The 55,738-nt window shown below is 32.8% G+C and overlaps 2 protein-coding genes and 2 pseudogenes across 2 annotated transcripts; 3 read left to right on the plus strand and 1 right to left on the minus strand.

Moving 5' to 3' along the window:
* Positions 1–12,946: 12,946 nt before the first annotated feature.
* LOC133204424 (prostaglandin E2 receptor EP4 subtype-like) lies at positions 12,947–14,248 on the plus strand (annotated as a pseudogene).
* A 4,021-nt stretch (positions 14,249–18,269) lies between these two features.
* Positions 18,270–25,575, plus strand: LOC133204425 (probable thiopurine S-methyltransferase; annotated as a pseudogene).
* Positions 25,576–26,210: 635 nt separating this feature from the next.
* LOC133204426 (prostaglandin E2 receptor EP4 subtype-like) lies at positions 26,211–28,184 on the plus strand. The gene is made up of 3 exons (XM_061340154.1): positions 26,211–26,966; positions 27,316–27,603; positions 28,120–28,184. Exons 1-2 carry the CDS (start codon positions 26,211–26,213, stop codon positions 27,553–27,555), a joined length of 996 nt encoding a protein of 331 aa, XP_061196138.1. The 3' UTR covers positions 27,556–27,603; positions 28,120–28,184.
* Positions 28,185–34,689: 6,505 nt separating this feature from the next.
* LOC133204427 (uncharacterized) lies at positions 34,690–52,121 on the minus strand. Its single transcript, XM_061340155.1, has 17 exons — positions 51,935–52,121; positions 51,716–51,843; positions 48,265–48,277; positions 47,123–47,374; positions 46,113–46,370; positions 42,859–43,116; positions 42,210–42,461; positions 39,156–39,388; positions 38,977–39,058; positions 38,802–38,900; positions 38,548–38,721; positions 38,095–38,193; positions 37,711–37,976; positions 37,520–37,604; positions 35,354–37,366; positions 34,953–35,077; positions 34,690–34,858 (listed from the first exon to the last, which is right to left on the minus strand). Exons 1-17 carry the CDS (start codon positions 52,119–52,121, stop codon positions 34,823–34,825), a joined length of 4,560 nt encoding a protein of 1,519 aa, XP_061196139.1. The 3' UTR covers positions 34,690–34,822.
* Positions 52,122–55,738: the final 3,617 nt, after the last annotated feature.

A 55,738-nucleotide genomic window follows, 5' to 3' on the forward strand; every position in this document is an offset into this window, starting at 1 on the left:
TGGTAAAAACATTCTGATTGTACACACAAGTACTCTGAAGTTGATATTAAAGAGATGCTTGAGTTTCTGATTGACAATATCTATAGCTTTTGGAGACCAGGTGTTCCAACTATTTCTTGGAATTTCCATGGGTGCCAATTGTGTCCCGTTATTAGCAGACCTATTTTTGTATTAATATGAAGCAGAATTTATTCAAAATCTTTTACATGAATAAAAAGAAATCTCTTGCTGTGGCCTTCAGCTTGACATTTAGATATATCGACAACGTATTATTAATTAACAATAGTTAATTCCATACATATGTCGACACGATATATCACAGTGAGCTTGAAATAAAAGATACCACAGAGTCTGACACATCTGTTTCATATTTGGATATTTTTTACTGGAAAAAGACGTTTATGATAATCTAACAGCAAAACTTTATGATAAACGTGATGACTTTAACTTTTCAATCGTCAACTTCCCTTACTTATGCAGCAATATACCCTTATCACCTGCATATGGGGTGTATATCTTTCAGTTGATTCGATAGGCAAGAGCATACTCTACGTATGAACAATTTCTAAAACGAGATAAGTTATTGACAAACAAGTTGATGAAACAAGAATACCAACAGTCTCGTCATTATTTCGTAAGTTCTATGATCGATACAATGACCTTGTCAGCAAATACAGTCTATCATTCAGTCAAATGCCGACTGGCGTTTTTCATACTAATTGTTAGGCCATTATTTACACACTGAATTGTCGAAGGATTTTCCCGTTGTTTCCCGATCACGACAAGGAGCACACGGCGGGTGTGACCGGTCGGCAGGGGATGCTCATTCTTCCATGGCACCTGATCCCACATCTGATGTTTTTGGAAGTCCTTGTTTGCTCTGCTCCCAATTAGTATTGTTTTAATGGACTTTGAGCTTAAATACTGTTCGTTTTCTCCATATTTCATTCTATTTATTTGTCTACGCATTCCACTTAAATTCTGCTATTGTCAATCCAGAACCCCTGTAGAACTTCAGAGTATTAAATTTCTATGTAGAAGAAACGAAAAAAAATCACCTTGGAACCCCTTCCCCTTCCCAGAAACAAGGACCTCTCTTAAAATGGAAAGGAGAGCCATGTATCTGAGGAAAATTGACTTTCGTACGTGTGTTTTCCCCGTTTCTTTTTACCTGAACCCCCTCCCCCTCCAGTAGATTTTTAAGGTTTATGGCAAGTTTTTAAATTTTTTATTTGGGGTTGTCTTTTAAATTCTTCTTTTTTACTTGACAAAAAAAAAACCCCGAGTCTGGCATTTATGGGGAGTTGATATACCCCTCCCCCCACCCTTACTCACCCCCAACCCTTGAAAAAAATCTTGGTTCAGCGTCTGAAAAAAATGAAAAATTTAGAAATGTCAGAATGAACAGTATGGTATTGAGGCAAAATCTACACGTAAGGGGTACCAGGCCACTTGCAAGTGTTATAGAACCAGATGTCTACGAAAAACATTAAGAAGCGTACTTAAATCATTAAAATGTAATTTTGGAACAAAATTTCAAGATAAGTGAGGGTTATGGTGAAGCTGCTTTTAAAGTCGGACTTACATGTAAAACAATGGTGACATTATGATATTTAAATAAATATTTAAATGAATTAGCATAAACCGCCAACCTCCAACCCCACCAACCCCCTTTGTCGACAAATAAATATACTTTCTTCCTTCAGTGTGGACAGGAATTATGTTTTTCCGATAATTAATTTGTATGGAATATTTTAATATTTCAACAAAATATTTTAATGTTTTCATATTTGAATGGCATATAGAGACCGGACTACTTATTGGACATGCAAGCCCTAGTAAGATTTTTCAAAGTTGTTGTTGGGGAGGGGAGGGGGGCAAAAACAAAAAAAAAGCATAAACTGCCTAATCTCGAAAAATCGTATTTCTGGGGGAGGGGGGGGGGCTCAAACGCTAGAATTTGCCAGAATTCAACCTTACAGCAAGAAAAGGTTGGGGGGTGGGCAAGCAGGGCGTACATGAAAATTGACATATCAAAACTACAGCAAAAGACTAATCTCAGAAAAAGTGGGGGACCGGGCCTCTCTGCCCCCTCCCCCTTTTAGCCTGACATGTTAGTTGATAAATGGAATTCACTACCAAAGAGGAAAATAGATTGTTCTGAATAAACATATATTGCAAGAAGAAATATTTCTATTATGTATTAGATTATTTCTTGAAAAGGCTTAATCGTCATTTGGACAAAAAATTACAGCCATTATCATATTCGTAGATACATTGGTGCTTTTTTGGATTATTTGGTGTCATCTACTGGCTCCTTTAGACTGTAAGACTCCATAGCAAAATGATTTAGATAAAAACACAATATCGGTGAAAAGAATTGATGAAACGTTTTGTATTGCTTCAGGAAATGATAAAAAAATAACTAGAAACTATAAAAACTATGACCCTTTATCATGCAAGTATCAACAATTTCGTATTTTTCACATTTAGCTACATAAACCAACAGACTCATGGACGTATACCATATGTCACATTAATACAAATAGTCGCTTAAATAAATGTTTTACAGATACCAGTTGTAACACCTACAAAATGATTTTGCTGGTTATTGGTTATTATTCAAGCACATTGTTTGCCTCCTTAGTATTGAAAAACGTTTAATTAAAGTAGGATCCAGGTTGTGCTCGTAGTTCCCTTTCTAAGGAAGAAATTTTTCAAATTCATATGTCAGTTTTGAATATTTTTGATGTTCAAAGCAGCCGGAGTGAGTTTGAGTTCCCCATATTTATATTGGATTCCGAAGCTTCGTAAGGATCCTTGCAGGCAGGGATACATGGCTAGTTCCGGTGGGTGTTCAGCCAAGCCTCCTTCTTTACTCCTCACTAAGATATTAACAGTAGTGAGGGAGAAACCTCGGGGGTGCTGTGCAGCGGTGTGTTCGGGAAGTGGTGTAAATCGGATGTGGATGCTTGAAGATTCCAGGAAACTTTTGGAAAGTTTGGGATAGCAGGATTTTGCCAGGATTAACAGCTTAAAAACTTACGACTTTTCAGCTTTTAAACACAACCGTTCACCGCGGTGGGTTGAGGTCCGGGCTTTTTGATATCGTTGACAGCTGCTTCTTCGGTGGGGGTGGAGCTCGTGGATTTGCTTGCCTTGTCGTTGGTCGTTTGCGGAGTTATTTTGTCAAAAAAAACATTCTGATTGTACACACAAGTGCTCTGAGGTTGACATTGAAAAGATGCTTGAGTTTCTAATTGACAATATCTGTGTGGTTTTTGGAGACAGGGTCTTCCAACAGTCTGTTGGAATTTCCATGGGTGCCAATTACGCCCCTTTGTTGGCAGACCTTTTTTGTATTCATATGAGGCAGAATTTGTCCAAACTCTTGTACGTGAAAGAAGAAAACACTTGCTGTGGCCTTCAAATCGACATTTAGATATATCGTCGACTTATTGTCAATTAACAATAGCGATTTCCATTCTTATGTCGATACGATATATCACAGTGAGCTTGAGATAAAAGATACCAAAGAGTCTGACACATCTGTTTCATATTTGAATATTTTACTTGAAAAAGACGTTAGTGGTAATCTAACAACCAAGCTTTATGATAAACGTGATGACTTTAACTTTTCAATCGTCAACTTCCCTTACTTATGCAGCAATATACCTTCATCACCTGCATACGGGGTATATACCTCTCAGTTGATTCAATACGCAAGTGCATTTTCTACGTATGTACAATTTCTAAAACGAGGTAAATTATTGACAAACAAGATGATGAAACAAGAATATCAGCTGTCTCGTTTAAAGTCATTATTTTGTAAGTTCTATGGTCGATACAGTGACCTTGTCAGCAAATACAATTTATCATTGAGTCAAATGCCGACTGACGTTTTTCATACTAATCGTTAGGCCATTATTTACACACTGAAATGTCGACGGATTTTTCCGTTATTTCCCGACCGTGACAAGGAGCACACGTGACCGGTCGGCAGGGGATGCTCACTCCTCCATGGCACCTGATCCCACCTCTTGTAAACTTACAAATGTTATTTAATCTTATTTTTTTATAAATGTTATATAGATGGGTCTTTCCTACCTCCATGGATAAAATGTATACAAGATATCCCTAATTTTTGTGGACTGTCTTATATATGGATCAATCAAACATGTCAAAGCTTTAACTGGCTTAAGTCTATTATTAAGAAACTCTAAAAAAAAAAAAATCCTTTTTTTTACAAGAATGGAAAAGTAGTGTTGATAGTATACCTAAATGTATTAATTATAGAATTTTAAAAACAATCTTCGGTCTTGAAAATTGTTGAAAATGAATTTACCAAATGATTAAAGAATTACACTTACAAAACTATACGGAACATGTAATCATCATTTGCCAATTGAAGTAGATAGATAGAATAACATTCAAAGAAATTTAAGAATATGAGCCATTCGTGATTTAAAATATTGGTGATGATTTTCATTATGATGTGGAATGTGAGTAAGTTTCGAACGACAGAAAAATATTGCTTCAAATAGTTATTATAAAAATCCTAACATTTTCAAGTTTAATAAACATACGAGCACAAATATTGTAGAAAACATAAATCGTTGTCAAAATTTATTAAGAAAAATTTTCAAAACTGTCTGTCCTTCTTGAATCCTCCATTAACATGTATAAAACTCATTATATATTTACTACATTCTTTTCCTTTTTTTCTTTATATTGTTGTCTATTTTTTATAATTACCTTTGACTGTTACTTGTGTTTGTATATATGTACATGTATACACATACCTCTTGTACCGGTGATCTGGTTTTTAGAAAATAAAACACGATGTTAACAGCTATTTACATGTAATGTTCCAATTTTGAACACTTTTCGGATATGAAAGCAAACAATCGCTTAACTATTTAGTCAATTTTGCTTTATAAAATTTGATTTTAATTGTGTTATTTCAAAAATTATAAATTGAACCAGGTAATTCACAAATGCTAATAGTAGCGATTGTCTGAAACCAATATTTTCTCGATTTGCACCAGCAGTGATGTTGTATATATTTTATTTGATCTGTGAAATGCATGAAAAATGAACTGAGCAAATAGAAAATTTGACCCTTTCCTAACGAGTAATATTTTTGTAGTAACACATGATGCAATTCATCTCATTTAAAACATGATTGTGACGTAAACCCTTTGTTTGTGTTGTCCATTCTATAGCTTAATGTCGAACTAACTCCTAAAACAATCCATTAAGTTATACCTGTAAGTCAGTGTCCATCATTAGTTTGGCTATTATTTTCTCCTACCCTTACTATTCTCTGTTTCTAGGTCCAAATATCACTGACTTTGTGCAAAATTTGGTTCACTAGCTTTTGATTCTGTCATAAACTCTCTCCATCGGAGGAAAACATGATTGTATGCCTTTACAACGCAAACCATTAACTGATTTTGAAGCATCGCATACTTGTATAAATACTGGAATCCCCCAAAATCCACCTTTAGACAAAGACCTTTTGTTATTTTGCATCTGGAATCAAAATAGCTATCTAACAAAATGTAACTGTCCATTCTGTAAACAATGAACTTGTTATTGCAACGAAAAGTGATCGACCTCATAAACACCTTTAAACACGGACCCCTGGAAATTCCAGAGGCTTTAATTCTCAGAACAAAGGAAATAATGTTTTGAAGTAGGAGAAAGGCCTCAAATGTGAGAGATCTCACATAATGGACAGTTTTTTACCTTTCTCCTTTACTTTGCTGACTGTTCAGTGTGTTAGTCAGGTTTTGCATGTAAATTATCCAGACAAATAGTTTCCTCAATAAAAGAATTGCGAACCATTTCACTTAACCTGTAACTTTTTGTTTTAAGAATACAGTTCCTTTGAATTATATTTATGCAGTGCTTGCAATGTAAGAATATTTTTACTGTATATTCGTTGTCCAAATGATAACACATAATATCATAAAAACGCGTGATTTGTATCTATATCTTATCTTAATATTCATTTGGGGGAGGGGGTGACCCCTATCCCGTCTACTTTCCAAAAGAAGGACCAACTCTCTTCCTCACCTACCCCAAATTCAGTGAAGTCAAAATCTTACCATTAGCCTACTTAAGAATAGAAAAGAAAATACGCCAATATACTCACTAACTCTTAACAAGCACGAAACAACTAAGACAATATTTTTTGGTCCAATTCAGAGAAGTATAAATGTTATGTTCACCTGAAGGGTTTTGTTATGTATGTGGCCATGAATTTTCACAGAATATGTTTTAAGTTTCGTACAATTTTAACATGCATTCATGGATATTCACATTTTTAGGATGGCCTTGAGTAAAGCAATAACTCCAGGTGATAGGACCAGATTTGCAAGACTGGGTTTGGTCATCATTGAAGAACTTGCATCGATTTTACGAGATGTCCTAGAAATGGAAATTTCTGCGACGGAAATATTCAATGATGTTAAAAAAGATAAGACATTGTTTAAGAAACTTCGATCAGATCAAATACTAACAATCCAAAATTCTCACATTGACGGAAACAAGGACTTTGATATCACACTCTTATATACACTTCTGCGCAATCTCTGTCCCAATATTCCACCTCCTTCTCAAGGATGGGGTACATCAGAAATGGAGAGACAACTCTTGGTGATGACATAGAAAGAATTCGCCTTATTAGAAATAAGGTTTATGGACATATTTCTTGTCTTTGTATATCAGAAACAGAGTTTCAGGAAAACTGGTCCATTATTACGGACATCTGTAACAGAATGCATACACTACTTGGAAAGAACTACGTGCAAAGCCTACAGAATGCTGAAGTACGTACTATTGATACCGAGATGGAAAGCAGATATGTAGAAAAATTCAGAGACTTTTATGAGGCCGAGAAAAGTACGAGAGAATTATTAGAAAAAATACATGTTATGGCGGAAAAAGGTAATCTGTCATGTGATTAAAAGTCTATTCTCTTACACTGAATTTACAAAACAGATACAAAGTAGATCACTAGTATTTCGAAAATTTACCAAATTTCTTGCTCATCGCAAAGAATTTTTCATAATCTCTACATACTTTAATAAGGGGTATAATATTCTTCGGAAATAAGAAGTTTTTGGGCCAATCAATACTTTTCAATTTACATACATTGTATTTAACTTTTAATTATGTTTAAACCTTTAAATTTCAATTACCAGAGTTTCTGATTGATCACATTTTTTTAACATTACAAAGTAAATGTTCTACAATCCATGCTTGATTTTTGATATTGAAAACTTATGCAGTGTTAATGTTTTATGAGCTATTAATTATGAAACAGATTACATCCAAACTCAATCTTTAAATCAAATTATGTATTAGACTCCTAACCAAAAGACAGATTTGTGACAGACCACCAATTTTTGGTGATTTCTATTCTAAAATCAAAATTATCATATGTAACTATTCCAATTAAGAACACGTAACACTTAATAATGGGTGTCTTACTTAATTTTGATAGCTTTTACTTCACAAGAAACTGTGAAAATTGAAGCCACGAATCCAAGAAAAAGGAAAATTGCAGAGACTTTTACTGACACAAGCATTTTCATTCTGAATACCATGGTGGATAGCATCAACGAGAGGACATCTGATTCACAGATAGAAGAACTTTATGAAACAATAGAAGAATACATCGTCGAAGACGAGGAAGAATGCATAAGACTCGCTTTTGACCCATTTTTTGAAGAGTTACGACAGAAAATAGCAATGTATGCTAATTTACAAGAGAAAAACACAATGAAAATTTTAAAAAGATTTTTCCAATTTAATCGGAAAATGAAGAAGAAGTATAATGCTGTCATTAATAGTTCAAAAGGCAGCTTACTTTTGAAGTTCACGTTTTCCTCAAAGCAGAGCTATGACCTATATAGACAGGACTTGGAGAAAGGTGAGATTGGAAGACAAATCCTGGAGCTGCTGCTGTATCCTCCATATCTTGAATGCTTTGACCTGCTAGTAGATGATCTGATAATATACCTCAACAATGAAGTAATTACAGAAACAGCTGGTTGGTATTATTTTTAAATATGACCCTGTTAAACAGATAGAAAAAATGAATATCTGGACAAAGGTTTCAGTTCATCATTTCTTCATGGTACTTGGTTACGAAAACATTTATTATTGACAAAATATCTTTAGATGTTGCGTGTTGTCGTAAGAAACCAAGAAAAAAGCAAGCGTAAATTATGTTTATGTTTATTGGCTAACTGAATGAATAGCCGCCGAATTGAAACATAGAAATGTTTATAACGGCATAATAAATTTATCGATTTTTATGGGCTCAACGTAATCATTTAGATGTTCTTCAATATTAAACTTTATTATGCCTGTTTGGCTTGATGAATATCATTCTTTTCTGATACCAAATGATCACGTTACTCTTTAAAATTTAACATTCAGTAATTGTAAGATATTCTTGAAATATTTAATATTGAACATTTTAGAAACTACTATGAAATAATATTTACAAGTGATTATGAAGGAATACTAGTATGATTTTTTCAAACAAAATATTTATTTTCAGACCATCAGCTGGGCACATCAGATGATTCTCCCTGTTATAACTGTGATGAGACCAGTAAGTTTTACTGCAAGTCCTGTGGTAAAGGCATGTGTTTAAATTGTGCAGTGTTACATCATGAGAATGAAATGACTCATGAGTTATATCCCTACAAACACAATCCGCCACAGGAATGTAAAGTTCATCCAACTCATGTTTTGGATTATCTATGTAAAGAGTGTCACATACCTGTTTGTTCCGCATGTTTAAAATCCTCAGATCACCCGGGACATACCTTCGATGCTTTCAAGAAAATTTATGCCAATCTTTTTGAGCATTACCACAAAAAAATATTAAGTATCCGTAATGAATATTTCCTGCCTGCAGGAAAGGCTCTGAATGACATCAAAGAGAATGCAAAAAAGATAAAGACAATTTTTGATGATCTTAGAACGGATATGAAGTCTGAAGCAGAAGATCTCAAACGTTTGATTGATACAGTTGTGACAGAGAACATGGCACAGTTGAGCAAAATCGAAAAAGAACTACTTCAAGTCCTTGAAAATCAAAATAAAACAATTAATGATTATATTTTCTATCTTAATTCTGTTGTTAAAAGCTGCGAATCAAACCTGCCAGATTTCGAGGAATCAGACACAGTGTCCATCCCTGATTTGAAGGAAATAAAAGTAAAACCTATGCCAGAAGCACCAGAACCTGAATTTCCTGTATATAACGCTCGCCACTTTAAGAAATCTGATATCAAGAAGTTACTAGGTAAACTCTACAACACCGGCAAAGTCTCCAAAAAGAGAGAGATTAGACTGCCAGGTATTAAGAAAGCCTTTCATATTTCTCTAGACAAATCAGGTGGGTTCTGGGTCAGTGATTGTAATGGCACCCTTGTTCTCACTTACCAGTTACTTGGGAAACAAATACAGACTATGGAAATAAAATGCCACGGAACAAGGGGATTCCATTCAGTGACAAAGAATGGTAATTTGATGTTCATAGACAGAAACAAAAAAGTTATCCATAAAGTGACGCAAAATAGCAAAATCAGAAAATTCACTGAAACAGGAGATTGGAGGCCAACTTGTATCTACTGCTCCCACGTCAACGGGGACATACTGGTCGGACTGAAAATGCAAAATGAAAGCAAGGTGACAAGATACAATAAGAAAGGCCTACGAATAAGGAATATTCAATGGGATAACTTAGAGGCCCTCTATAAATATCCTCACTACATTACAGAAAATATAAATGAGGATATTTGTACATCAGACTATAAAAAGGAAGCTGTAGTGGTCGTGGATAAATTTGGAAGGCATCGATTCTCCTATCGGGGGAGACCGGGAAAGCCAATGTGTCCTTATGGAATCTGCACAAACGTTCTTGGACATATTCTGGTGTGTGATGCTATTAGTCGCACTGTCCATCGTATGGACAAGGACGGGAACTTTCTGTCCCTGCTGGTCACACCAAAACATGGGATTTCACTCCCCAGTAGCCTCTGTGTGGATGATCAGAGTAATCTCTATGTGGGGCAGAGGGACAGTGATATAATCATGGTATACAAGTACATAGATCAACAAATCAACCTTTGAATACCATTTTTCTTATGAATGAGGGGAGCATCCAGGATTTTTTTTATATTTAGTTTTTTAAGAAGACATCTTTATGATTTAAATCCTTCATCTCGCTTCTTTTGCTGTCTTTGTTGCTTTTCAATGTATGTTGAAATGTTTTACATAGAGTAACTCTGAGGGTAATTGACGTTAGCTATTCTCTTTTTTATCGAAGTGATGTACCCAAAAGTTTTCGTTTCAGTAAACTAATTGTTTAACTTAGTTACAATGCGAGGAGAATTCTCAATTGATGCTTAAAATTTCTCGAATTGTGCTTAAAATGTATTTTTTCCCTTTGGTTTGTGTGTTTTTTCCGGATAGAAAGATAGATTTTCGAATTCAGGGGTGGACGCTAAACAAAGAAAATTTGGAATGACCTAATTTGACTAAGAAATTCTCATGGATATACCTGAATATTATTTGAACAAGGTCAATACATTCATCTATATCATTTAAGGCATATATGTCATATTTCTTTTAGGCAAAGGGGAAACTGCTCAACCACAAATGCAATAGGCATATCCACTTTGACGTTTACTTAATATTTCATATCATTTATTAAAACCCCTTCAATTCTCGACTTTCGTAAGAAATGGTCACTCTCGGGGCATTTGTGTTAAACTTTTGCATGTTTATCTGCAGTTTGTACGAAAATAAAATGGCAAAAAAGTATCATTGTGAAACAAATATTGAATGTTTTTTTCTTGAATTCGGAATGGCGGGATCCCTAATTCCTATCCAGCTCTATATATCAAACAGCGTGTCTATATAAAGTTTGATAAAATGTTTAAGGTAATTAATTCGGCTGATAGTATCGCACATATATCACTAAATAAATAAATCAAATGATTTATACCAAAAAAAAGAAACTGTCGAGAAGGCTCGGGGGAGGGAGGGGGTCTACACTGGTGGTGGTGGTGTGTGTGTGTGGGGGGGGGGGTTCTCAGGAGGAACGTTAAACAACAAACAAACAAACAAAAACTTAATGATTTAAAATCATGTGTTTCTTTTAAGATATTTGTTTCATAAAGCAAAAGCTTTATTAAAAAGATGAGTATAGCGAAGATTTGACAAACTCAACTGTTCTCTAAAGCAAGATAACTGCAAAATATAAGTAACGGAAAAACAAAGGTTGTATCTACCGTATCGCTGTAATCGTGCATGTCAAGGCCACGCGACTTTTATTTTTAGTGTAAACTTGTTTGTTTAATGTCCCTCTCGAGAAGTTTTCACTCATATTGAGAAGCCACCACTAACCATGTAGTTCACTATCACATCATCGCACCTTCGAGGTTAGGGTATTGCGATAATGCGATGACGATGAAGCAGTGGTGTATGACGATAAAGTGATGATGCAAAAGCGCGATGACGAAGATGCGATAGCTCGATGGTGCGATAGTGATGACACGATGGGGTGATGACGATGAAGCGATGTTTACTATCGCTCCATCTTGCTATCACACCATCGTCATCGCATTGTGTCATTGTCATAACGCCATCGCTTCATCGTCATCATGTCATCGCATTATGGCGCCATCGACCCTTTACTCGATGGTCGATGGTGCGGTAGTAAACGACGTGGCGCTATTCGGATTCCATAATTAACATAGCTTTGTTTTTTTTTTCAAATTATTTTTTATTTAAGAATTTTAATTTTTTTTTTCAAAAAAAGGTCATTGATCCGATACTTGTAGGAAAGCTGACAGATTCTTTTATTCAGAAATATTTGTATTCATGTTGTAATATTTAAATACTCTTCACCGGATATTTGAAATTAAAGTGAGTAAATACTCGCCCATTCTCTTTATCAGTTGCTTCATTTGATTCGTTAACTTTTAAAACTCTTAGAATTAAGACTAATCAGGAACAGAAAATTTTATGTATGCAAATTATAATTAAATACTGTATAGGGGGAAAATAACTCGCGGTGTTAGTATTCGCTATATTCACGGTGTTAATAAATCCGTGAATTCAAGAAACAGTGAATAAGTTTTCAATGACCTCATGTTTTATTTGGAAATTTGAGAAAAGACTACGATAGGTATATATACCTGCAGTACATGGGCATTTCAGTAATTAGGAGTAGTACCTGTCATTCAATTATCTTAATTATCACGCTTTACTTTAATTTTAATAGCCAACGCTACATGTTTCATCAATCAAAACACGTGGGTCATGGGTTTTGATTACTCGTGCGTAACTGATGTTACCACGTGTATTTGTTACCTGCATTATTACTGCGTATTAGTTTTTATCGACATTTTGGTTTTAAGAAATCATTCAAATAACTATCGAACTTGCTGAAGATGTGAAAGGATATTATTTCGTAGACCTACATTAATTAACATATTTATTACCGTCCAGTGGTTTTTATCGCCGCGATGATTATCCCTTCGGGGGGAAGATCTTGGGGTGTACATGCACTCATCGTAATAGCATATAGGAAAGTCATTCGACGTTTTTAATAACTGTACTTTTTTTTAATTAATCGTCAATTAATTATTAAATCTAACTATTTTATGTAAACCTACCCTGTTGTTCGTGAAGTGAATACATAACTCTGATTAATGTCGTTCTAGCTATGCTATGGATTTAATATAGACAAGGGAGGTAACTTTTACTATATAACATTTCCGCGAATTCAACAAACCGCGATCGTGTCCGAGGAGAGAAAAACGTGAAAATTACAACCCGTGAAATTAATCCCCTATACAGTACATCCTCTCTCTGAAACCACATCCTCTCTTTGCAAAATGCAGACGGAATGACGGAATCACCCAAAACTAGTTTAACTATTTTGGCAAAGATATGGGAATCAATGGTTCTCCAGCCATTCAGTTTGTATTAGGGGTATTTGGGAACGCCATAGCAGTAGTTACTCTAGTGTTATCCAGGAAGAAGCATAATTGGAAACCATTTTACAGACTTGTCGGGGGGTTGGCTTTGACAGATGGAGGGGGATTCTACTGATTGGAGCACCGGTGATGAGATATTTATCGAACTTTACTTATGATTTTCCTAAGCCTCTTTGTGACTACAGTTCGTTCATTATAACTTTTATGTCGACATCTACAGCTATGATTGTTTGGGCAATATCTTTGGATCGTTTCGTTGCTATTTTGTATCCATTCAAATACAGGGAGCGTCGTGCAAACATCATACTAATTTTTGTCTGGGTTCTTGGGGCGGTCATTTCTAGTCTTCCTCTGGTGGGAATCGGTTCCAATGTTATTTACTATCCAGGTTCCTGGTGCTTCTTGAATTTTGTGGGAACCTCTATTTAAGACAGAGTTAATTCATACATCTATTCAATATTTGAACTCTTTGTTTTGTCTACGACTATTTTCCTCAATTGTTTTGTAATGATTAAACTTTGCAAAAATGTCAACGAAAAGAGAAAAGATCAATGAAAAAGACAATTCACCATATACAACATGATTTTACTCCTAGTGTTTGTGACTGTTTTCACCTTCTGTTGGAGTCCACAAATTGTATGTATTAAAAATATCGCCTGATATGCTCTCATATTTAATTGAGTTCAGAAATTTATTTTAGAAATTTTTAGTTTACATGATACTTTATTTGGAAAGATTATTAGACCCTTTTTTTCTTTTCTAACGACGCAATAACTTCACCAATAGATAGGTAATTGATATTGAGTTGTAATTAATTTGCCTCAGCAGAAACTTACTAAAATAACAGTATGATTAAAAATAAAAATATAATCAATTCTTTCAGAAAAATCAAATTAAGCAATAAATTAGTTTGAATTCAGAGGGGAAAAGAGAAACACAATTTTAATTCTTCAAATATTTTCTTTTAACTTCTTAATACTGGGATATACTGCACTGCTGAATAAAGAAAATGCTTCAAGAGATTTACTTTGGCCAGGATTGCAATGACAAACTCAGTAGTGGATCCCTGGATCTATATTCTACTTCGGAAGGAAAATTTCCAAGCACTCCAGAGACGATGTGGGGGATTCTGCTGCAAATTTCAGTCCTCAACAAACAATGACGAACAGAATATTACTAATTTCTATTTAGAGCAGTCAGAGTCTACATGAAATGCTTCGAATAATGCCAATTCAGGCGACATCATGAATATAATATAAATGAAATCTGTGAGCTCAGATTAAAATGAAACGATTCCTGTATGTCTTGTCTGTTGACAGATAACAAAGAATTCAATCAACAGAAGCTAAGATATTGAATTTAAAAAATGAATATATAATGTCTATTTTTCCTATTGCATGAAATAATTAAAACTAGAGATATTTGCGTTTTAAACATAATCAGGAAAGTGAGGTTCGACTCGGAAGTCAATTGCAACAACTCTGTAAATATTAATTCTGAATAAAGATCCAGATTACTTTTAAAATGGTGGAAGATAGAAAACATTCACTTTAAAATTTGATTTTTCTTATTTGATTTGGTCTTGCTTTAAAATTTGATTTATCTTATTTGATTCGTTGTTCAAAGAATGACAAAGATGAATACATCTTTTCAGACCTAAGACAAGAACTTGAAACATGGCTTGTACGGTAGTAATGTTTTATTTCCAATGTTTGCCTACCCCCTTGTATATAGTGATTCGATTTTTTTTTATAAATGTTTTGTTTATTGGCATTACCTTCCCAAATTTAAAAAAAGAATGCACCAGCCAGTTCAACAAGAGATTTCATTCAAGATTTGTTTGTTTTTTTTTTTAAATATTTTACAGCATGCATTGTTTTAAAATCTCTTAAAACAAATAATGATTGTCAACCTATATCTGGTGTTTTATCGATTTTTGATTCTGCAAAAATTGTTACTAAGAAAATTCTTTTTTAAAATTATTCACTGAAAATGAAAAGTATGGATTATCCTCACATATCCAGCAAAAATGTAATGTTAAGATAGATTCTCATTCATTCTGATACATTTGTGTTTTAGGTGCTTTTTATGGTGATTTACCTGTGTTTTAGTTGTTCTAAATGGTCATTTATCTGTGTTTATGGTTTTTTATGCTGATTTATCTGTGTTTAACTGAAGTTTATGGTGAATTATCTGTGTTTAAGTTGTTTTTCATGGTGAATTATCTTGGTTTTAGTTGTTCTTCATTGTGATTTATCTGTATTTTGGTGTTCCTTATGGTGATTTATCTGTGTGTAGGTTTCTTTATTGTGATTAATCTGTCATTTAGTGTTCTTAATAGTGTTTTATCTGTGTTTAGGTTGTTCTTCATTATGATGTATCTGTGTTTAAGTATTCTTTATGGTGATTTATCTGGGTTTTAGTTGTTCATGGTAATTTATCTAGGTTTTAGTTGTTCTTCATGGTGATTTATCTGTGTTCAAGTGTTCTTTATGGTAATTTATATGTGTCCTCATTGTTCGTAGTTCATGGTGATTTATCTGTGTTCCTTTTGGTTTTTATGGTGATTTATCTGTGTTTTAAGTGTTCTTTATTCTGATATATATGTGTTTTACGTCTTCTTCATTTTGATTTATCAGTGTTTAATTAAGTCGTCCTTCATGGTGATTTATCTGTATTGAATTTTCATTTATTCTGATTTATTTGTGTTTAGTGTCCTCCATTGCTATTTGTCTGTGTTTTGGATGTCCTTCATACTGATCTACTGTGGAATCATCATTGTTCGGGGGCGGGGGGGGGGCAATATTTGTGGATTTCGTGAGTCACCCCTACCAACGAATTTACATCCCTGCGAACAAACTTTGTCCACGTAGCCATTCATTGAATCTTTTGTTTCTACTCGAGTTACCCACGAACTAGTAAACTTTTGGTTACCCACCAACATTGACCCCCACGAATTAAAATGATTCTACAGTTTTCATGTTTTAGATTTCCTTCATTTTGAGTTATGTGTTTTAGGTGTCATTCATTTTGAGATATCTATAGTTAAGGTTCATCCATTCTGATTTATTTGTGTTTATTGTTTGTATATTTGTTTAACGTTTCTTCGAGAATTTTTCACTCATATTGAGACGCCACCACTTGCAGGTGGAGGGCTGCAAATTTAGACCTGTAATCGGCACTAACGGCCTTTGAGCAGTGAGGGATCTTTTCGTGCCAGCACTAAATTACTGCGACACTGGGCTTCGATTTATAAGGCATCATCTAGGAAAGCCGTGAAGGGACATGAGGATTCTCAAAAAAGTGTAAAAGTAAACCGAAATCTCGAATTATACAATCCGTTCTCTCGGATTGACAATCTGTTATAACGAATTACCAATTCGTTTTCTCAGAATATCAATTCGTTCCCTCGAATTAGACAAACCGTTCTCTCGGATTGTAATTCATTCGCTCGATTTAAACAATTCATTCCCGTGGAATGTTAATCGTTCGCGCGGGAAAATATTTGTTTTCACAGGTTATCCCTTCGTTCCATTATATAATTTCATGCACAATTTTCTGTTTTCCAGCTGGTAGCTGAGTGCACTTATTCATCTCTCCATCTCAGATATGGCAATATGTGTTTAATGAATAGAATATAAAATAGTACACACTCTACATTTCATTACATACTACGGTTCTAACTGAGAAAATTACATGAACATATTTCAAATGTACTAGTGCTCATATCTGTACAAGTAAAGTTTGAAATTTTTGTGTTATTTTAGAATCATGGGAAGCCGTGATAAGGGTAAACACGGGTTCTGTGTAATAATTTTTTAAGTAAATCTACATTGACTGACTTAATTTAAAAATATTACGGAACAACCGATTACTTAAACAAAATAGAACGCATTAATTGATACAAGGGAATTGATTCTCCATGCCGTAATTAAGACATGTACATGTTATTAAAATTCGAGAAAACGGATTGCCTAAATCAAGAGACCGAAGGGATAATCAGTGGGAACAGATTGTGTAATTCAAGATCTCGAATTACAAATCGAGAGAACGAATTGGTAATCTGTGGGAACGGATTGTGTATTTTGAGATCTCGAATTATAAATCGAGGGAACGAATTGATAATCCGTGGGAATGGATTGTGTAATTCGAGATCTCAAATTCATTTTCACGTTTTGGAGAAATCGACATGTCCCCAGGGCTTTCGTAATCATCTGAAGGACCGGTCTCCACTTCCAAATGTCACTTACTTTTTTAAACAATTTTTGGATCCTGCACGACGTTCAAAACCTTGATATAAATTCATAAACCCACATTCTCTTGAACAATACAATTTCAGATAAAATTTTTAGTCTTTTTCTTTTCATAGACATACATTCCAGAGAGAATACGAGACAGTTTAATTTAAAATATATTAACCTGATGGGGAGAAAGGGATCAAGATAAACATGGATAATACGGTAATACAATGAAATGTTACGTGTCATGTTCATGATTCTTCAGTAGGAAAATAACGAGGTTATGCACTGAGTGGATTCAAATGTTGTTCATTTTGCCTCTGGATATGGTTATGTCTGATTTGTCTTTGCTGTTTCTGTAAAAAAGGAAATGTAGAAAATTTAGAACTATCAATGAAATCCTTAAATTATTAAAGAAACACATGAAAGAATGAATAAAAAATAAATTACCTGTTTGTATATCATGCTGAAGGTATATATGATTGGATTCAAAGCAGAATTAATTGGTAGTACAAGAACGATAACCCATGCATATATATCAAATGAAATTTCCAGCCCCATATACGCCATTCCTAAAAGGATTTTTTTATATTGCTAATTCTTGCGTATTTATGTACGTTTTCTTGAAATATTTATGTGTCAATTTTAGCACAAACAATACATTCATTTTAAAAACAATTTCTCTGGAAATACATTATCTTGAATTAAATAAGCATTATTTAATAAAAAATGGGGGATATTTTATGGAAAGTTTTTATGATTAATATTAAAAGTAACATTTCAACTTTAATTGTTTAGAACTTTTTCAAAAAGAAAATTCTCACCAATCAAAATAATAGGAATCCAGCAAAACGTATCGGATAATACAACATATGTCAGAGATCTTAACACAGCAATCTCTCTTCGAGTGTTGCCGCTATTTAGGGCTTTTCATGTTCTCCTTACTTCTGTGAATATCAATGTCTGTCCAATCAGTATAGCCATGAAAATCAACATGTTAAAGCCAATGAAACCAAATGTAGAATACTCCCAACCCTCCAACCTCTCTGTAGTTAAAGGAAGAGAGATACATACCGTGGATCTGCTGTAAAAGTCATGGTAAAATAAAATCGGGATTGTTTCAAATATGACACCAAAGAGCCACACGATTATTGTAATGCCTATAATTTCTTTTTTCCTTCTCTTAAGTCCTGCAGTAAACGGGTATCTCAAAGCTAAGTATCGTTCAACTGTTATTAGAAATACAAAGAGTACCGATGTCTCACTGGAAACCATTGCTAATAATCCAGCAACTGTGCAGATAATGCTGGACCTCCATTAAATGTCAATCTTACGTTGATCAAAGTTTTATCAATATTTTTCCTTATTTGTAATTTTTCCATTTAATTATATCTTCATTGAATGTATGTGAGACTTCACATAAAACTTGAATATCTTTGTTTTTACTGTTTATTAACGTAGGTCGCGGGTTTGCAGGCCATTTAAAAGTGTCCGAAAATGTACCATGAAAATTGGTTATATGAATGCTCTACCTTGGTTTTATATTCTCTGAAATTTTTATAAAATTCGTCTGCATCGTTTTTGTGTAATTAAATCCCAAACATGCCATTGTTGTCGTTACATTTTCGACGTTATTCTATTGAATTATATAAGAAAAACGTCGTTTTCGGCTCGTTTTGAGGCAAGATTTTGTTTCAAAAAATATCAATAACTTTTAAATGGTGCAGACGAAATTGTTTTCCCTTTGGTATTTTAACAAAGAATTGATTTGAAATAAATCAATGTGAAAAAATTAATATGTCTTCGGGTTAGTTTTCACGTAATTTAAATGTGGACAATTGCTTTTATATCGCAAAATGTAACATTTTTTAGAACGACGCCATAAAATATCGCGACGTCATGCTTGACGTCGTGAATATCTATCCGGTATTCAGTGCAGAAATATGAGCTAAAATAATTTTTATAAAAAAGAAATTCACGTCTATCTGCTTTCGAGTGGCCCGTGAATCGTATCATAATAATTTAATATCAATGAAATGATTATTAGATATGTTTCTCTTCAGATTAGGGTTTTTGTACGTCTTATATTAGTGAAAATTCTCGCAAGGGACGTAAAACAACAATCAATCCTTTAGTTTATTTCTTCCAATTTACTTTCTTTATGTGTTGTTTTCTTACCGTTTCTTTTCTGTTTGTTTTGTTTTGCTTTTTTTCGTTGATTAGATGTATTCTTACATTTGGCTGTATATTTTTCTTTTCAAGCGTGCTGGCGGAAAACGGTATCCTTTAATTCAAGTATATAAAATGTTTTTATTTAGACCATTCAGCAAGGCGCTCTCTCAAATCTACGAATTTCTGCCAAACATCGTCCCGGCTAAATACAATATATTTTCAGTATATATTTAAACAAAATATTTATTTTTACATACCACATTTTCAGAGGGGAAAATGGGACGAGGATTTAAAAATTAATTTTATCTGACGTAATCAACAGCCAGGTTTTTTAGAACATTAATTCTATTTGTTGGACATGGAAAGCAAAGTAGCGAATAAAATATGTAGGTAACAGCATTGCAAGCTGTTGCTTAGGGGACGATCATTTCATGGGGGGGGGGGGGGGGTTTACAGATTTTTGGTAATAAATAATCTGTCCTCGAAAATTTTGAAAATAAATAATCTGTCTTCGACTGGGCAAGAAAATCAATAATTTGTCCAAGACTAGTTCTAGCACCCCCCCCCCCCCCCGGGAGTTGTCTGTTCTCTTTTCTTTCTTTTTTTAATGCTCGTCAGACTTTTTTCAGTGAAGAAGAAATAAATAATCTGTCCTTGTTTTTTTGGAAATAAATAATCTGTCCTTCATCGACATGAAAATATCTGACTCGGTAAAATTTGCCACCCCCTCCACCTCTCCCTCAGAATCAAATAGTTGTCCCCTAACAGGAAGTCAGTGCCGCTAAAAAATTGTCTTAATGTTTCATCGTACCTTAGCAGTATTTAATTTATGATAAACTTGTACATCTATATATTTTAAAAAATATCCTGTTTAAAAATAAAATTTAATCTTTTGATGTAACAGGTGTATTTGCGATTTTTTAATAATGGCTTCTTGATAGAACAAAACTGATAATTCAAATACGATCAAATGAAAAAAGGTCAGTTGAACCTTGTGTCCATATCTTTTCGCGATACCAAGTGAGAACCAATCAATCGCAATTTCTCGGGCCTTTCCGACAAGCCGAAAAAACAACCACTTGTTTTTCCTAGTTTGCAGGAAAGGCCCGAGAAGATGCGATTGATAACAAATAATTAAACTTTTTTTTAATATTTCCAGTGTCGATCATTCGAATAAGCCTTCTTCACTAAATTACCAATACCAACAAAAGTTTTATCTAAGTATTGTATCGACTATACAAATCGTAAAAAGCCTTCATTATTTGTGATAAGTTGTTGCTTAAATAATATAACACTAAACTACCAATTCCAAGAAAAGTTATAGCTAAATAATGATATACTGAAGAATTTAATAAAACAAAAATCATCGCAGATTTCTTTTTCATTGTGACGTCATAATCAAATGTGCACAAAAAAGTCGCCCAAATCATATAAATTGCGTACCCAGTTTTAACGACGTCAGCAAACCCGCGACCTACGTTAATTTGTATCTGATCTATCAACAAAAGTAGAATACATGGGACTACTTTTTTTCACAGATTTCTTTCCAAGTATATTGACCGACTGATTAATGGAAGGAAGAATATCAAAATCTTTATTCCTCTTTGTGGCAAAACAGTGGATATAAATGGTAGAGTTTGAAAAAGTAACATAAAAGTTTATATTGTAATATATGAAAAGATATTCAAATTATTGTCTTCAATAACAATATAGTTCATTTAGTTGAGTTGTAGGAACTATTTTTGATTTCACTGACCAGGCTCTGGGAGCTGGGCCACACAGTCATAGGAGTGGAATTGGCCAGAAAGGCACTGGAGGAATTCTTTGAGGAACATAATATTAGCTATACTGTATCAAAATTGCCAGATGGAAAGGGAGAAGTGTTCATTGTCAGTTTCACTTTATACATCATTTTACAATGAATATTCATACACCATATAATTTGCAAATTAAAAAAATTGTTGTAAAAATGAAGGATTAAATGATTTGAAATCATAGATAATTAAGTTTTCTTGATTTGATTTCTTTAAAATTTGGAATAAATTTTAATAACAGCAAAGTCACAAAGTATAAATATTTTCTGCATTTCTTTTTCAGAGCGAGGACAAACGAATAAAGTTGTATTGCTGTGATCTGTTTAAGTTCAATAGCTAAATAACAACTTTAACAGACAGTATCAAATTTATTTCTCAAAATTAGGTTAGGCAGGCTAAAGTATACAACTATATTCATAAGAAAAAAATGTTAACAAACACAAAAGTGTATTTACAGTAAAACCCCCACTTCTTCTAATGCTTTGATTATCATTATCCAATTATATTTTTCAGCATGTACAAATGTATATTAAATAAGGATAGCTTGTAAAGGAAAGCTTCGTTTAAAAGATGTATTAAGTAATGACAGGGTTTGTGCAAACTGTAATACAAATTTCCTTAACTTTTGTGAAGCAAACTTACGTCATTAAAAGCAAGTATTATTATTAAGTGGGCACAAAAATGCATGCTATTAAAGTGTAAAAATATAGAGTGATTATACTGATAAAATTAAGAAGAACATATAACATGTTCATGTATATATTACATGTACATGTATATAATTCATAATTTAAGAATTGAAAGCGGAAACAAATCCGATTTCAAAATACAAACTGAAAATAAATGCAAGACGAAATCTATTATACCTGCATTGATAGAGAGTATTTGAACTAAGCAATTTGTCTTCATAACCCCTTTTGATTTGTAAAAGGTGAAGATAAGGAAGTAGTCAATCTCATTTATACAGTAAAGAATACCAATCGTTAAAAGGGCAAAACGTCAAATACCAAAGATGGAATCAGGTTCCAAAGTGTTCGTTATCTCTATATTTCATAGACCGGTTATCTCTATATTTCATAGACCGGTCACACCTGCCGTGAGCCCTCTGTATCGATCAGGTAAAACAGTGTAAAACAATGGGATGACAATGGGTATGAAACATGCCGGTAAACATACGACCCAACAGTATGTTGAATTTGCAAGCAAGATCATTTTATCGACCACAGAATATGCTGATTTCAAACGAGATCGTGAAAAGCCTTGTTAAGATCAATTTATTTGTCAGTAGCTTGCCTCGGTTTAAAAAAATCATTGTTCTCAGAACCTGATCTTGCTTATCAGATCAGTGCGGAAACGTAGACGTCATATAAAGGACTGATGATATTGGAAAAATAACTGCACAAATAGGGGAAGTTGACAGTGGAAAAGCTGAAGTCATCACATTAGTCATCTACTTTAGTTGTTGGTTGGTCAGAAACATCTGTCGTCGGTTAAATCGTCAGTTAAACATCCAGATGTGAAAGAAATGTTTCAGACTCTGTTACTTTTTTTATTTCGAGTTCACTGGGAGAAATCGAGTCGACAATGAATGAAAATAATTACTGTTTATTGATAAAACGTCGTCAATATGTCTAAATATCGAATTTAAGTCATCAGGAAGATTTTTTTTTTTTGATTAAATGTTATTTTTTAAGAAAATAAAAACAGGTCGGGTAACAAAGGAACACAGTTATTGCCTCTCGGAATTAAAACATACTGTTGGAGGACCTGGTTTCCAAAGACTACATAAATATTGTCAATGAGAAACTATAGCATCCTTTTAATATCAACTTCAGAGTACATGTACTTGTGTGTAGAATCAGTATGATATTTAACAAGTAAGCAAATGACCAATCACAAAATACGAAAATTTCCGAGTTCCATTTTTGTGGGAAAAAAGCAGTTGTCTATGATGTTATAAAGCCTTATCTTTAGTTATTTATCATGAGGAATGTTTTATTTACGATTTTTTTTAGTTCATGTGAGGGGCTAATGGACGCAATGTGGGACAGAGGCTCTCTAGTGGCAATCGAAGAAGAGGATAGACAGAGGTATGTTGTATATAACCGCACAGTTTCGTACCTGGCTCAGATAAGTACAGCTCAGCCGCTGATCCGTCTAGCTTACCTGCTGGGTTCATGCTAAATTTATAATAGAGTAAGTGATTGTAGTTATAACATTTACAGCATCATTGCAGTCAGAATTGTACCAATGCTACTGAATTCTAGATTTATCGACGAAGCCCGTGCATCAAGAATCAAAATTACAGTATAAATCTATCTAAAGTACAAAAGGAAAAAAAGTAGAATTGGAGGACTATCAAACGTAATTGAAACGAAATGATAAAACGTAATAAAAGTGTTCATCTCAGGCCATTCCTTCTCCTGATTCAATTCAAGTGTCAATGATTGATTGAGAGAAATACCCAAAGACTGAAATTTTAAAGTTATATACTGGTTCATGTATCGATAAAATTACAGTTCAAATTTCCTTTTTTTACTATGAGCCAATAAAAAGTGTACAATCTACATGTACTTGGAATGCAAATTTAGATATTAAAAGGCCAGGTGGAATGTTTGTACAGGTATGCCGAGCTTATGAAGAGTCTGATGGGAGAGGGCTGTCAGTACCTGGCGAAAACTATGGAATATAATGAAACAAAAGGAAAGACATATTTACGCCAGCATTTAAAGAGGCATGGGGAATCGACAGTTTATTCGAACATCTTTACATATTCTGTCTTAAGTAATAAATACATTTTTACGACATTTTGTGCATTTAAAAACAATCCTATATTCATATACCCAGAGAAACCTAAGAGGATTTCAAGATTGGATGGATAAAATATGGAGATAACGAACAGTAATCAAGCTCAAAAGCCAATGAAACAATACAAATCGGGAGCAGAGCAAATAGAACCTCCAAAAACATCAGAGGTGAGATAAGGTGCCATGGAGGAGCAAGCATCACTTGTCGACCGGTCATACCTGCCGTGTGCTCCTTGTCATCATCGGGCAAAAGGAAAAATCCATAGACAGTTCAGTGTGTAAAGAATGACCTATGTTATTAGTATGAAAAACTTACTGATAAATTGTATTTGTACACAAGGTCATTGTATCAGTTATAAAACTTGCGAAATGTTGACTTCAAATGAGACAGTTGATATCCTCAACCTATTTGTCAAATCTCATATTAGATTAATTGACGGTTACGTCGCGAGTTGGAACCCACTGCGGGACGTGGAGACCGGTCCTTCGGATGAGACCGTATAAACCGAGGTCCCTTGTTGCGGTAGGTGTTGGCCCTAAGTGCCGAGTATAGGAATAAATTTGTAGCCCTCCACCGGCAAGTGGTGGCGTCTCCATATATATGAGTGAAAAATTCTCGAGAGGGACGTTAAACAATACACAAACAAAACAAATTGTTATTCCGGGATAACTAAATTCCTTCGTTGTCGTTTTTATTTCCCCGAATATCGGGGCATATTTTCTTCGGTACTGCCTGCCCTTCAGTCCATGAAAACTTTAATAATGGGCTTTTTTTAACTACAGTGAATAAATTCCTCGACGTCTGACACTCACATTTAACCATAAATGCCTTTTCTAAATTAATGATTAAAGGCCCTTTGTTCATCTGTCTGTTATTCATTAAGAAAATGTGGGTAACTACCTAATCGAGATCAGCATTCCTTCATTTTATCATAGTAACGAGTAGCAAGTAAAAATAAATTCAAGAGACAAAGAAAACATTGACCTACTTTAATAATTGTATTGTAAGTCAGAAATATAGAAAAAGCTTGGGGAACAAATCTTATTAATGTCTTGTTGCATTGAAAAGTCTATCAGTGCTTGGAACCGATCACCACACCAGATTAATTGCAGGAAAGAATTAATGACTGAGAGTTAAGTTTTAAGGAAAACTTTACGCTAATTCAAAATATACCTCTTTCCCTTCATTAAAATGTCATCAATTACAACATGATTCTGTTTTATCGAACTTCCCATGTTAGTATAATTATAGAATATATTAAGGATGAAGAACAAGCTTTTCGAAGGATTACCATATTTATCCAAAACGTTGTATCTTTTAGAGGATTCTTGGTACTTAAATCTCCTACAATTACAATATCATGTTTGAAGCAAACTAAAAGAACATGATATTCTCCCAAAGTTGGCATTAAATTAGTTTAAAAAAAAGAAAGAAATACCCATGTTTCATTCAGACTTCCAGTTGAGCAGTAAACCATTCCTTTTTCCTTTTTCATGCAGGTTGTAACCAGTAATTATCTGATATTCAGTGATACATGTATTTTCAAACATATTCATATCGTGTAAAAGTTGTCATTTCATATTTCAAATAATTTCTAGTCTGTAGAATGCAAAGATGCTTTGATATAAGAAATGTAAAAACAAATGTGATCATATCTTACAACTTTTTAAAACATTCTTTTAAAGGCGTTCTTGTTTATTCTTGGAGGTTGTTCGTGACCAATAATTGGTATCCAAAGCAGAAACACCTCATATTAAATAGTTTTCAAAACAAAGAAATTTTGTTAAACAAAAGCATTATACCAGTGGAGCGTTAGAAGGCGTTCACACATTGTATATTGGACTTCTTTCATAGTTGGACTTATATACGTAATTATGAAAGCTTATTCAGATTACTTTTATTAAAAAATGTTTGTTTTCATGGTACAGCAGTCAACATTTACTATATATAGTTCATACTTTTACTCTATTAGATGTTTGATGTAATGTGCGAGTAAAATATGGGGTCCATTCCCTATTGCTTGCTTCATTTCACTTTTCAAATTCTAAACTCCTAGAACCAAACTACACAGGAACAGGAAATGTTATGTGATCACAAGTACAATTGTATACGTCTTCTACCTAAAAATTTCACTTTGCAAAATGCAGTCGGAATTGAATGTTTCAAACATAACTAACTTAACTATTGTGACAAAGATATGGGAATCAATGGTCCCTCCAGCTTTTCAGTTTGTATTAGGGGTAGCAGGGAACGCCATAGCAGTGGTTTCTCTAGTGTTATCCAGGAAGAGGCATAAATGGAAACCATTTTACAGACTTGTCAGGGGTTTGGCTTTGACAGATGGAGGGGGGATTCTACTGATTGGTGTACCGATCATGATGAGATATTTCTCCAACTTTACGTACGATTTTCCTCAACCTTTATGTGACTACAGTGCGTTTATCATATCATTTATGTTGACATCTTCAGCTATGATTGTTTGTGCAATGTCTTTGGATCGTTTCATGGCTATTTCGTATCCATTCAAATATAACGTCATTGAGAGGGAGCGTCGTGCAAACATCATATTAATTTTTGTGTGGGTTCTTGGCACGGTAATTTCTAGTCTAGCTCTGATAGGAATCGGTTCCAATGTTATTTACTATCCAGGTTCCTGGTGCTTCATGAATTTTGTGGGAACCTCTACTTTAGACAGAGTCAATTCATACATATATTCAATATTTGGACTCTTTGTTTTGTCTACGACTATTTCCCTCAATTGTTTTGTAATGGTAAAACTTTGCAAAAATGTCAACGAAAAGAGAAACGATCAAAGAAAAAGACAAAGCACCATATATAACATGATTTTACTGCTAGTGTTTGTGATTGTTTTCACCTTATGTTGGAGTCCACAAATTGTGAGTATTAAAAGTCTCGCCTGATATAATCCTATATTTCATTGAAATGTTAGATTTTTTAAAGAAAAACTATAGCTTACCTAAGGTTTTTCATTCAAAAAGACTACTTTCTTCTGGCGACTCAATAACTTCACCACCAATAGATAGCTAGTTAATATTGGGTTGTAATGAATTTTTCTTAGAAGAACTTATTGAAAAAACAATGTAATTTTTTTTTAAATCATGCAATCAATTCTTTTTAAAAAAATGAACTGATGAACCCTCAAATTAGTTTGAATAAAAACGAAGTACTCAGTGGGGAGACGAGAAATAAACACAATTTTAATTTTTCAAACATTTTCCTTTTCAGTTCTTGATACTTGGGTATGCTGCACTGTTGAATAAAGAAAATCCTTCAAGAGATTTATTAATAGGCAGGATTGCAATGACAAACTCTGTGATTGATCCCTGGATCTATATTCTACTTCGGAAGGAAAATCTCCAAGCACTCCAGAGACGATGTGGGAGATTCTGCTGCAAAGTTTCCTCAACAGACAATGACAGACAGAGTGATGCTAATTTCTATTTAGAGCAGTCAGAGTCTATATGAAATGCTTAAAATAATGCCAATTCAGGCGAATGTTGGAGTCCACAAATTGTAAGTATTAAAAGTATCGCCTATGATCTCATATTTCATTGAAATGTTTTTTTTAAAACAAACTACAGAAAAACTCGTTTAGCACGAACACGGATATTGCAAATTCACGGATTTAGCGAAGTCTTGGATCCCTAGCTATATAGATTTAACGAATTCCCAATACGGATATAACGAATTACGGATATAGCGAAATAATTTCACAGGTCCCAGTGACTTTGTTAAAACCGAGTTTTGCTGTATAGCTTTGCTGGTACTTTATTCAGAAAGATTTTTTTTAAAAAGCCTTTGTCTTTTTCTCGCGACTCGATAACTTCACCAATAGATAGATTGTTAATATGGGATTGTCATTAATTTGCCTCAGCAGCAACTTACTGAAATAACAGTATGATTAAAAAAAATCAACATGCAATCAATTCTTTTAGAAAAAATCAACTTAAGCAATAAATTAGCTTGAATAGAAACCAAATATTCAGAGGGGAAAAGAGAATTTTAATTCTTCAAATATTGTCTTTTAAGTTCTTAATACTTGGATATGCTGCACTGTTGAATAAAGAAAATCCTTCAAGAGATTTACTGTTGGCCAGGATTGCAATGGCAAACTCTATGGTGGATCTACTTCGGAAGGAAAATTTCCAAGCACTCCAGAGACGATGTGGGAGATTCTGCTGCAAGTTTCAGTCTTCAACAGACAGTGACGGGCAGAATAATACTAATTTCTATTTAGAGCAGTCAGAGTCTACATGAAATGCTTCGAATAATGCCATTTCAGGCGATTCATGATTATTATACATAGGAAATTTGCGAGATCGTGTTCAAATGAAAGAGTTCCTGTATGTCTTATCTGTTGACAGAGAACTCAATCAACAGAAGCAAAAAAAAAAAATTAAATAAAAAAAATGAATATATATATATATATATATATATATATATATATATATATATATATATATATATATATATATATATATATATATATATATATTATATATATATATATATATATATATATATATATATATATATATATATATATATATATATATATATATTGCATGAAATGATTAAAACTATAGATATTTACATTTCATACACATTCAGGAAAGTGAGGTTCAACTCAGAAATCTATTGCAACAACTCCGTAAAATGTGAAATCTGAATAAAGATCAAACTACTTTAAAAATGTTTTTATAAATACAATACATATGGTGGAAGAAGAAAACATTTACTTTAAAATTTGATTTATCTTATTTAATTCGTTGTCCACAGAATGACAAAGATGAATACATCTTTTCAGACTTAGGACAAGAACTTGAAACATGGCTTGTACAGGAGTTATAATTACAATGAAGGGTTTGACTACCCCCTTGTATATAATGGTTCGGTGTTTTCTTAATGTTTCATTCTTGTTTACTGGCATTTCCTTCCCAATTTTAAAAAAGAATGCATCAGCCAGTTCAACAAGAGATTTCATTCAAGATTTGTTTGTTTGATTGTTTTTTTTTTTTTTTTGTTTAAAAAATATTTTTAAGCTTGCAAATTGCATTCTTTTTATATTCTCTTAAGACAAATAATGACTGTCAACCTATATCTGGTGTTTTATCGATTTTTGTTTTTACAAATATTGCTACTAGTAAAATTCTTTTTTTTTAAAAATTATTCACTGAAATTGAAAAGTATGATATACAGTCAAACCTCGTTATGTCGAACTCGAAGGGACCGAGAAAAAACTTCGAGATACCGAGGATTCGAGATATCGAGGGTAAAATACTTAAAGAATAAGTGGTTGGGACATGCAAATTACTTCGACATATGCATGGTATTCGAGATATCAGTGTTCCAGATAACGAAGTTCAACTGTATTCTCACATATTCAACAAAAATGTAATTTTAAGATAGATTCTCATTCATTCTGATTTGTTTTTGTTTTAGATGTTCTTTATAGTAATTTATCTGTGATGTAGCTGTTCTTCATTGTAATTTATTTGTGTTTTAGGTGTTCTTTATGGTGACTTATCTGTGTTTAGGCGTTCTTTCTGGTGACTTATCTGTGTTTAGGCGTTCTTTGTGGTGACTTATCTGTGTTTAGGTGTTCTTTGTGGTGATTTATCTGTGTTTAGGCATTCTTTATGGTGACTTATCTGTGTTTAGGTGTTCTTTGTGGTGACTCATCTGTGTTTAGGTGTTCTTTATGGTGACTTATCTGTGTTTAGGTGTTCTTTGTGGTGACTTATCTGTGTTTAGGTGTTCTTTGTGGTGATTTATCTGTGTTTAGGCATTCTTTATGGTGACTTATCTGTGTTTAGGTGTTCTTTGTGGTGACTCATCTGTGTTTAGGTGTTCTTTATGGTGACTTATCTGTGTTTAGGTGTTCTTTGTGGTGACTTATCTGTGTTTAGGCGTTCTTTGTGGTGACTTATCAGTGTTTAGGCGTTCTTTATGGTGACTTATCTGTGTTTAGGTGTTCTTTGTTGTGACTTATCTGTGTTTAGGTGTTCTTTGTGGTGACTTATCAGTGTTTAGGCGTTCTTTATGGTGATTTGTCTGTGTTTAGGCGTTCTTTGTTGTGACTTATCTGTGTTTAGGTGTTCTTTATGGTGATTTATCTGTGTTTAGGTGTTCTTTATGGTGACTTATCTGTGTTTAGGTGTTCTTTGTGGTGACTTATCTGTGTTTAGGTGTTCTTTATGGTGCCTTATCAGTGTTTATGCGTTCTTAATGGTGATTTATCTGTGTTTAGGCGTTCTTTATGGAGACTTATCTGTGTTTAGTTGTTTTTTATGGTGACTTATCTGTGTTTAGCTGTTCTTTGTGTTGACTTATCTGTGTTTAGGCGTTCTTTATGGTGACTTTTCTGTGTTTAGGTGTTCTTTGTGGTGACTTATCTGTGTTTAAGTGTTTTTTGTGGTGACTTATCTGTGTTTAGGTGTTCTTTGTGGTGACTTATCTGTGTTTAGGTGTTCTTTATGGTGCCTTATCAGTGTTTATGCGTTCTTAATGGTGATTTATCTGTGTTTAGGCGTTCTTTATGGAGACTTATCTGTGTTTAGTTGTTTTTTATGGTGACTTATCTGTGTTTAGCTGTTCTTTGTGTTGACTTATCTGTGTTTAGGCGTTCTTTATGGTGACTTTTCTGTGTTTAGGTGTTCTTTGTGGTGACTTATCTGTGTTTAAGTGTTTTTTGTGGTGACTTATCTGTGTTTAGGCGTTCTTTGTGGTGACTTATCTGTGTTTAGGTGTTCTTTATGGTGATTTATCTGTGCTTAGGTGTTCTTAATGGTGATTTATCTGTGTACTATGTTTTTTGGTGTTCTTTATTCTAATTTATCTGTGGGTTATGGGTTACTCCTACCAATGAATTTACATTCCCACAAACAAACTTTGTCGAAGTAGCAATTCATCGAATCTTTGGTGTCTACTCGAGTTACCCAAGAACTAATAAAATATTGGTTATCCACAAACATTGACCCCCAGGAATTAAAATGATTCTGTAGTATTAATTTTGTGTTTTAGATTTTCTTCATCATTAGTTATCTTTGTTTTAGTTGTACTTCATTTTAAATTATCTATGTTTTAGAAGTCCTTCGTTTTGAGTTACAGATGTGTGCCAGAAGTGAAGATAATTTTATTTTTTCTCTGTATATTTCATTGAAAACAACATTTTGTAAAATCACTGGAATGACAACATTTCTTGACAGATTTTACCACAAAGAAACTGGGGGGATAAGCCGAGCCATATGCCTACATAACGATCGATAAAAAAATCAATAAATTCATTTTACAAAAATTTCACTTTTTGTTGAATTAATGTAATGCTTATTACCATTTGCATATAAATTTGACAAAACCTGAATACTGTAACAGCGAAAATGATTCTGATTAACACAACAAAATGGCATCACGCTCAATTTTCACAGAAACTGACATAAATTGGATGATATAACTACATTTTTTAAATAGAGTGGGTCATCGTACCATTTTTTTGAGAACGATTAATGAAAGGCAATGGAAAGATGTTGCTTTTTACACTTGCAAAAATTTGGTATGAAGACCCACTCTACATAAAAAATTAAGTTAACTTACTTAAATTTTCACCGTGGTCTTAAAAAATTCTAAGTCCAAAAACGCTTGCTAAATATAGAGAACTGTATGCTATTTAAATGGAAATGTTAGTGTGACTCTGTGGTCTAGTAGTTAGCGATGAGCTCTTTAATGGGACGTTTATTGAGGAAAGTGTTCGAGTCATGCTCTGATTTTTTTTTTTTTTTTTTTTTTTTTTTTTTTTTGGTTTTAATTTTGTTTTACTTTATAAAAATGTATATAGGAATAACATATTTTTCACTGGAAATAAAATATATACATGTAGTAATGAACTTATTTACAGTAAATTATTTAAAATGCCGGATAAAAATTATAATAGATATTTGAATACTTTTATTCCCGTTTTATTTATTTTAAATAAAAGCGCTTCTAGATCACCATTATCATTATATACGATGTTAACATTTTCATAATATCTCCACAATAAGTGTAAACACTCAATATGCAGATTAATTAATAGAAGTCCTTACCCATGTTAGACATTTGTGACAGTAAATGAAAGTCAACTGTTTAGCTTGTTTAGAATATAAATATCATTTTGAAAACTACGGTAAACATTAAAATGCTTAAGTAAATTCGAACAATTGAGAGATTTTTTCCAATAAATGTTCTTGCATAGCCGAAAAATGGGCATGGGCACATGGCTCGTCTTATCCCCCCAGATTCTTTCTCAATAATCCAAGAAATTGTTATATTTGATATAAACAATAGTTTTTATCTGATCAGCATCGATATTTAAAAATATTGAACTTAACTTAAGTGCGACATGAAAATTTAAGTCATATGCTAGTATGCACAATGAATTATATAGTCAACATTGATCTAACTTTAGAACTGATGTAAAAGATGAACTATCTTTTTCTAAAAACTGAATATGTAATGATCTTTCAGAAAAAAAGATAACTACACATTTCCTGGTTTAAGTACTGAAATAAATAATGAAATTAGACAAAAATTGACCATTTTCCAGCGATTTAACTATATGTGCTTTTCATTAAAATATATAAAGAGAAAAAATAAAATTATCTTCACTTTTGGAACAGATCTGTATCTATATTTAAGATTCATCGATTCTGATTTATTTATGTTTAGGCGTTCTACCTGATTAACCTGTGTTTTAGATGTCCTACATTCTGATTTATGTGTTATATTTACTGTAGTGATGGAAAAACTTCGGACGTAGAAATCCTGGAATGAAAATCTGCCTCCAGACATATGCAACACACTATACACATTGTTCTTCTTTATAATTAAATATTCTCTCGTCATTCATTGTCTTGCAGCTGTAAAATAAGAACCAGATTTGGAAATATTTGATGAAAAATGTTATACGGTTTAGTTCAGAAAACAAGCTGTAATTAATTTTATATAGAGCTAATCATTGTATTTCTTACACAGGACAAAGTTTGTAGTTTACATTCGTTTCCTCTTTCCTCGTTCACACCCATGCCTTATTTCCACATGAAGAACCTTTAAGATGTTCTAATTACAAATGATTTAATTTATCTGGTAAAGGTAAATCGATTAAAAACCTCAACCTTACAAGATTTCTCTATAAAGTGCTGGACTTGTATTATTTCACCAAATCCAACGCAAACGTAGATATACACATTTTGACTCTGTATGATTTGAGAGTTATCAGGATAATATACATTATACTTGTTCAGTTTTTTGGCGGTGAGAATGAATATGCCCTCCCCTTTTTTACAAAGTGCTAAAACCTGAAAACTGTATTAAGTACACGTACAGTAATTAAAAAAATATTATCCAATGCATCAAAACAGATAGAGAGGCAATGACACTTTACTGTGTTGTTAAACATAGACAATATTTCCATTTTTGGAAAGTTTTACAGGCATATACCTAGTCTATTTACAATGTAATAATGGAGTTCATGACAAGAATTAAATGTGTTGATAATCTCGTTATCGAAAAATCAAATGTTATCTCAGTACAGAGCTGTAAAAAATAAACCAGGCGTTTAATGAATGTCAATTTATTCAAATAAAAATGGGAAAATTAAGATAAAAACAAATGAATAGCCCACATATGTATAAATTATTTTTGATAATGTATTTTAAATTTCAACTATCAGCTATTCGTTCTGTTATTTAAAAAATGAATCATGTAGTATTTCTCTCATCCTGTCTGATTTAATTTTCTGTCTTTCCTGTCTAGTGGTTTCGCATTTAAGTTTTTTTTACAAGAAAAAGATGTAAGGCACATTACGTAAAATACAGGTATATATTGTGGTTACTCAATTTTACCTAAAACAGTCCGTTATGTTGGTGAAAACAATACCCTGAAACATTTTATGAATAACTTGAACACTAGCCTTTTTTGAAAAAAACATTTTCTCTTAATTTTTAAATAAATGCAAATGGAATTTTTTTTGAAACATTTTTTAAATTTATTTTTTATGTTGAAATTTTTTTTGCATATTTCCCCGGGAAGTATATGCAAATCGCCGTGATCAAATTTGAATTTCACCTAACAATGTTGTTTAATATATATATGGAAGAAAGTAATATTTTCAAGTTTCTCAAGAATTTCTCCTCCAATATTTCATTTGAAAGAGAATAAATCAAGTTTATTATTTGTTAATTTAAAAAGCGAATAGCTGCAGACAAAGTCATGCTTTTTAATATTCATGATGACATGTGAATTGCTAAACTTTCATAATTTCAATGAAAGAGTGAATTATTATTATTTTTTTTTTAAAAAAAGATCCTTTATTATTTACAAGCATATTGTTTGTTTGTTCGTACGTTTAGGTGTTGTTTTGTGTCTCTTTAAATGCCTTGATGTCTGTCACTAATTTTTTCACTTTTTGGATCTGCATGACGTTTGAAAAATTGATATAAATTCATGAACCCACGTTCTCCTGAACAAAACAAATCAGATAAAAGTTTTAGTCTTCTTCTTTTCATAGACATACATTCCAGAAAGAATATGAGACACTTAAATTTAAAATATATTAACCTGATGGGGAGAAAGGGATCAAGATAAACATGGATAATACGGTAATACAATGAAATGTTACGTGTCATGTTCATGGTTCTTCAGTAGGAAAATAACGAGGTTAAGCACTGAGTGGATTCAAATCTTGTTCATATTGCCTCTAGATATGGTTATGTCTGATTTGTCTTTGCTGTTTCTGTAAAAAAGAAAATGTAGAAAATTTAGAACTATCAATGAAATCCTTAAATTATTAAAGAAACACATGAAAGAATTAATCAAAGATAAATTACCTGTTTGTATATCAAGCTGAAGGTGTATATAATTGGATTCAAAGCAGAATTAATTGGTAGCACAAGAACGATAACCCATGCATATATATCAAATGAAATTTCCAGTCCCGCATATGCCGCTATTCCTAAAATGAATTTGTTTTTTTTTTCAAATTGCTACTTCTTGCGTATTTATGTACGTTTTCAAATTTTACATATATTTCTTGAAATATTTATATGTCAATTTTAGCACACAATACAATACAAAAACAATTTCTCTGGAAACACATTTTCTTGAATTAAATAAGCATTCTTTAATAAAGAATGTGGGATGTTTTATAAAAAGTTTTTATGATTAATCTTAAAAATAGCATTTCAACTTTAATTGTTTAGAACAACCTTTCCAAAAAGAAGATTCTCACCAATCAAAATAATAGGAATCCAGCAAAACGTATCGGATAATACAACATATGTCAGAGATCTTAACACAGCAATCTCTCTTCGAGTGTTGTCGTTATTTAGGGCTTTTCCAGTTTTCCTTACTTCTATGAATATCAGTATCTGTCCAATCAGTATAGCCATGAAAATCAATATGTTAAAGCCAATGAAACCAAATGTAGAATACTTCCAACCCTCCAACCTCTCTGTAGTTAAAGGAAGAGAGATACATACTGTGGATCTGCTGTAAAAGTCATGGTAAAATAAAATTGGAAGTGTTGCAAATATAATACCAAAGAGCCACACGATTATTGTAACGCCTAAAATTTCTTTTTTCCTCCTCTTAAGTCCTGCAGTAAACGGGTACCTCAAAGCTAAGTATCGTTCAACTGTAATGAGAAATACAAAGAGTACCGATGTCTCACTGGAAAGCATTGCTAATAATCCAGCAACTGTACAGGTAATGCTGGATCTCCATTGGCTATCGTGAAATCCGTATACGTTACGATATTCCATATCTGCTAGTGCGATAATGAACAAGTAAATACCCATCAATAAATCAGAAAAACTTAGATTCAGAATGAAAATTCCTTGTGACAGAGTGCTTCCTTCTTCGCTGCTTCTAATGCGGTAATAAATTACGTAACTGTTTCCTACCAACGAGAAAAGGGCCATGTACCATATCATTTGTGCAAGGAATCTTACGTTGATCAACTGTTCGCAAGAGGAGATTCGGTCTTGTGGAGAAATACATTTTGATGCATCAACAGACAATGGTTTGGCACAACAAATAATGTATGAGTCTGTCGACATCCATTCAAGGTTACAAAGACCTTGAAACATAGTTTTTGACACGCTTAAGTTATTTCCATGTATATATAGATATTTGACTTCCTCCAGTCTTTGAAAGGTATTGTAGTTCAAATAATAAATTCCATTGTGTGATAAGTCCAAAATCTGAAGCTTTATTAGGGCGACGAATCTTGCGGAATCAAGAATTCTCAATCTGTTTCCTGTGAGGTTCAAGGTACTGAGTAAAACCATGTTCTCCAGAGCCTTTCTGTGTATTGTATGGATTTTATTGAAGGCAAGATTAAGTGTACGTAAAGAAATTAGTGATGAAAATGAGAATCCATTTAAAATTTCAATTTGATTGTTTTTTAGGTTTAAATCTCGGAGTCTGCTTAAACCCGAAAACATATTATTCGTGATTACTTTTATCAAATTAGAGCTTAAATCTAAATCAGATAGCATTCTCATTGAGTTTGTAAAATACTGCTCCGTATTTGTAATTGTGTTGTGACTTAAAATTAATTTTGTTATTGAACCTAACAAGTACAAAGATTTAGGCGATATTGTTCTTATTTTATTGTTTCTTAAATCCAAATATTTAAGTTTAGGATAGAAGATATTACCCATTTCGTTAGCTTGAATTATTTCTATTTTGTTGTTTCGAAGATTTAAATACCGTAACTTTGGAATGGAGCTCAATAATAAAATCTCAAAACTTTCAATTTGGTTGTGTGAAATATTAAGATATAATAGATTAATCATGCCACCAAAAGTATTCTGATTCAAATGCCGAAGATTGTTAAATGAGAGGTCGAGATTTTGAAGATTAGATGATCTTAATTGATATCCTAGATTTTTCACTGTGGAATCGTTTATAGAACATTCTGAAATATTTAAATGTAAGAGGAAACTAAAATTTCTTAATTTTCTTGTATCAAAGCTGCTTAAGCTAAAATCAAGTACTTTGACCTCTTTTGGGATGTTTTCCGGAGAATGGCACCTGAAGATTACACCTTGACATTCACATTGAGAAGGGCAAGGTAGAATACACTCATTTTTCATTTGAACACATTCTGAGCTGTTATATCTGCACATAAATTCGTCCTCGTTATTTGGACAATTGTTTTTCCTATTGCAAACTTTGTCAACATGTACACAGCTCCCGTCATCACATTGAAATTCGGTTTTATCACAAGGACCTTTATCTAGATAACAGAAAACATTCATCTCTGATTTTGCTATCACGAAATTTTAAAGGATATTTGAAATCAGAGGATGAACCAACTTGCAATTATATTAATTTTAAGAAATACATTGCTTTGAATCTTTGAGTTACTAATTTTAAAATAACAACAAACCTTTACAAATTCCATTTTCGTGGCTTATTTTTTCTAGTTTTAAAAATCCAGGTGATATAGCTTGAAATTTTGCAACAATCACTACCTACAATAGGTGTGTCAATATTAAAAAGATAAAATAATTATGTATATTTCACTTCATTGTGTTACATTTAACACTTAGTTATTTTTGTGCAAAATATTTAACTTACCATGTAAGGGGTACCAAAAGGAGTCTGGAAAGTTGCTATGGCAAAACTTTTCAACTCAATTATTTGATGCTGAAAAACTATTTTATCTGATGTTATATTCGTGCCTTGTGTAATAAATACGTTCAAACTGACATTAATTCCAGAATATGAGATTGTTATACAACCAAAACTAGACGATGAAGGTTGTGGTGTACTGTATAAGACAGCCCTCTCCTCCATATCTTCATTCAAATGTAATTTACTTTCAGCCAATGCAAACATTTCGCCTATTTTAACGATATACATATATTCCAGCATTTAAATAACATTAAATTTAGCAGTATTTTTCTAGATGTAAAAAATTCTCATCTGTAACATAATTTTTGATACACATATGCTCATTACCCGTATTTTCTGCTATTTGTCGATTCCATTTTATTCCATGCTGCATCTGTTTCCAACCGCACAAGTCATTTTCAAATTTGCAATCTAGAAATCCAGTGTCTATAATAAAATTCTCACAGTTTGAATGTAGACAAAATTTATTCATTGCTTGAGAATTTTTTTTCCTTAATGACCTATCATAATTTCAAAATTTTATTCTTAATTTTATTTATTTATTATATTTATTTTTATTGTATTCATTTTAGCTATTTAATGTAAACTGAAGATTATATGTAGTTTCAATATTTCACTCTTTCGTATTTTTATATGAAAACGTAATTTTTCTTCGTAAATTCATTTTGCTTACTGAAGATCATAATTCTTGTTCTATCGATTTTGAAATTCACTGTCATTTAGTATTGATTTATCTTAGGACTAATTACCTTTTTAACGACGAATACATCTGAGTCTTACCACATTTTGGAACGTTACATTCCTCCCACCTCTGTTCAGAATTCACGAAGCATCCTAGCTTTTCTTTGCTTTCATCAAATCTGCATGTATTTTCCGCACCTTCCATGCATCGGTGGAGATATTTTGTTTCTTTTCGGTATCCTTTGTACACGTTTTCATAGTAACACTCAAGAGCTAATAATTGTAGGAAAAACTTATTTTATTGACTTCATTTAACAACTCAACTACAGACGAAAAATTCGAAATGTGCTCACCACAGTTTTCCTCATCAGTGGAGTCAGGACAATCCAGGTTCATATCACAAAATCCCTCCCTTTCAATACATAGGCCATCATGCAGACAGGCAAAACAATCTTGGAAATTTATTACAACATTTAAATATACATTTATTTTAATCAAAAATATCATTTTGATTTTTTAAATAGGTACCTTGACAAGTCTTCTCTTGAATATCGATTAACCTTATGCCCACTTCAACTAAAGATGTGGTGGAAAATGGTACAATTAACACCTAAGAGAAAATCATAAAGGTAAATTTATAGCAAACTCAAAAATATCTTTTAAAAAAGGGATGTTTGAATAAAATATGTTGTGAAAAAATATCAAACCTCGTAGTTTTCAGGATGAAAAGGTATGTTCACTTTTACTCTCTTCCACTCTACACTTTCTGGAAGTCTAGTCAATGTGTGAGTGGTGGTTTTTATTACAAGGTTAATACCCTTGCTACGATATTCCAGCTGCAAACAGCCTCCAGTGTAGGTAGAACGTAAGAGGGGTGATTTCAATGTAGGCAAGTTTGATAGTGATGCGGATGGCTGTGCCGACAGACGAAATACAAACTCTGTATTGGCATAAAAACGATTAAACAGAATAACTGAATAAAAATAATAATAAAATTCAAAGAATTATGGTCCCCCGCCTTCGTGTCTTAGTGGATGCGATGCAGTTATTTTTGGCACATTATAATTCAAGGTCATAAAGTCAAATATCATAATACAATCCGATAGGACTTATCACAAGTAATGCTCATGTGAAAAAAAAATAAGAAAGCCCAGTCTTTTCTAGTTATAGTTATGCCCAAAGTTAAAATTTTAAATAAGTAAATCAAATTTCTAGGTCAAGATTATTATTGATTGATTGTATGTTGTTTTACGTCCCGTTGGAGGTCAATGTTATGAAGTAAAATATATTTTATCTGAATGGTATTGGCACAGGTAAAGTACATATAAAATATGAAAGTCTTATCTTCTCTCATTCAAACGCTATGACCAAAATTAAAAAAAAATGAAAAGTACTGTAGGTCATACTTCAAGGTCAAGAGGTCAAAAACCAAAGTACATTCGGAAAAGCCTGTAACAGGTAATGCACGTATGTTATTCAAGAGTTATCCCCAATGATAATATTTTAGAGAAGTAGGTCAAACTTCAAGGTGAAGGTCATGAGGTAAAAAATCATAAAATATTTGGAAAGGTCTTATCACAGGTAATACACGTGTAAAATATGAAAACCCTATCTTCTCTCATTCAAAAGTTATCACTATTTTTTTTTTAAATAGGTCAAACTTTAAGGTCAAGATCACGAGGTCAAAAATCATAGTATTTTGTCACAGGTAGTGTACGTGTGAAATATGAAAGTCCTGCCTTTTCTCATTCAAAAGTTATGACCATTGTTAAAGTTTTTGTGACAGATGGACAGACAGGCAGACTGACAGACTGGAATTTTATGTTTTGCTTTTGCGAAAAGCGGGGGACAATAATAATAAAACAATTTTTTCCCAAACGTATCTGAAAAGAACATCTTAAAATTAAAAAAAAGAAAGAAAAGAAAACGGAATTTTATTTTTAAAGTTTTAATATGTTTGATTTATCTGAATTCTAATTAATAAATGTTAATACAGGTTAATTATGATTAGGCCTACCATTCCTTGATCCAATCAACACCCATCTTGTTAATGTATCATTCTGTTCTAGTCCACAAATTCCATCCGAAAAGTCACATTTGAATGATGCTTTGAAAAAGAAAAACTTTTCTTTTCAGAATAAAATGAATTTGGCCACTCCGATTGTACATGTCTGTGCGTCTATTTGCATGTTAATTATTCCAATTAAGGGAAACAGTTAGCTTATTGTTTTCAAGGTAGAAGAATTACAGAAAAGAGTTAGCATTTATTTCTTATTATTTTTAACAAGAAGTTGTCTTTGTTACTGGTAACATTTTATTGAATTTTAGAGGAGGTCTGTCGATATTTAGAGTTGCATGATGGGGCTTTCAGAACTTATCAACCAATGGATATTCTAGAAATTGTCATCTAAAAAAAGATAGGTTCCATAAGTCCTCTGAAATTTATTGCCTAGAATTCCCTTCCTTCCCCAAAGAAAAACATACAATATGTTGAGTGTTCACATAGATTAATATCTTCCTCTTGCAGGTAACGTAAAGTTTTGAAATCGGTCGGTAGATGTGGCTTATTTTCGGAAGTTAATGTTCACATACATTGTTATTGTTCACATACACTAAGTAATTGTTCACATACATTAAGTTATTGTTCACATACATTACTGATTCCACATCGAACTTCTTCAGCTAACTTCTGAATGACTTTCCCAAAGCTTTGAATTATATACACTTTGGTTTGGCTAGTCCATTCCAAGGGTTGCCAGGTCATTCCATTATTTGAAGTTTTCAATGCGTTTTAATCGAATGCCCATTAACATTACACCTATTTTTTCCTATGTAAAACTTTGATCCACTGTTTTGCCCCCGTTCTACCCCCAGGGGTCATGATTTGAACAAACTTGAATCAACACTACCTGGGGGTACTTCTTTATTAATATAAGTAATAATGGCTGAGCTGTTTATGAGAAGAAGATTTTTAAAGATATTTCTATATATTCCTGTGATAAACTTTGGCCCCCTGTTGTGGCCCTGCCCTACCCCCAGGGGCCATGATTGGAACAAACATGAATCTACTCTACCTGAGGATACTTGTATTATAATATGACTTATCATGGCTTTGCTGTTCTTGAGAAGAAGATTTTTAAGACATTTCCTACATATTTCTATGTAAAACTTAAACCCCCTGTTGTGGCCCCGCCCTACCCCCGGGGGTTATGATATGAATCTAGAGTATGAAATGAAGCTTTCACATACATTTCATCTTTTCTTACCCAGAGGTTCTCGAGAAGATTATTAAAAGATACCACCAAATTTTTAAGAATTCTTAATTATCTCCCCTTGAATGAGGGCGCAGCACTTCCTGTGAACAAACCTAAATCCCCTTTACCCAAGGATGCTTTGTGGCACTTTTGGTTGAAATTGGCTAAGTGGTTCTTGAAAAGAAGTCGAAAATGTGAAAAGTTTACGGACTACAGACGACATACGGACGCCAGACACTCTTTGATCAGAAAAGCTCACTCGAGCCTTAGGCTCAGGTGAACTAAAAAGGTAACCCTGGAAATCTTTTTCTTGTGCATGACTATTGACTTTCATAAAATACACATTACATTCCTGTCTCACTTTAAAACCATTGATCTAAGAACGAAACCATTTTTAAAATGCAACAGTTTTCTCCTCTTTAACATTTAATAGTTTTTTTTTGTCCAGTGCAGTTATTAGAATACAGAAAAAGAAATAGAATCCTACATGAATGTAGATATTCTTACTGTTTAAACAAAAAGGTATATCACAATACTGCCAGCGTATATTTGGATCCGTTGTGTAGCACCAGGGTGATATATCGTTCTGCGGGTTTCTACAGTAGTTTTCCTGTGCAGACAAAGATGATCCAGGGAAATTTATAGTGCCGTGTGGCCTGTGTGGAGTGTTCCTGTCCCATCGCTGACAAAGTATCCCGTCCCGAGTAGTATCTCGCTTTCCTCTGTATCCCACGCCGTTTTCTGTGTCTTTACAGTCCTCTGATTTATAGAAAAAAAACCCTCCAATGAATCGTTACGACTTTAAATATGACGGTAGGTTTGTCAAAGCTAAGGCCAAGACAAAGGTCACAAAATGATTTTTAAACTCTAAAGACCTTGAAGCAATAAATGAAGAAGAAAATTATCGAATTTACACACATACACACCCTCACACAAACAGATATATACATATAAAAGAAACAAGACCTTATTAAAATTCAATGTAACTAAGTCAGAAATTTATTAACCAGTGTTTTTCAGTATTTTTAAATAATAATAATTTTATTTTCCGAAAAAATAGATAAGTATATTCTTTAAATCATTTTACTAATTCATTATTGAAATGATCAGGGAGACAAATTCGGGATGTTTTTTCAAGAATGAGCGATGTACTCACTTTCCTTACATAAGCGAATATCACAATATTGAAAAGGTATAGTAGAATTAACGGTGTAGCACCAGGGCATTTCGTCCTCCTCTGGGTTTCTGCAGTAATTCTCATGTTCAGAGGCATTGAGTCCCATAAATCCCTTAGAAAAACTGTGCCAATGTGGCTCTAGTACATCCCAGCGTTGACAAGTTAGGCCATCTTTGGTTGTTGATTTGGTACCAAAGTACTTAACACCTTTTTCGTCATTAAGACACTCTGCATTACCTTATGAAATACAATTTATTGAATTAAATTGAAGAAGTCTACAATTTTCACACCTTTGCATAATTTAGCCATTGGATTCAACCCAAAATTATTCAATGAAAGCGTAACAATGGTAAAGATAAAAAATAAATTAGCTGAAAGTGGTAAAAAAGGCCTAAATAAGTACATTACATTCATGTATTTTTTGTTAATTATGTACAAATTTTAAAACATACAATGGCAACAAAAACTTTGTATTAGAAATGAATAACCTTGTTTATATTTTTTTCTTAAAATGCGAGTATTGCCATGCATAGAATATCTTTTTTAATTAAAGTACATTGTAACGATTTTGCTTATTTACTTCGCATTAAGCGATTGAGGGGCAATATGAAAACCATCTATCCATCTGGGTTCAATAATTCAGAAGTGAAAAAAGAATTAGATAGACTATACGATTAGTATGTACTGGTCCCAGCTGACAAAGCCGGTAACAACATTGTCTTAGTGTGTAAGGCTCATTATTTTAATTGTACTTTAGAAGAACTGGGATTTAATTCTACAGGTGGCAATCCAACTAATTCCCATAGCTCCCTTTCTAAGGAGGAAATTCTGCAAAATTATTTGCCTGTTTTGAATATTTTTTAATATTCCCAACAACCAAAATGAATTTGAATTACCATATTTATATTGGATTCCGAAACTTTAAAAACAAATCCTTACAAACAAAAATGCACAGCGGGTTCCAGTAAATGTTCTACCAAGCCTCTTTCTTTCCTCCTCACTAAAATATTAGCAGCATTGAAGGAGAAACTTCAGGAGTACTGTGCAACAATATATTCGAGAAGTGGTGTAAATCAGATGTGGATACTTAAAAATTCCAAGGAACTTTTGGAAAATTTGAAATCACAAAATTTTACCAAAATCGATAACATAAAAACTTACGACTTTTCAACTCTATATACAACCATTCCCCACGATACATTAAAGTCCAGGCTTTTTGACATCATTGACAGCCGCTTTTTCAATAAAAATGGAACTCGTAAATTTACTTACCTTTTCAAAGGTCGTTTGAAAATTATTTTGTTAAAAAAAAATCTGATTGTACACACAAATACTCTGAAATTGATATTAAAAAGATGCCTGAGTTTCTGATTAACAATATCTATGTGGTCTTCCAACAATCTATTGGAATTCCCATGGGTACCAATTGCGTCCCGTTGTTAGCAGACCTATTTTTGTATTCATATGAAACAGAATTTATTCAAAATCTTATACATGAGGAAAAGAAATCTCTTGCTGTGGCCTTCAAATCGACATTTAGATATATCGACGACGTATTATCAAATAACAATAGTTATTTCCATTCATATGTCGACAGGATATATACCAGTGAGCATGAAATAAAAGATACCACAGAGTCTGACACATCTTTACTAGAAAAAGACGTTAATGGTAATCTATCAACAAAGCTTTATGATAAACGTGATGACTTTAACAGTTCATTCCTCAACTTCTCTTACTTATGCAGCAATATAATATACCCTTATCATGTATCACATGCATATGGGGTGTATATCTCTCATTTAATTCGATACGCAAGAGCATGCTCTGTGGCAATGCACTTTGAAAAATTACGCACTTTGAAAAAAAAAATTAAATTGCGTTAAAATTGGGAACAAAATCAACGAACTTTGAAAACAAATTTGTGCGTTAAGAGTGTACATCGACATTTTTAACCATAAAATTGAAAAATAATAGCAACAATTAAGACTTAGTTTAAAGCAAGTCTTAAAATATTTTACTCATGATTTTATACATGTAATCATTAAAGAATTGTTTTACTGAACTAATAAAGAAATAACGTCTCATTTCTCCATGTGCTCTTTCTAACACAACCACAAATAGATCAGCCGCTGCTGCGGCCAATAATAAATTGTGACCATCTCTCTTGTATATGAATTATTATTAAATGGTAGTCCTAATTATGGACTTAATATCAATATCGAAATATTTGAAGCGTTTACGTTAATAATAGCAACGACAAAACGATTTATTTAAACACTGTCATATACAAGGATTGTCCATAAAGTTAGTAGACAGTGTTATAATATTCTAAATAATGACCAAACAGCCAAACGTGTATGATGATATTTTAGTAAATTTGTATTGTTTTAATGGACTTTGAGTTTGACTACTGTTCGTTATCTCCATATTTCATGTATAAAAATAAAAACATAATACACTATTTTGCGAACGCTATATATGAGTAAATACTTTATATATGCAATAATATTAATTATTTTTATTATTAATTAATTGATCTGTTATTTTCAATGCAACTCCTTTTGTATACTTCAAAATCATTTTGGAGCTGATCCGCTCCGATTTGCTACATTGCAAGTATATGGGACGTACTCTAACTGTGGTAAGGGCTTGTCCTGAGACACAGTTAGATTATTCTAACTACAATGAAGTATGAAAAAAATTTGTTAACTCATTAGGACCAGTACATGTGCTTTAAACATCTCTTATATGGAGATCCTACTGGGAATTATTCTTTAGTACTAAATTTTTAAACAATTAAATCATTTTATTTCTGCATCAAAAAGATTTTAAGTTGAATCTTATCGGAGTTTTCGTCCTCGTGGCCTAATTGTTGAATTTGAAATGTATAGATTGTTTACTCCTTAATTTCTGATCGTTATATTTATAAGGGTATGTACTTATGTAATGATATCTCTCCAAAATATTAGTTCAGATACTAGTTCAATTTTTTTTTGTTTTTTCTTCAATCCTTTTAAAATTTTTGTTTCTATATATATTAGATTTGCAATGAAGCAAAGGCAAATGTATGTTTATAGTTGAAAGTTAATATAATGAAACGGATTAACATAAGTTGTAACAACTTGTTTCTGAATCCTGTATGCATTATTTATTGTGTAAATATGAGGACTTATTCAAATGAAATAGTTTTAACAAAACAATTAATAAATTAAATATGAATATGTACTGACTTTTGGAACAAAACGGGATGTTACAATAGCCCCATGGCACATCCGGCACTGAAGTAAAGCACCAGGGAAGTTTCCCTAGATCCTCGGAATTTCCCGGATTCCTGCAATAATTTTCATGCTCACTGATGTTTCCTTCTAGTTGTTTGGCATAATAAGAATCGGGAAGAACTAGACTGTCCCACCTCTGGCAGTCGTAACCCTCCATTGTTTGAGACATTGTTCCTCTGTATTCTACCCCTTCCATGGTCTCTCTACATTCTTAATCGAAAAAATCATTTTATTTTCATAGTTGTTGGAAAATCATTCTTCTTAATACAAAATGAACATTAGTTTTCTTTTTTGAATTAATAAGTTTTGAAAGCCATAAATTCACTTAAAGCTGACATATGAAATTCTTATAACATTGTATTTGTAATTTCTCATCCATGTACGATAGACTACTTTTCACTGAAGGTCATTAATCGAAATAATACTTCTTGTTTACCTGAGAAGAGACAGGGATAAATGTGTGGAAATTTAAGGAAGAAATGTGAACCTTTAGCCAGATACGCCATAGCACTCCCTGTTATAGATGTACTTCTCTTTTTCGAATAAAATTGTAAATATATAGCATATACATGTAACTAATATGCATTACGGGTATTGTAGTATTTTGTGTAATGCCTTTGTTAATTGTTGCATTTTGCAATATATAGGTTGCAATATTACTATTTTGAATTAAAATTAATTATTATATATGTTTGTATGAATACACAAAATAGTATCACCACTTAAAGAAATTCAAATTTGACAATTTACCTATAAACAATTAGTCACAATCTTCGTGTAATCTGAGTTGTAAAGATACAAATTTGTTTTAATCTTTTAAAAAAAATCCATCTGATATTCTGACTAAAAGGATATAAAATGACTTTCATCATCCGAATCTATAAAATAATTATTGAAAAAATGCTAAACCAATGACACGAACAAATAATGAGTATTACATCTGTTAAGCGGGATAGAATTACCACAAAAGGGAATATAGCATAGCTCCCATCTCGTATCGTCATCTGTTGTATAGCACCAGGGGCCATCTACATTTTCTGCAAGTGGGTTTCTGCAATAATTCTCGTGTTTGCTGGCGTTCCCCGGAAGTAGGTCAGCGTAATCATGTGAATGCGGAGTTTGGCTGTCCCACCTCTGACAAGTTTTACCGGTACTGGTCACTGACTTCCTTCCTCTGTATCCTAAACCTTCGGTAGATGTTTTGCAGTCGTCCACTTTGAAATATAAATGTACAAACTTTACCTTTATAACGATATATCATCTATACGTCTAAACCACTGAGTTTTTTTTTTTAACTTTCATTGTTTAGACTAAAGTAATTATGGTTCCAAAACTACTAAATCCTATTTATTTTCCTCTTTACCACTAGGTCTGAGGTTCGAAATGCATTTATTAGAGGCATCGGAATTTTTTCACTAATGTCAAGATGCGATGGATTTGCATCAGTAAAGTGACACGGAGAAACAGTGTTGCAGGTCTTATCCGAAAGACCCGTTAGACTGAGTGTGAAAATGACCACCAGCCTAACACAAGGCGAAAGGTCTGTCCACTGAGTGGCAGCTTAGCTCTACAAGAATGGTTTACTAACTCAACGACAGTTTAACGTCATACGCAACGTACCTTGCCTACTGATAATTTTTCAAGATATTCTTAATTTAAGATTATAGTACCATCAGATGTTCGTAGACAAAAAATCAGCATGCATTACCAGGGGTTTAGAAAAGATATCAATTGATGGAAATTTGTGTATAATTCAAAGAAAAATATGGACGAATTACGAAACGTATATTCTAGATGTTTTGTTTATCCAAACTTGTTTTAGAAGAAGCGTACAACAGCATATACATGTATAGACATTAAAATGTAGCACACAGTTTCTTTAAGTATCGGAACTCTTCAACTCCAGGGGAAAAGACAATAAAGTTCAAACTACGTTGCGTATGTCCTTAATTGTACAATGGTCTACTACTGAACATCCCGGTGGCTTAACTCTACTTGAGCGATTTATCGACATAGCCACCGAGGCAGCTTAACTGTTCAATCAAAGTCTACTTTCGGAGTGACAGTGTATCTGTGTATAGCTGTACAAGAACTGTGTACTCACCGAGCGACAGGAACTGTAAAAAACATTCTCACGCTGAGTATCAGTTTAAATATAAAAAAAGGTGTTTACCTACTAAGCCACCATGCCAGTATAACTGCAAAAGAACGTCTACCCACTGAACAACCACAGCAATCTAACTTAACAAGAGAAGGATCTACCCTTTGAGCGACAGTTTAGCTTTACAACAATGGTTTACTTTTGAGCGACGTTCTAACTCTACAATAACCATCTACTCACTGAGCGACAGTCTAACTGTACAAGAAACGGTCTACCCATTAAGTGGCATTCTAACTGTGCAATAACGGTCTACTCACTGATATTTTCTAAAGAGTGTCTTGTTTACCATTCTAAACTTATTTTTAAATACTTTAATGAAATATTTGGAAAGAAATTAAACTAGCTTCTTTAAGTACATTGCTTTTTAACTCACAAGCAACAAAGACTAAAATTAGCTTTTCTGATTGAAAAGTGTATGTCGTTCGTCTATATGTCTGTCGTCTGTAAATTTTTCAATTTTTAACTTCTATTACAGAACCACTGAATCAATTTCAACGGGGTAGGATAGAGCACAATAAGGGATCATATAGAGTGATTCCACTTTCAAGAAGTCCCAAAATCAGAATTAGTCATGGATGTTTTAACAAGCGAAAACAAAATCATCTTGTTAATAATTGATATAGAAAATAAAACTCTCCAATTCTTGATATTAAGCATAATTTTACCAACCTGTTATTGTTGTCTTATTCACTAAACATAGAATTACAACAACACACCATTTCCCCTTCATGTTAACCTTGGTGGATTTCTTTTTTTATGCTGTATCTCCTGATTTTTTTCCCTCTTATACCATCCTTATTGTAGCAGCCTTTTCAATAGATATTAAATATGTTAATGCATGATAAATCAATGATGGACAATGCAACCTCCTTTTGTTTTTACACTGGTGTTACATTTGGCCGTTGTTCAGCTCCCTGACGATTGCAGAACTCCCGACTTTTATAAATCAAACTACATGACTGAAAGACACATAGACTGCTATTATACTAATTTTAAAGAAAATGTCTATATATTTTAGCAAGTTGTGAATAGTTAAATCGTCGCTCAAAATTACTGAATTGTATTCGATCACAAAACAATGATATTATGCTATTTACTTTTTGGACAGATTTGATGAAGCACCACTTTCTAGGTATAATCTGACTTCCAAAGCTAATTTTAGACCCACACAAAATGAAAGAAACACAAACATCTTTTAAGCAGTTGAGCGGGAGCTAGTCCAGATTTGAGAGAGCATTTCACAAGCCTTTTTTGAACAATTTAATTGCATCAATGAGACATCTGGTCCCATTATTAATCAATGTGATTAACAATCACTTCTGTTATTGTGAATTTTTTGAAAGGCACCTTTTTTTTCTTCTTTCTTTTTTGTTTTACATCAAATACTGTAGACATTTAAACTACCAGATATCAGTACATGTGTTATCAGTATATGTATAACGTCATGTGAAAAAAAAATTAAAAATTAAGATACTTACCAAGTAGAAGTTTCATTGTAATTTTCCGAAGTAAACGCCAGAATTCAAACTTTAAAGGTGATGTGGCCACAAAAAACTCTCAATAATGGGTGGGTGAGGTGTGACACCTGATCTCTATCACTTACGTTTACTTCGGAGAATTACAATCAAACATCTTCTTGGTAAGTATCGTTTAATTTTTAATTTCTCCATCAGCATACGTCAGTATCGAGATCACGTGAAAGATTTAAAGCGTGGCCACAGCACTTTATTTAGAAAGGTAGTTGAAATTAACTAATATATGTTAACTTCCACTAAAAACATTAATAAATTGTAAAGATTACCAAATTTATTACAGCAATCAGTTTCAACAGATAATTCAACATTATTAGGTTGTATTGTTACTTACTGTGGCATGTTTAGATAAAACCTGAGAATCCAAAGTTATCACTTGTAACAGTTCTATCATATTATAACCGTTTGTTTAGTCGAGATGCAAATAAATCAGTATGTGTTTGAAATATACACAAGTTATAGTTTTAAATACTTTTTGTTCAACATCCACTCTGTTTCATCTCGAATCATCCTACTCTCCCTATCTGCCACTACATTTTTAACACCTGGTAAATGAACCGCTGTTAACCACATATTATTTCTATGCACAAAAGTCCATATTTCTAGAGCCATTTAGTTATATGCAGTTGATTTTGTACCACCCATATTATTAATATATGCAACAATGGTGGAATTGTCACAATTTAGGCATGTTTATAACACAATTTTTTATGAAAACTTTTTAGGCCTAGGAAAAACTGCATGTAATTCCAAATAGTAAATATTAGAAGAGTACTGTTTCACTTCAATTTCCTGTAGAAATATCATTGTATTCTGACCCCAACCTAATCCTGATGCTTCAGTGGTAAGTGTTGCATTGATACTTGTTTGCTGAATGAGAGCTTTAACACCACTATTTATATGTATTGGTCACCATTTTAAATCTTGAAGTGACTCTGCTGATAATGTTATTTTTGAATCAGAATTACTCTTGTTACATTTGGGCTTCGTTTTTTTTTCTCTTTCAAGTATTTTGGGTACAACATTCCTAAAGGAATAGCTACTGAGGAGGAAATAAGATATCCAAGTAGTTCTGCAACTTGTCTGTTCGAATGCATTTGTTTGAACAGAAAGTTTGATAGAGATTATTACATTATTTTATCTTCTCTGGATTGAGGCTTATCGTCATTGATTTAGTTACATTTGGGCTTCGTTTTTTTTTTTCTCTTTCAAGTATTTTGGGTACAACATTCCTAAAGGAATAGCTACTGAGGAGGAAATAAGATATCCAAGTAGTTCTGCAACTTGTCTGTTCGAATGCATTTGTTTGAACAGAAAGTTTGATAGAGATTATTACATTATTTTATCTTCTCTGGATTGAGGCTTATCGTCATTGATTTAGAATTCAAAACAAATTCAAAGAATACAATTTCATGTGTAGGTACAACCAGTGATTTTTCCCTAATGATCTTAAACCTCAATTGTTCAAATAGTTCTTTTTGTATCTTTTATATTTTTTAAACATTGTTCATATGTTTCTCTTTGTAAATAGGAATCATCAATATTTGCAACAGATACTTATCCTTTAGATCTAAGTGAAGCATATAAGGCTTCAGAAGCTTTGTAAAAATCCTGGGCTAACTAGGAAGGTCACTTGGTAAATAAGTGTACTGATAAAGCGTTCCTTTCCAGATGAATCTTAAATATTTTCGGTCAGGAAAAGCTACATTAACAGTGAAATATGCACCACTTAGGTCCACAGAACCCATGCATATAACATCTGGGTTGAATCCTTCTTAAAGATGTATACAATCTTTCCATTTTGAAATAAGCATCGATGTTTACATTTAATTGTTTAAAATTCAAAATAACCCGATAATTACCATCTTTTTTGGACGTTGAAACACATCAGCTGAGTGAGAAACTTTCTCCACTACCCCTTTATCAATTAGCTTTGATAACTCTTTGTCTAAAGCAACTGCCATAGCAGCATTTAGTTTAGTTTTTCTCACTGAATATAGAAAAGGTAATGAAGCAAATTCTAATGAATATCCTTTTACAGTGTTAAGGATGTATCTATCGCGTGTGATAGTTTCCCATACAGATACAAATTGACATCGGCCCAGCATGTTGGGTGTCTACTACCTTCTCTACTTCTGGTGTGACACACATTTCTTCAGGTAGCCTTTCTTTGTTTCGTAATTGCCGTGATGGTGGTTCCGTATGTAAGTCCCCAGCTGGTAGTGTTGGGGTCCTCTCCGTAAAAAATTTACCTCTTTCTCTGAACATTAGACGAGACTTGAACTTCAGTCTTCAGTCTAGTTTTGGAAGTTTTTTTTTCATAAACAAGTATGCAGTGGTTTCAGTCTGACTTATGCACAGTTTTCTATATTTTTGTTTTATATTATTTTTCATTCATGCTTTTCTTTGCAAAGAAATTCCAGTGTTAGCTGAGGCCAAAATGGCCACGCTATCGAGTAGGTCTTTGGACACTTTGTTTTTGTCAAATCATTGTTAGGTTTTAGAAAACTATCTACCACCTTGATTAACCAATCAAGTCCTTTCAATAGAATTTTCTGAATTTTATATACCAAAAACGTGCCTCAATCTCGTAATTTCGTTCATACAGTAATTCCAAACAAAATCATTTACTCGAGGAAATTCCAACTTAAGTTTTCTGGCCGTACATGCTTATCAAATAAGTCATTTTTCTTTGCATCAAGAATCACTGTTCGGAAGAAAGGACATGTATTTTTTTTAATTTCTATCCATTCATATCATCTCTAGTGACTCACATAGCAAAGCACAAAATATTACTAAGTTCCTTCACTATATTCTAACTTGACAAATTGTGAACCATCGATCAATGGTTAGAATATTTATATATTCATGTATATTCATGTATCTTTTTCATATCACAAAAACGTATAGAATTTAAACGAGGATAATTACATAACTTATAACCTAGGTACAGCAAGCTTTATTGATTCTTTTTTTTTCAAAAATCGTAAAGGTACTGCTTTTTGGAACGAAAAGAGAAAAAAAGAAATGAATACTTCCGAGATTCAAACAATTATTTAATAGAAAAATGAGTTCGAAAATGGTTTTTCTCATTCCCTTTTGAATTTTACTTGTAACACATCCTCAATTTGTTTGTTTTTTAAGAAATCCCAAAGCTGTTGTAATCCATTCACTAATAAGTATCATTCTTCCGATTACAAATTTGATACCTATTTACAAGCAACCTCAGTCGTTAGATAGTAATAGAATTCCACGAGAGCATTGATTTTTTTTTTAGATTTACTGAATAATATCCATAACAAAGTACTTGTAAACATTTGCAAATTTTTTGTCAGTAAAAACTACTCCAGGGGAATTTGGTCCTCAAAATGAAGTTCGTGTAGGCGTGGTTATAGATTTTTTGATTGAGAACAGAGAACTGGATAGGAAGAATAAGAATGAAGAGTCAATATAAGGAATGTGTGTGTGTGTGTGTGTGAGGGTGTGTGTGTGTGTGTGAGGGTGTGTGTGTGTGAACAAAATAACTGCGTCTATTGCGATTGTATTTCAAAAACATAGGTATTTTAATTGGGAAAAATTATTTGAGACAGAAGAAAAGTGAACCTGTTTTATAGTCATTTTTGATGGGGAATGAATTATCAATGCGGTTACACTTTTCAGGATACGTACACTTCCAAATCTCAATTGTTTCATGACGTTCTGCTTGCTTGAAACCTAATTTATTTGGTAAAATATAATTTTACTAAAATTTTATATTCTTCAATTGTGTTAGTGCATCAGGATACCATTAAACGCCGCCCAAGAATCTCAACTAAACGCCACCATCAATAAAAACTTTTTACTAAATGGGCTTAGACACAGATTTGATGTTAATATTTTCTCAAATTTTCTGTGTAATATCATGACTTATATGTTGCTATAGCATTTCACACGGAAATAAAATAAAAAAAACTTATTTTATCTGGAAATTATTGAAACTACGAATTTCGGGACGTGTTTGATTGACACATCCTTGCACTTTCACAAAGTAAACGCTATCCTTAATACTTAAGAAAAGTAGAAATTTTGTTGTGTAATAATGAAAAATATTAAAACTATAATCCAGAAAATTCAGAGTAGAAATGTGAGAAAGCAAAACCAACTCACCAGTATTGGCAGTACATGCTCAGTGATGTGTGCAGAATTTAAAAAATTGAACACATCCTGTGAAACATAAACATTAACAATAACAGAGCTGTTTACAAAAACAGTTTACGTTTCACGGGTGTGTTCAATTTGTTATTATTACTTGGAGTTGCAGCTAAAATAAAGACCATTCCTGAATTTCAAAAGAAGAATAATCTTTTTCAAAATTTATTTTGTTGCAATTTTCATATGTTATTAAGTGAAGTCATCCTGTGTGACACTCATAATAATTAATTAAATATCAAATTAATTATTTATTCTAGTGGGGTACCCCAAACGGCACCGTTTCGTAGCTTTGTATTATTGTCAGTATCTGATTACAATGGTTTTGATACAATGAACAAAATATTTCATATTAAATACATGCCAGAAAATACATTAAAAAGGATATGCATATGGCAATTAATGAAAATGTTAAATAAAAATACATGTATATATGAGAGGATTTGTGAGATCTTTAATCAATTATTCATTTATCAATCTAAATTCAATGGAGTCAGCTATCTACCTTTATGTATATATTTATTTGTAATGAGGTTTCTCAACTGTATTGTTAATGTTTTCGCTTTTTCTCTCAGTTCTACACATTAATCAATACCGTAAGATCATTTTAAATCATCTAATATTTATAAAGCTTCCCTGTACACAGGTAGGCTTCTGGGCTCCATCAGTCCTTTCTTTGTTAATATTTTTTCACAGATTCAAATACACAACCAATCTGTTCATTCTTCTCGGACAGATTTTTATACCGAGCTGTCCTTTGTTGTGAATGGGTAAAGCAAATTGAAACATAAGATCGTATGTATTTACTATACTATAGTATTATAATCATTCAATAATTAATCACCTCAATTGCAATAGAGTTAACCAACATGTTTAAAACATTTTTTGAAAAGATGAAAGAAATACACATATTTTGTATAGATATTCGTTTAATTTTCTTGTAGTGGTATTGATTACACATAAAACATCGTCTGCCGAAAAATGATCAAAACACTAACTGTTGAAAATGGAAATTAATGTTGGAATAAAAGTCAAGCAAAAACAAAAAAAAGGGATATTTTAAGTTTGGATTTTCCTCGCATTTTGCTTAATTGTCAACGTGTATTCTCATTTTTTTTTTACCCAAGCTTTAAAACTGTTTGAGTTACAAACGTTTTTACCCCTATTGACATAATTTCTGAGTAAATGCATTCCATTCGATGATTTATTGTCCACTTTGATGGGCTTTCCTCTTGGCAATAGGTTACCATTTGATTTTGAAGCAATCAACCCAAGCAATTTTCTTTTCCAGCATTACGCTACACTATAATGTCAGGTTTTCATTTGAATTAAATGTATGAAATGATATATAACACGTAGGAAACTTTAAAGTTACATAGTGAGTCAATATCATGTGTTTCTTTTAAGATAATTGTATCATAAAGCTAAAGATTTATGAGAAATATGAATAAGGCGAAGTTTTGAGATCTCAACTGCACGGTAAAAGCAAGAAAAGACTGCAAAATGTAAGTGCCGGAAAAAGAAAAGTCGTATCTAACTATCTATGGCGTGGTTGTTATCGTCAATGTCAAGGTCATGTGTCTTTTATTTCTAGCGTGAAACTTGTAAACAACATTGAATTGGAGCAATCAAAACTGAGGAATAAGTTCTGATAATCTTTTTTTTTTTTTTTTGAAGATTATATCAAAATTCTCGGT

This window comes from Saccostrea echinata, unplaced genomic scaffold (genome assembly GCF_033153115.1).
Source record: "Saccostrea echinata isolate AGI-Se365-2 ecotype Australia unplaced genomic scaffold, CSIRO_AGI_Sech_v1 ptg000053l, whole genome shotgun sequence".
NCBI classification, from domain to species: Eukaryota; Metazoa; Mollusca; class Bivalvia; order Ostreida; family Ostreidae; genus Saccostrea; species Saccostrea echinata.

Excerpts from the sequence above, each read along its gene's own strand:
- LOC133204426 (XM_061340154.1), top strand. The coding sequence starts at position 26,211 with ATGCAGTCGGAATTGAATGTTTCAAACATAACTAACTTAACTATTGTG. Across the intron at positions 26,967-27,315 it reads TATGTTGGAGTCCACAAATT|TTCTTGATACTTGGGTATGC; the intron begins GTGAGTATTAAA and ends TTTCCTTTTCAG.
- LOC133204427 (XM_061340155.1), bottom strand. The coding sequence starts at position 52,121 with ATGTTCAGAGAAAGAGGTAAATTTTTTACGGAGAGGACCCCAACACTA. Across the intron at positions 39,059-39,155 it reads TTCATCCTGAAAACTACGAG|GTGTTAATTGTACCATTTTC; the intron begins GTTTGATATTTT and ends ATTTTCTCTTAG. Across the intron at positions 37,977-38,094 it reads ACAAATAGCAGAAAATACGG|GCGAAATGTTTGCATTGGCT; the intron begins GTAATGAGCATA and ends TCGTTAAAATAG.